This window comes from Gastrolobium bilobum, unplaced genomic scaffold (assembly GCF_033153095.1).
Source record: "Gastrolobium bilobum isolate Gb01-03AN ecotype WA unplaced genomic scaffold, APGP_CSIRO_Gbil_v1 utg4504, whole genome shotgun sequence".
Classification (NCBI taxonomy): domain Eukaryota; kingdom Viridiplantae; phylum Streptophyta; class Magnoliopsida; order Fabales; family Fabaceae; genus Gastrolobium; species Gastrolobium bilobum.
The window spans coordinates 207,255-279,343 of NW_026899275.1; the positions used below are offsets into that span (position 1 = coordinate 207,255).

Sequence of the window (72,089 nt, forward strand, 5' to 3'; positions counted from 1 at the left end):
TCATTGGGCTCTAGGTTCCTTGGGCTCTTCTCATACTAATAACCCATTTGGGCTTTAGTAAAAGAGCAAACCCAACAATCACCTTATCTCTTTCATAGTTCACATAGCTGCTAGCTATTTTTGCTTTACATGATTACTGTTCTGTTTCAAAAGTTCATTAGCTAGCAGCTTCAAAATTTCCCACATATATATATATATAAACACTTAGATCAATGGCACTGCAATATTGTTCATCCTCAAGTTGGAGATGCAAGTTTTCCATATTTACAATAGGAGTTTCCTTGTGCCTCCTTGTGCTCTTGAATAATTCAAGTTATTCATCTGCTCGTTTATGGTTGAACAGAACCAAAAGAGTGAGAAACCTCTTTAAGAATGGACTTGGCCAGACACCCCCAATGGGGTAAGCCTCTTTTTTCTCTTCAAACTTTCATGTTTTCTCTCTTATAATTCGTTACCTTTATTCCCTCTTTTGCATTTTACATGCTCAAATGGTTGAAATACTTGTTGAATTGAGTGATGTGCTATTATTGCATCTGATATATAATTTCAAACAAAGTCTAATTGATGCAGTATATAGTGTGCTTATTTGAATCTTTTTTTCTTTTCTTTTCTTATAAGTAAAAATGACGCTAAACAAATTTTTATAAAAACATTTATAATAAAAAGAGTTTTTTTCTATAATAAAGAAAAAAGTCAAAAGTTCATGAGAGAAATTTTTTTTAAGTTATATCAGTTTTTTTTTTTTTCAAAATATGTGCTTTTTTTAAAATGAATAATTTTTAACTTTAAATATTTATATAATCTTCAAACAACCTGTAACTTTATTTTTAGAGCTTTTATTTTTTGTTATATTTTAAAAGTAGCTTTTAGTTTAAAAAAAAAATCAATCATAATCTCAAATGATCTCTAGTATAATTGGTAATCACCTTTTTTTCTTACACATATCTTCAATTCATATTGCTCTATGGTCTGCAATTGCAGACTCAATATTTTGGAGATGGTGGAGGAAATTGAGAAGGATCTCTAGAGGAATCAAACGGGTATCTGAAATGAGAGAAATAATTTTATAATTTATAAAAATTAATGCACATAAATAAATTATAGTGAATTATATATAATAGAATAATAAACAATAATAATGTGTCAAATCCTGTTGGATTTGTTTATTAATCCTCATAGATGGCACCATCAAGTCCAATTTGTTTAATTAAGAGCTATCTTGCACCCATATCGAATATGAGATATGATAAAATACGATATTTCGACACGTTAATTTTTAAAAAAAAATAGATTTTAACATCTTAGAACATGTTTTGATATTAAAAATATTTTTAGTTAATATAATGTATATTATATTTAATATTCAATAATTTAATAAAAAATTAAATTAAATTAATTATATTTTTAAATTAAAAATCTTTTATATACTCCAATAAATTTTTTCGATATCCATTTTTTAATTTTTATTATATCAAAGAATACCCGACACAATACTTTTTTATGATATATAATAAAATTTCAAACCAAAGTATGTCATAGTATCAGGATATCAAAGAATACCCGACACTATACTTTAGTTTTTTTGAAATAATGTGGTGCAACATAACTTCTGAGTGGCACAAGATGAGGTGAGAAATTTCATGGTAGGTTCATGGTGGTGGCATTTGTCTTGTAATTGATTAAGCGGCAATTATTATTCTTATTTTCTGGATTTTTCGTTACTTTATGATCCAGAACCATCTAATAATTTAGTGCTCTCTCTCACAACATCAATTTTTTTTATTTTTTTTTATACTCTTGCTATTTTTTCTCTTTCTCAATTTTATTCTCTCATTCACATTAAAAGACCACCTAAAAAATAGTGATCCCAAATCATAATAAATTCTCTCCCCCTCGAGGACTTTAATGCAACAATTGACCCTAAATATTGGGTGCATGCTAGCTAGTAGCTATTGTTTAATATTATTTTACCTAATTACCACTTATAGGCAATAAAACAATCATTGGTTGGTTCTTGTTCCATCATTATTTATTGCATTCGGCCGATCAATAACTTATATGTATATTAATTAACGTTACTGCTAATGCACGAACATTGCAACTTATGGGAGCAACTGCTATGCATTAATAGCTCAGAATTGAGTTTTCAAGTGACCTTTCAACCGCTTCTTATGATTGGGATAGGCTTTACTAAATATATTTTCTATACAACGGTATCTTCACATGTTTAGGCTGAATTTTTATAAAGGTATCGTTTAATTTTTAGATAAAAGTAATTTAAAGTCAATGACAAAAACTCTACGCCACCACAAAAAGATTAATCTCATCCATATATTAATATAGAAAGTATTGAAACTAATATAAAAATATTTTTGGTTTTAACTTGTGATGGAAGCCCAAACTTGCTACCTATTAAAATTTGTCTTTATAAATAGCTAGTATTGAAATAAACATTTGAATTGTAAGTCTTTTTTTTCAACATTAAAATTTCATTTAAAACTAATATCCTTTTTTTTTAAAAAAGTCTATAATTTCATTTAGTTATGAATTTCTTGCAAATATATATATGAAAGTTAATCTTTAGTGATGAATTATTAATGATAAAAATCAGGTGGAATAGCTGGAATCATTTTGGCTGTCATATTAACGAAGACTTGATTAAAGAAACAGGTAGCTTATCTATAACTCTATGAATTCGGAATTCATCAAGTTTTTCATATATAGAATTGGAGAGATATTTTAGTTAATATATGTTTGTCTTATATGACTTCATTGTTACAGCTGATGCTATGGTGTCAACGGGCCTTGCTGCTCTAGGTTATCAATATATTAATATAGGTAGGACAACATTTTGTTTTATGATTATGTTATAAAAAGTGATGTTAAAATTATTGAGAGGAGATAATCCATGTTTGAGAAATCATTTTGACAATATTTATATTTCCATGAAATACACATCAGAAATTGAAACATACAATAATACAAAGTTAAAGCGTACCACACGGAAATATATGAATGTAACAAGAGAAAATTCGAGTTCAGTGTAAGACAATGTGTCTTTAAAACAACTTTGCCCTCTCTAAGGTACTTAAGATTCGTGGACAATTATCTCCCAGAATAGAAGTAATTTGTTCTATCTTGGAGATAATTGTTCATGAATCTTGGGCACTATAGAGAAGGCAAAATTGTCTCCCCTCTCAATAATTTTAACATAATTTGAATAACAGATTATTATTAAAAAATAATGCATATTTATTTACAATGAAACATAGTAATATATTACTTTTCTATAAATTTTTAGATGATTGCTGGGGGGAACTTAACCGAGACTCACAGGTAATAATATTATTTTATGTTATTGAATGTAATAAAATTTTTTATGCAAGTGGTGTTGATTTATTTAGTTAACTTTTTACTGATAATAATAGCACAACTGAATTCAAATCTAAAGAATCTCTTGTTTGTACATAATCATACTATAAATTTTCACTAGAGTTGTTAGTTTCCCAACCTTAAAATAAAAAGAATATTCCTTTAATTTATCCTTAATTTTTTTATTAAAAGTTTCTTTATAGATCTTTACCTTTTCTCTCTTAAGTAGTCGGGAATTTTATTTTATTTGTTGAGTAGTAAAATAGTATTTAAATTAGGTTAAATTAATTCATACATCCTGGCATTTTTTTTCTTCTATTTATATTTGTTTCTTTATTTGATTATAAGAAAAGCCTTAAAGAGTCCAATAGTGTTTAAATTGACATAGTAGCATGGTTCTTGTTTACAATTTGAAGATTATAATATCCAGTTTCCATGATAATTACATTTGTCAAATTTAAAATGGTGTCAGGGCTATTTGGTTGCAAAAGCTTCAACATTTCCTTCAGGAATTAAGGCTCTAGCTGATTATGTTCATAGCAAAGGTTTAAAGTTGGGGATCTATTCTGATGCTGGGTATCACATCTTAAAACTTTAACTTTGATCTTTAGTACGTATGTCCTTGATTATTCAACCATTTTTTTTATCTCTAACAATTAATTTCTCTGCAGAAATCAAACATGTACCAAAACTATGCCTGGATCATTAGGACATGAAGACCAAGATGCAAAAACATTTGCTTCCTGGGTAATATACATTCATTTTAAAGTCATTTTGCATTTAAATCAACTTATATCCTATGTGATGTGTAAATGATATAAGTTTTTTTGTTTTCAAAAATACTTATATCATATGTGATTTTAATTTACATATATTTTCAATGTTACTTTAGGGAGTTGATTACTTGAAGTATGATAATTGTAACAACAATAATATAAGCCCCAAAGAAAGGTATTTATGGCCTTCAGATGCATACAAATAAACTACATGCTTATACAATCCAGGAATTCATAAGTTTTGTAACACAGGTACCCACCAATGAGTGAAGCTTTATTAAACTCTGGAAGACCAATCTTCTTTTCTTTGTGTGAATGGTGAGTTGAATTTGTGGTCATGTTTCTCATACATAAAGAAATATATCTATGAACTTCACTAATTCTATATATTAGGAATGTTATGTTGCTAGAATAAAGTATAATTAGCATTTCAGTGACTCTATTCCTCTAAGATGCCAGATATTTCACTTTTTATTTTTATTTTTTATGATTAATTCTTTCTTTCACACAGGGGATCGGAAGACCCAGCTACTTGGGCCAAAAGTGTGGGAAATAGTTGGAGAACAACAGGAGATATAAAAGATAACTGGAATAGGTTAGCATGAATGATATAATATATATACATTTATTTATTTTCTATGTTAAAACAACATGAATCTAATTATTTGAGGAATTTCATTATCTTGCACTAAATTTAGAACCTGGTCAATTTTTGCATCACATTGATGCTTTTTGAACACTTGACAAAGTCATTTTTTGGAGAGGTTTATTTTGAATCATGATTACAAAATAGAGTCATAAAGAGTATTACTTTTAAGGAATTCATTTTCTTATGCTTCCAATATTCTGTTTCATTTCTTCATTTTCCTAATGGGAAATTTATGATAATTTTCTCCACAGTATGATATCTCGTGCAAATAAAAATGATAAATGGGCTTCTTATGCTGGACCTGGTGGATGGAATGGTAATCATCCTCACCATGTACTAGTTCTCTTGGACATATATAGTTATCATGATATCATTCTGACATTACTCAATACTTAAAATAACTAATTCTTTCTCCGAAATAAATGAACAAATAATTATGTCCATGCATAATTTCTTTTTATTATATCATAATGAAGAAATCAGAGCTCAAGTTCTCAGTTTTTGGTGTACAGATCCTGATATGCTGGAAGTTGGAAATGGAGGCATGACAACAGAAGAATATCGTGCCCATTTCAGCATATGGGCATTAGCTAAGGTAACTTCAAACAAATATTTTTAATACTTGCTATATAGATTATAGACAATGCCATATATCATAATAATGTCTTTGAAGGAAAATGTATTTGGTATATTAACTACTTTTGTTTTGTATATATATAATATAGGCTCCTTTATTGATTGGTTGTGACATTCGAACACTTGATGCCACCACAAAGGAACTGCTAAGCAATTCAGAAGTTATAGCAGTAAACCAAGGCATTAACAGAATAAAAAACCCTCTTATCTTTCTTTAAAAGAATATGCTTTTAAAACTACTAACCTTGTGGTATTGCAGACAAACTAGGAGTTCAAGGAAAGAAGGTGAAAAGTAATAATGATTTGGAGGTAATTTCCTTTCCACTTATTTTGTTTTCTTGTGTTAGTGTCTCTTTTTCAGTAAAACTGGTGATAAGGTTCTCAGCATCTTCTCTTATAATGCTACTTCATGTTTTCATATAACTACAAAACTATGATCCTGGCACCAACCTTACCTAGTTTTCAAGTGCAATTGTCTTGTCTTATCATGACAAAGTTGTTAGTTTTAGAAGCCAAAAGTTATTGGGGGGATTAGATTCCACTAATTGAGGAATCAATTACTTTAATGGAAAATTGATTGAATCTGTTATTAATGGAAATAACAGTAACTTGAATGACTCCATTATTGTTAATAACGGTAGATTTATTCACTCTGTTATTAACAGAAATAACAGGAAATTGATTAGCTAGAGTAATATCGTAAGCCAAAAGTTAATGGGTATTAGATTCTATTAATTGGGAAATCATTTACTTTAATGACAAATTGATTGACTCTGTTATTAATGGAAATAACGGTAAATTGAATGACTCCATTATTGTTAGTAACGATAAATTGATTCGCTCTGTTATTAACGGAAACAACGAGAAATTGATAGTTTCCTCATGATACTGATGTGTTTAAGTGAGTGAGCTCTTTGTGAGAAAGAAATGAGAAAATAGATTGTACGAATGAGAATAATGTGGGTATATAATAATGAGAGTGCGTATATGAGTTCTTGGGTTTAGGAAAAATTCTCATGTACTCTGAAATTTCTCATAGTATATTTGATATCTTTTAAAATTTCTCATAGTAGATGTAATATTTTTAGGAAAAGGTAATATTTATAAAAAAAAAAAATTTACAAACTCTTACCAACTATATTATCTTCTTTCGGGAGAACACTAATTTCATTATGTTCTCCTAGAAGAAGATAGTGTAATTTGTAAAAATTTATCAAAAAAATTTATAAAAGGATCATTTCTCTATCTTTAAGCCCAATTTTAAATGAACCACATTAAATCTCATCTTTCCAATTATTATAATTTTGTAATAATATCACTATTTGTGCACAATACTCAAGGTATCCCGAAAATTCCCATAAAAAGTAATATACTAAATACTAACGAATGTTCCCTTGAAGCTAAAACAATTAGGGTTAAATTTCTTGAAAAAAATTTCTTAAAAGAAAGCAAATTCTGCAGGTTTGGGCAGGTCCTCTCAGTGACAACAAACTAGCAGTGATTTTATGGAATAGAAGTTCATCCAAAGCAACGGTAACTGCATCCTGGTCTGACATAGGCCTTGAAACAGGAACTTTGGTTGATGCAAGAGATTTATGGGAGGTGAGATACATAGGGCTTGTTTGAAATCAGTTTTCAAAAATAATTTTTTTGATTTTCAAAAGAAGAAAAAAAAAAATAGTTTGGTTAGGTCTATTTTGTAAAAAAAAAAAAAAAAAACTGTTTTTTTGTTTTTAAAATTAAATTTAGAGAGTATGTCTGAGTTGTTTTTGTTTTTAACTTTAAAAAAAAAATAGAAAATAATTGTTTTCATAATTATTCTACAAAACAGTTATAAGCACAAAAAAATTACAACACAATCAGCCACTTATTTTGTTCTTTCAATGCATTGTTTAAAGAGCATTTAAGATACCTATAGTTTTGACTATTTGTATTGAACTTTGCAGCATTCAACACAATCACCAGTTTCAGGAGAAATCTCTGTTGAATTAGATTCACATGCTTGTAAGATGTATGTCTTGTCTCCCATCTAAGTTGTTAATTTCTTGAGGCAGAAAAGGAGGTAAACAATTGGCAACAATTCAATGTCCCAAAGAATGAAAGAGAAATATCAAAAGAAAATTTATTTGTCAGCAGGAAATATAGAAACAAATGAATAAGTTATATTTCTCCCGAGGTTTCCATTTTAATGCAATAAAGCCTCTCAAATCACTATATATATAGTTGACATTTTTATATGTTCCTCTAGTGATTCTTATTCACTTTGACTTACATAATTTTAGCGAGCATATTTTGCATTTGGCTTGAAGATAATAGGATCTCAAGTTTTCTTGTCACTTCCCTTTAAATTTAATTATGTATTATGAGTCATATATAATTATAATATTAATTTTTTTTTCTCATCATTATCAGCTGACATTACATTGAGTGAGAGAAAAATTTAATATTATAACTTTGTACTCCTGGACTCGGAATACCTAGTTATAAAAGGTGGCACGAGAAATTCTTTTTTACATTAAAGTCATATTTATGGAGAATGATCCGTTTACAATTTTTTTTACAAATTATATTAAGTATGACCGGTCATACACTAGTGTAGTTTGTAAATAAAAAATTTATAAATATATCCTTCCCCTATATGTGTGTGTGTGACTTTAATGTTTCTAAAGTGAAGGTAAATAAGCTATCTACAATCACTACCAATATCACTTTAATGTTTCTAAAGTAAATGTAGATAAGTTATCTACAATTACTTCCAAAACGACGTCGTTTGGGGTTAACAACATTAAAAAATTATAATAAGAAAGACTATTATAACCATGAAATAAATTATAATTACAAAAATACTTGATTTTTGCCCCAAAACAATGTCGTTTTGGGCTCAATATAGATAATTTGTCTACAATTGACTGCAGAAAAAATAAACCCTATATATAAAAGGAAATTATACTCCCATGTTGTGGGAATTTTTTTTTCTCTCCTGCACACTAATTGATTTTTGTGCCTACCCTTTTTTTTAAAACATGGACCCCATCATAAATTTGTCTTAGTAAAAAAGGCAACTTTTCTCCTGCAACATGTAAATATATAGGGTAATCATTATGGTGGGTCCGACTTTATTAAAAAAAAAAAAAATACTGCGCATGTCTCGATAGGTCAGCGGGAAGAAGACTTCTACTGTTGTTGCAGGAGAACTATATTTCCAATATATATATATGAGAAAAATATTTCTCAAGCTGCCTCAGATATATTTATCTTCGATTATCGCAAAACTATGTCGTTTTGTTTATTTATTTCCTTATATTAATTAATTCACCTTTGAATTGTTATGATTCTCATCTTCTTTCATCTTTTCTGATCTAATAGCTTTCAGATAAGGTGTCAAGCTTTAAATTTGACACCAGTATCAAAAGATCTTACCCCTCACATATATATATATATATATATATTCAACTATTCATCAATTAATCAACTAATAACTCAGACCAATGATTAAATTGCAAATGTGATAGCTTTTTATATATCATCATGGTAACTCACAATAGTGTAGATCAAATTTGAATACCCAATGGGTGTAGCTCTTTTAACGGTGACTAAGCCCTAATTTAGGATCTTATTTTCGATTCAAAGAGTTAAAGCTTATAAGAATATTGAGAGCCGACTCGCCTTGGAAAGATAATTAAGATTGGTATTAAAAAAATTTAAGTAGATAATTTTTTTAAAAACTTTGTTTACCAAATTACCTAACTTGATTATGAGCATTGGAACCAAATGGTAGTTAAAATTAGAATTTTACCTACAATCGGAAGAAGGATAAAAAATCGTAAAACATAAAATTCTAACGTAAACAAAATCGTAAAAGCGTTTGTAATTTTAATGAAATCGTTTTGATTAAAAAAAATTGTAAAAGCGCAGATTTAAATTGAGATTTTAATTACTATGAAATCAACTTCCGAATTTTTTTATTTTAAAAAAATTAAAATTAAATTTTAATTTAAAATTAAAATTTCATGCTTCCTTGGAAGCACTAGAAAAACAATGACAACACCAAACAACAGAGACAAAGGTTGCGTCCTTCGTCCCTTCCCAATTTCCAAAGTTCCCTTCTTTAAAGCACGAACACGCTCTTTGTTTCAAAATGTGCGTGTCAGACACGTGTTGGATACGTGTCTGACACGCGGTCAATATTTTAAGACATGCGGTCAACACAAGTTTTTTATTTTATTTTATTAACTAAACATAAAAAAAATAATTTATAAATCAATTTTTTTGTTACGAAATTTACATGAAAAATTAACAACGCATAAAAAATTATTTTTTTTTATATTTATGTTATGAAATTTGAATATTTGATTAGTTATATGACTTATTATGAGCTGTTATATGTATTAAATATAAATTATATTATATATATTAAAAATATTTTTTAATATCAAAACGTGTCCCAATATATGTATTAAATATAATATTTTTTAAAATTTGTGTATCATCATGTCATGTCGCGTCTCCGGTGTCGGTACCGGTGCATCATGGTTCCCTTTACCTATGGAACTTGATGATTCGAGACTCTACCAATGATGGGTTCTTCACAGAAACGTTAAAAGATACTCTCTGGTGTTCATGGCAACAGCTTCATCTCCCTCTGCTACTTAAGTCATGTGCCAACCTTGCTTCCATTCCACATGGCACATTGCTTCATGGGCATGTTCTGAGACTTGGTTCCAAGGTGACACATTTGTTCAAACTGGTCTTGTTGATATGTACTCAAAATGCTCCCAAGTTAAAGTTTCACATGATCAAACAAAAAATATAGTAGTAAATGCAAAAAGGGAACTTTATGAAGAGTTTAGTAGTACAAGAAAAAACCATAGCACAGAGAGATGAGTCGAAGCGGTGGAGACTTCAAAGGAAGAAGATGACAATCTCCGCAGAAGTACAAAGCGTAACAAGGAAGGGGATGCTATGTTTTCTAACATAACCACTCCAACACCTAGAGTGGAACCATGGATGAGCACAGATTCGGATAACCAAGGACGAACATGGAGACAGATATTGATGCAGCACAGTGGAGAGCAAGAAGATGATATCGAATGGGAAGTGCAGCTCGATAAGATCCAAGGGACAGAGTACAGCGAAGGAGATCATAGAGGAGGATGGCGTTTCAAACTTCATATGTACAAAGTCTGCATAACACAGAATGCGTAGCAACTGGACTCAGGCATTGATGGTCAAGCTGTTGGGGGAAAAAAGTAGGGGGTCCTTCATGAAGAAAAAGTAGGGGCATTGATATGTATTAATGGCTAATTTGTTAGAAATTTTATATGCGGTAATATTAATTAATGTTTTTGTATTTTTTAAAATAATCGGATTAATAGATATTCTAATTTAATCTATTGTGATAAGTCCATTGTGATCATGTTCAGTTAGGCTTTTGGCATCTTTTGGTATTGGACCTAGTTGGACAACACAGTGTAAGCATTAATGTTTGATTAGGCTTCTGTGATGGGTGGACTCATCATCAGACACATTGTTGATTAGGGTTTTGCTAGATCCTCTCTCTAGCCTATTTATATGAGGGTTAAGTCCCATGAACCGTCTTGCTCCCATCACAGAAGGCTGATATTTGATTCTAACCGTGTAATCAAGGTTTTTTACTCAGTAAATAAGATAGCTCAATCAAGTACACAAATTCCTCTCAGAATGAAATTGATATATGGTGCTTTATCTACCATGCATGTTTCGATCTTTGTGTTGAATTATATATGAAAATTCTTACATAATTTGTATACCTCTTTGGGCAAGGGAAAGGAGGCACAAATGATGAGAAATTTGATAGATGGTAAAGGATTGGTTAAAGAATGTGGCTGGAGCCAGGTTGAGGTAAGCGGAGGATTTCATACATTTGCCACAGGAAATCAGTCACGCGTTGGGTTAGTCAATATCCACAAGACATTAGAAGATCTAAATTTTACTCTTCAAGAAGGTAGCTATACAGCAGAAGCACTAACAGTGAATAACTAACTGTAAAAGAAAACAGATTGTTGAAGCAGGTCATGTCAGTAGTACTTGGAGGCTCCAGCATTATAAGAACATGCAAAGTGATTATAACCCTGCTATGGAATTCATCTCCTTGACTTTTGACTGGATTTTATAATGCAAGATTAGTATGCGTTTGCATTTTGAATCTGATTCTTGTCCAAGTAAGGACTGTAGGTGAAGTTGTGATTTCCTTCTCACCTTTCCTATCGTGCTTCTCTGATTAAGCATTATTTCTGAGAAGTTAGTTGGGAAGCAGGACCTGCAATACTGGCCTGCTTACAAGTGATAATACCAACTATAAAAAGCAGATATAATCAAGACAAAGTAGAAATGGAATATCACTTCGTAGTTTAGACTATTACTACAATCAGCTTGAAAGTTCAAGTTAGTCGCATGCAGTTGACCAATTAACAAAGGCATTATAAAAACTCAAGTATACAAAAGAATAAAAAAGAAATACTCCTCAAATGAGAGTGACTATGAATCTACATAGTATTTGTCTGTCACTAGATTATTTGGTATTCAAACATTAAAAGAATCTTCTATCATTCCCTGTTGCTATCGCAAATATACGAGAGGACCAAATCAAAGTATTTTGGAACTCCCCTTGCATTAAAAATATTTGTAACATATATATCTAGTTCCATATGATCTTCTAAGCCCCTAGAAAATATACAATTCATCAGTGAAACAATAACCGATGCCCCACATTCTTATTTATGAATGGCACTAATCTCTGACATGATCAAAAATCAGTAACAAATATATAAGAATTTTCTCATGGTCCTCTCATCTTCTCGACAATGTGACGCTTTTTTTCTTCAAATTTCTCGCTCATCTTCTTTCGCAAATCAAGCATCCTTTCCCTTTTTCCAACTTTCCTTGGCCTTGAATCAATATCTTCAGTTGAACTACATTGCTTATCCATCACCGCACTTCTGGAAGATGATTCCCACACGGAAATATCCTCTATCTTCTCTTCACTAGCTTCATGTGTATTCTCATTCTGTAATGAAGGTGATGTAAGTTCTTTCAAATATCTAGTTTCTTGTGGTGTTTCATTCTCTAACAAAGGTATTGTCAGTTCTTGCAAACTTTTACTGCCCCTTAATATTATTGAAGTAGAGGAACTTGATGAAAGTGCCAGAGAATCTGATTTCCTAGCTGGTTCTTCCCTAGATTCAGTCCTCTCTGGCTTTTGTTGTTTGAGTTCTGAACTATCACATGATGTCCTTATTGCACTAGCTTTCACACCACCAGAAGGTTCATTATTGGTATCAATTGAAGTTGAAGTCTCATTCCCAGAATCTTGGTTGATCCATATAAATGGAGCAACATTCCGAGGAACCCAATCATCCTTTTCGGCTAGCATCCATGGAATGCATATGTTTTCACAATTTGGGAGCACTAAAGTGTCCCGAATTGCTGCCTGCAGGAGAGAAATTAAATTAAGTTTGCAAGTGGGAGATGCTCTAATCCTTTCTAAAAGATATACAAAGTTTAAGAGTTGAAGCACATTTCTGTGTGCGATAAGAGTATGTTGTAACAAAAGAAGTTAAGGACTACAATAGATACAACAGATAATAGAAGAACTGACTGTGATATTTTTGAGAGATTGAACCATAGAGGTAGGTTTCCACTCAAAGAAATGGATTAACCATTCCCAAAATAGTGTAGGTTACGTAGAATCATTTATTCACTAAAACTTAAGGAGAGAGTTATTTGTTGGAAAACAGAGAGATGGAGAACCAAGTGTATCAAGAGAGAGGAACAATTTTGAGTGGTGATCAGGAACATCCTTTCATAACTTAACCAATTGAAAAGGGAGCATACCTTGAGTCGGTTGATCAGGAACAAAGCAATGTGCGAACTAGTTATCTTGTGTTCTCCAACAGATGATTCCAAGTTCAAGTCAATATCGGGCATAAATGTGAAGCCATACCACAATTGATCAGAGGGAGGCGGCTTTATTTGCAAACGTAATGTCCCTCTGAGGGATGCTACCCTTATTGCCAAAGAGAGGGGAACCTTTTCATAATAAATCCGTTACTTTGAGAATAACACAGCTTTAGCTATTCATAACTTCATGACTAGATAAAATAGTAAAACATCTGCACATTGTCAAATACTTTTAAATATTTCTCCATGTGCATCGATCGACATGAAAATGCACAAAAACTGATTTGCATTATGCCATTATGCACCCTTCAATAGCTTATTGTTAAAGATGTAACATAAAAAACCATTCATATGTTTTTTATCTAAAAGTTAAGTTTTGAAGAGAGGTGGTTCTTGACATAGTATTAAAACTTCTATGACCAAGTGATTTATTTAGAATTCAATCCTTGTCACTCCCATTCTTTTAAAAAAAAAAAAAATTCAATTTTAGCACAAGATACGCAGGGCTATGCATTGTCCTTTAAGCCCAAAAGGCTCTTATATAAAGGGCTGTGTTAGATATATAATATAAAAAATTATTATTATGTCTTCACCAAAAAGCTTAAGCTTTGGAGAGAGTTAATTCTTGATATCAGCTTAATATATGTCAAAAAAGTCTTAAAATCCAAAGGCTCTTAATTCTTGATATCAGCTTAATTCTTTGGTTAATTCTTTATATTTATGTTCGAATCTCCCTAGTACCACCTTTGGGAGGGGTTTAAAATCTTAATCTGGATCCGCCCCGAATCGGATTAGTTGCGAAGCAATGAACCGATTGAAATATTTCCAAACAAAAAAAAAAAACCAAAGGGAAGTTATGCAAGTATGGATGTGCTAGAAGAGAATGAAGTAAAGATAAAATACTGAATCGGATTCCTAACACTTCAAGCAGATTAATTAGCCTAGTATGAACATATTCAGAAATGTCGACATATAATATACTATTTAAAAGCACAAGTCATGTTTACTAAAACCAAATTTATTGTAGCAAGCAGAAGTCATATTTTAAAGGAAGTTGTGAATCCCATCATCACTATTCACTGGCCATCTAAACATCAACAACCTCATGCTGGCAGTCAAGTGCCCCAGATGAATTTACACTCATGAGGTACAGCAGATTTTGGAATGGCATGTGCGGGGAGGGGGGATTGCCTAACCCAGACCCACACGCTCCTCCTCCTTAAAATAACACCTAATCCACCCCTAACCTCCCCCAACATTTTGGATATGAAAACCTAACCTTGGAAGATATTAGATCCCACATCCTATCCGTCACAACCCACATTTATGAATATTTTAAATATAAATTTTGTACAATCACAATATTAAAATTAACTCATCATAAATTAAAACATACGTTCAGGATAAGTGTTAAATTAGTTACGATTTGCAAAGACAATTCTATTTAATACGAATAAACATGCAAAATCAATATAATATAAACTGTAAAACAAATCTAATAAAATCTATCCATTTCTAGCATGAGACAAGTATTCTCTTCATCCTTTTTTTTTCTGATTATTGTCTTCATATATCAATATATATAATATAATAATGGGAACAGATCCACTTACCACCAAAAAAGTTTACCACTATTACAATCAATTTAATCACCGTTGATTTCCGTCAATCTAACGGTTATAATCTATTGAAAATTAATAGCATTTATTGTGTCATATTTATTAATTAATTATTAATTTTCAATTAATTATAACAGTTAGATTGACGAAAATCAACGGTGATTAAATTGGTTGTTAGAGTGGTAAACTTTTTTGGTGGTAAATATATCCTGCATTCCTGCCCCATATATAATTGCTCTATTACTAGTTGAGTTAGACATAATATTTATGTTGAGGAGAGGCGTGGAGTGGGGTGGGCCAAATTGACTCCCAACCCACACTTACTCTGGAGAGTGGAACAGGTTGTGTACATGTGGGTTGGGGTGGGATTCCCAAGCCTAGATTTACATACCCCCAACCTATTTTTGTACATTAATAGTGTGGGGACAAATGTACACGAACACATCCTTATAGTTTGATATTATACAAATATCTCCTTTGAGATTATTTTTTCATTGGGTGTTTGTGCATGGAAAAAATTTACACAGGATATTATGTATACAAAAAAAATTTAAAAACAGGAGGTATTTGTCTGACAAAGAATTATAATTGGGAAGTCTAACATAAAAAGGGATCTGTTCATAGCTTTGGAAACATTAGGAGGAGGTTAGTGTAAGTTACCCAAGAAATGAAGTTATTTCCCACAAACAGATTAGAACCAAACAAAAAGATTGTGCACTGATATATATGATAACACAAATTAAACAAGAACTAAGCTAGCTAACATTATATTACGACTATGATGGGCCTGAAATAATTAGTTAGTTAGTTAGTTAAGGAATTGCTTCTAGAATATTCTTAGGGGATAGGATAAAAGGAGAGTGAGTGTGTGTAGTAAGGTATGCATGTATTCAGTATTGGTTTAGAGGGGAAATTGGGAGACCTCTAGGGAACTCTTGAGCCTAGGTATGTTGGCTTTGAGGGGGAGTTGAGGTTTTCTGGATTTATTTTCTGTCATATATGTTATAAGGAGCTTGTCTCCATTTATGTTTTCTTCAATTACTTCCATCAGACTGCAAGTAAATCATACATTCTATTTAACCCTGGAAAGAGACAGCAAAGCGTGGAGAAACAACTTTCGTACAAGTGCGACTAAAGAATGGCTGGCAAAAGTGCAGCGGGAAAAAATCAACCAACGGAAAAAGGAGGGAATAATAAAGAGATGCTACCTGTGAAACCTGCTTGGCAACAGAATGTAACATAGACTTCCATCTTGATCCATGAGTTGAGGAAGATGTACTGCTCTTAATGCTCTTAGACATATCTGCAAAGGGCAAACTGACGTTGTCAATCTGAATACTTTATATAACAACATCTAGACCACTTATACTCCCCCCTCCCCCATGCACGGGTGACAAACACATTGGACATCATATGAAGTAACCAAACAAGTTCAAGTGGACATTCTCCTTTAGTTATCAAGTAAGATCTGTAGTCCAGGAACAGCCAAAAGAGGTTTCATTATAAGATATGTTTGCATCTTTCAAAGATCAACTCTTCTAAAAGCTAAGCTGTTAGACTCAGACCCATGAACGGTTATATTATTCAAATATGCCGAGCTCTTTGGACATGAAGTGTGAATAATGCACCAATCCACCAACCCACTTTATCTTGTGTTGATATTAAATTTAAGAGTAAAGCCCATTTTGGGTCTCTAACAAAAAACACGGTCCCCACTTTAGTCACTTACACACAAAAATTAGTCCCAAGGTCCCTAAGAAATTCAAAGTGGACCCATTTAGTTGAAATCGTGGTCCCTCACAAATTCAAAAAAGACCCACGTTAGTCCCTCAAAAGGACTAAAATCCACTTTGAATTTCATAGGGACCAGGCGACTAATTTTTTCTTTGTAAGGGACTAAAGTGAGGACCGTGTTTTTTGTTAGGGACCCAAAAGGGGCTTTACTCTAAATTTAATATGAATAATGGGAGAGGAAAGGTTCATTGAGGCTTGAATACCATGTCAAAGATCAACTATTCTAAAAGCTTAAGCTGCTAGATGGAGGCCTACAAATGGTTTTATACCTCAAACAGAAACTACCACTATGTTCTTTATTAACTCCATTTTCATGGGAAAAAAATCCAGTACAAAGTTGACAAACCACTACACAGAGAAAATGCATAAATAGCTGGATTTGATAGGACCTGTGTACTAACCTGTGTTCAGGTTCCCATCTTCTTTTGAATCTCGTAAATCATTGATCCCTTCTGCCAGATTCAATTGCTTGTCAAAGTACTCTAAACCTTCAAGAAGATCTGATGGGACAGCCCCAACATTGCTTGACTCTGGATTTGAGCCCTCTGTCCCCCTATGGAGCTCTAGTTCACGAACTTCAAGCCTAGTTTCAATCTCTAATAATGCACTTCCAGAATATTCAATGTCAACCTCTAAGGCACATACCTCATTCATTTCCATTGGAAGAACCCTCATTCCAATGATACAGGGTGGAACATTCCCCATGTTGATGTCTGTGCAGATGACTGCACCAACATAACTGGGAGTTCTCATATTGGACAATGTCCTCTGTAAAAATAAAAATAAAAAAGAGTGAGAAAATACCAACAATTATCACATGGAAACCATAATAAAATGAAGTTGTGTGGGGTGTTATCTGTAAATAAATAGAAAATATCAACATTTATCTCATAACAACCATAAAGGAATGGAGTTTGCTGCATGAAAAAGGGGCAGGACAACAGGGAAATTGTACAGACTAAAAATAATAATGTCCCCTCGCATTCATACAAATATATGAATTTACCTTTCTGGAGCTCTTTTCATCCATTCATCACATTAAAAACACTTTTAAAATGGCACAGCTGCCCCTTTATCTGGTTGATCTAGTGAGATACGCTGGGTCTCCCACATTGGTTAAAGTAACAAATTAAATCTTTAGATGTATTTAAAAAGTATAGCACTTGTATATTCTTAATATGTTAAGCTTAATAAATATAATTCAGCATGCACCTATCAACTTGAATTTTTGGAACAACTGGCATTGGAAAAGGTTGATAGAAATATATAATATCCAGTTCAAATAAACTAGTATTATCATTTATCAACTTATCAAACTAATATAGACTAAGTACTAGCAATTGGGTGTTAGCCAAAATAATTCCCATCTCCCAAGGTATACATAAGTAAACAAACTAAAAATCAAATGCATACATTCATATGGGAAAATCTTAAACCTGAATCCTTTCTTGCACGGATCTCTTCACATGTGCATTGCCTTTGACATCAAAAAAGAGCCGGGAAATCAACAAATTCCAACATAATGTTCCCTCATCAATACCCAACTTTTCTTCAGCATCCGTTTCAGAACTGACTGAGATATGACTCTGGCTTCTTGAATGAGATATGGTTGAAGATAGTGATGGAGTATTGTCTAACATGGAGATTTTCAGATGATTTGTTGTTGAAGCAGTTTTCATCAAGCCAGAGGCAAGAACTGCATCTTGACAAGCACGAAGCTTCTCAGTTTTCCTTCTTTCTTCACGTCCTGACAACGAAGTCCAAGCTGATTTGTTATCCACACCAACTCTGGAAGATCTTTTTGAAAGTTTTTTCAGAAATTGACGAACCTTTGAGGAAGAGCCATCAGGCTTACTAGCCCTTTCTATTGCCTCAACACTAGATCCTACTGATGGTTTCATAAGAGTATGATATTCAGTATTTAATGATGTAAGATAACTATAAAACTCTTCTTGCAACTGGGAAAACCATTCGAGTTTTTCATTTTGATCACATGACGCCAGACGAAGGGCCTTACACCATGCTTCTTTCTCACATGAAGTCTCAAGATACATGTAAAGAGCTTTGCTTCCATGGTAGATCACAGAGGTCTTGGTTTCTAATTTAATGGGGAACTTTTTTGCCCTGTAAGATTCATTACAATCAGATAAGAACTTGAAGCACCTAATTCCCTCGGCAAATAAGCAAGAGTATAATAAAATATACTGTTCCATCACCATTTGAAGTATGACACCCATAAGCCAAGCAATAATATTAACAAGTTACTTTTTTTATTAGGATGTATGCAGGGCATAAAAGAAATGAGATTTCTCCAATTTAAATTTGATATCAAGAAAAGTTCAAAAAACCCATCTTCAACATTTCTTTAGACTCTGAAACATATGTTTAACCAAAATGATTACATTTCAACATGTATCCCAAGGAAAGGAACAAAGAAGTTGTTGTATAAGATGAACTGCAAGATTTCTGCAAATTGTAGCACAGTTCCAGGTAGCAGAGATTTCATATGTATTATACCTTTGTATTGAAATAAATTTTAAATTGTCTACAACAGTTAGACATTAGCTATTATTGAGAATAAGATACGGACTAGAGCAAGTGCAGTACAACTAGTACAAACTCAACCCAGTAACACTCCTAACACAACAGTAATTCTAATATTGTATCACTTCCCCTCGAGTTAAAACTCACTACTCTGTTTATTAGGTATAAACACATATAACTCAACAAAAGAAACGTTGGATATGGCTCATACTTTGTATTCAGAAGACGACCCTTGTTGGCAGGACGCAGAGAAAACCAACAAGGTCCCGCTCCCCAGTGAGTGGAGCGGAGGCCTGGTTTTTATTTCTCTTTTTAGTAGTTTAGATTTGACTCATGAATAACTATTGTTGCTTAAGGTTTTCTAAGCTTATTTATATTCTCCTTGTAAGCTGAGTAACATGTAAACTGTGTGGTGAGTAGAATATAATGAACATTCCTGGACATAGCTCACTGGGTGAACCAGGGTAAATACTGTGTCTCTATTTTCTACCCTTTCTATCTTTTACTTTGCGACTGGGATACACCACCCCAAAAGCTAGCTCAAAGGGTGGGAGCGCCCAAGGCCTTATAAACTCCACATTAGTTGCTCATACAACCAATGTGGAACTATATATCTCAACACGCCCTCTCACACAAGAGCCCATTGGGCTTGAAGAGTGGATGATGCAACAGGCCCAGCCTACCTGTGCTAAGAAACTCCACATGAGAAAGTGGGGGGCAGCGAGATTTAAACCCGGGACACGAGGCTCTGATACCATGTAAAGAACCTTGGGATACACCACCCCAAAACCTAGCTCAAAAGGTGAGAGCGCCCAAAGCCTTATAAACTCCACATTAGTTGCTCATACAACCAATGTGGGACTATATATCTCAACAGACTCCAACCCCATAACCCACAATTGAAGTCATACAATGTTAACAACTAATTCAAATGAAAAAATAAAATAAAACACCACACACCCAATAAAAATGACTTGCCTACTTCACATTACCATTTTTTTGAAGAAAGGCTTGTGGCTGAAACAGCTTCAACTTGGCAACCCTTGAGCTGAATGGTTGTGTGCAAGCCATCAGGCTCAGTGAGAACAAGTGTCTGGCCCATGATTTTCCCATACTTCCTAACAGGTGAAACCTCAAAGAGCTCCTTTTTCCTTTTATGCTCCCTTGATGATTTCTCCAGCCACAATTTTGAAACCTTGTCAGGCTCTAGAACCCAAACCACACCCTGAAGAAGAAAAAACACACAAAAAAGTCTTACCCAATGCCATGAACAGTTTGAAAACACAAAATACATAATAAAATAATAAAAAAAAATAGATAGAGATAATTTGTGGAAACACAAAGTTACCTCCTTTTTGAGTGAATGGTGAGAATCAAATTGAGCAGAACTACCCAGTTGGGTTTTGGATGAGATTTTTGCTTGGTCTCTATTGCTCCTGCTACGCAGTCGTTTCAGGATCCACATGAATCCGAATGCTTCGGCAGCAACAACAGCAACCACCCCAAGAAGAAACCCGAAGAGAATCAAGATGAAAACCAGAACCATTTTACAACCCAGTTATTCGAAATTGAATTCGAATCTGAAATGGGAGCAATGAGAGAAACCCCAGATGAAGAAGAACGAAACCGAAAGATGGAAGGTTCTGAAGGAATCAGATGCTAACACACACACACAGAGAGAGTGTCAATCACTTTGTTCTTTTTATCTTTCTTTGTTTGATTCTTTCCTCGACCAATGTTGGATTCATTCGGGAAAATTCGTAAAATGGAATTTGAGAATTGAAGTGTGCATGAAAAACGAGTAGAACCAACAAAGTACACCTAATGACGTGAAAACGAGGACATGGTTTTATTGGGCATCAAATGTTCGAATATTTTATCATTGATTGAAGTATATAAACTGATTTTTTTAGCGGTGGTTTAAAATCTTAATTTGCGATTCATATCAAATTGAATTAATTGCGAAACATTAAATTAATTAAAATATCTTTAAAAAAGATACATAAAAGTATATAATATGTTAAATATAAGAGGTTGGGTTGTAATTATTATTCCGTTAATTTACTACAATCTTTGTCGTATAAGTATAAGCTAAAAAAATGAAAAGGACAGGTTGACTTATCAATTAAATTATTATTATTATTATTATTCTTAACAGAAAAGTTTCCTAAAGCAAGTTAGATCATAAGTTTTCAAACCTTTGACTTCTACATCCTAATTGACCTACTCAATCAATCTCCTCCCGAAAAAAGTATTTCAATTATATTAAGTGCATAGTTGATGCTCATGTACTTTGTTTTTTATATATATATAGTAAGTACTTTATTTTTTCTAATTATGTTAGTTAATATGACATTATTTGATAATGAAAATTCTAGTCCTTAAGGTTGATATATATATATATATATATATATATATATATATATATGTATGTATATATAGAGGTAGGATCCTTTGACACCAGTGTCAAATTTAAAATTTGACACTTCACTTGATAGCCGTTAGATCAAAAAAGATCAACGACTCTGATTCGTAAGCATGTGACATCATTGATCTTTTTTGATCTAACGACTATCAGATGAGGTGTCAAATGATCCTACCTCATATATATATATATATATATATATATATATATATATATATGATATGATTAACGTACAAAATAAATCTTATATCAAATTTTAACCGTTGATTTCCGTATATATGGGGAGGGTTTTTGACTTCAGAATAAAACTTTTAGGTCTTTCTCCCCATCTCAGCTGTTGATAGATGGAAATTAACGGTTGTCATTTATAGTGTAATTAATAAATAATTAATTATTATAACTACCTAAACTATAACCGTTGGATGGACGGAAATCAACGGTTAAGATGGGAGGTAAGACTTATAAGTCTTACTCTTGAGTCAAATGATCTCTCCCATATATATATATATATATATATATATATATATATGTGTGTGTGTGTTAAATAACGAGAGAGAAGAGAGGAACATTTGAAATAATATTGTGTGTATTGACTGATGAAGGTTGTACAATATATAAACAGACTAATGGGCTAAGCCCAAACCTAATGTAATCTGACCTAATACAAAATAAGGAAACCCTAATTACAAATTAAGGAAACCTTAATTACAATATATTTCTAACACTCCCCCTCAAGCTGGAGCGTATAGGTCATATGCACCAAGCTTGTTACATATAAACTCTATTCGAGGGCCCCTCAAAGATTTGTAAACACATCTGCTAATTGCTCATTAGAGGGTACAAAGCTAGTTTTAATTTCACCAGCAAGAACCTTTTCTCGAACAAAGTGGCAATCTATTTCTATATGCTTGGTTCTTTCATGAAACACTGGATTTGATGAAATGTGTAGAGCTGCTTGATTATCACAAATGAGAGTTGTATGTCCAGTGTCTCCAAACTTAAGTTCTCTGAGAAGCTGTTTAAGCCAGATGAGCTCGCAAGTAGTAGTCGCCATGGAGCGGTATTCTGCTTCAGCACTTGATCTAGCAACTACGTTTTGTTTCTTACTTTTCTAAAAAATCAAGTTGCCTCCAACAAAGACACAATACCCAGAAGTAGATCTCCGATCAGTTGGACAACCAGCCCAATCAGCATCACAGTACCCAACCACTTTATCATGACCTTTATCTTCATATTCAAGGCCTTTCCCTGGAGATGCCTTGATATACTTAAGAATACGAATGACTGCATTCCAATGTTCTTGACATGGAGAATTGAGAAATTGACTGACAACACTAACTGAAAAGGAGATATCAGGCCGAGTAACTGAGGTAGTTCAATTTTCCAACCAATCTTCTATACTGCTCAGGATCTGAAAAGGGCTCCCCCTGATTTGGTAGAAGCTTGATACTTGGATCCATAGGAGTATCAACAGACTTTGAATTTAACAGAGCAGTTTCTTCAAGAATATCCAGAGCATATTTCCTCTGAGATATCACAACACCAGCTTTAGATGGGGCCACCTCGATTCCTAAGAAGTATCGAAGTTTCCCAAGATCCTTAGTCTGAAAATGATGACATAAGTGTTGTTTCAATCGAGTGATCCCATGTTAATCACTGCCTGTGATGACAATATCATCCACATATACCACCGGATAAATAGATCCAGAAGCAGAATGACGATAAAAGAGAGAATGATCAGCTGCACTCCGTGTCATGCCAAATTGTTGAACAACACTGCTAAATTTACCAAACCAAGCTCTTGGAGATTGTTTGAGGCCATAGAGAGACTTACGAAGACGACAAACAAGACCTGACTCCCCCTGAGCAACAAATCCAGGAGGTTGCTCCATATAAATTTCTTCCTCTAGATCACCATGAAGAAAAGCATTCTTAATATCCAGTTGGTAGAGAGGCCAATGGCTAATAGCAGCCATGGCAATAAAAAGGCGAACAATAGACATTTTCGCCACAGGAGAAAAAGTATCAATAAAATCCAAGCCAAAGACCTGAGTGAAACCCTTCGCCACCAAGCGAGCTTTAAGACGATCCACTTGACCATCAGGTCCAACCTTAACAGCATAAATCCATCTGCAACCAACCACAGATTTTCCAGAAGGAAGAGGCACCAGGTCCCATGTGCCATTATGATGAAGAGCACTTATTTCATCAATCATAGCTTGTCTCCATCCCGAATGTGAAAGTGCATCACCTGTGGTCTTAGGAATAGATACAGAGGACAAAGAGGAAAGACAAGCAAAATATGATGGAGAAAGACGATGATAACTAACATTGACTGTATACCTGGCCGGAGAGCGAGTATCACGAGTACCCTTACGAAGAGCAATGGGAAGGTCACTATCCGAAGGTGGGACCGAAGCCGTGGGAGGAGATGCAGTTGAATGTGAATCCACAGATACATCTGACGAACTGTGCTCGATCTCATCAGCAGAAGAGGTGATAGAAGGAGAGTCAGAAACATGGACGGGTAAAGACGGAAGGTAAAGAAGGTCACCTGGGAAGGACAACTGTACAAAATTAGTATCCACAGGAGTAGTAGAGGATCCAAAAAAGGGAACTGATTCAAAAAAGGAGACATCCGATGAGATAAAGTATCGACGTAAAGTGGGAGAGTAGCAACGGTAACCCTTCTGAGACCGAGGATAACCCAGAAAAACACATTTATGAGACTTGGGAGCTAATTTATCCAAACCTGGACCAAGATGATGAACAAAACACGTAGAACCAAACACATGTGGAGTTAAAGGATATAAAGCTGGATGGGGAAATAAAATAGAGTGAGGTACCTTATGATTGAGAACAGATGATGGCATGCGATTAATGAGATAGCATGCAGTAAGTATAGCATCACCCCAGAATGTGTATGGAACATTACCATCAATTAACAAGGCACGAGTGATTTCAACCAGATGGCGATTCTTGCGCTCGGCTACACCATTTTGTTGAGGTGTATGAAGGCAAGATATTTGATGAAGAATGCCATGAGATGAAAAGAATTGTTGAAATTGATGAGATAAGTACTCACATGCATTATCACTACGAAAAGTACGAATAGGAATACCAAATTGAGTTTTTATTTCATTATAAAATAATTGAAAAATAGAAAACAACTCAGACCGCTTTTTCATTAAAAATAACCAAGTACATCTGGAATAATCATCAATAAAAGTAACAAAGTACTTAAAACCCAAAGTAGAAGAATGACGACTTGGTCCCCAAACATCAGAGTGGACCACAGAAAAATGAGAAACAACTTGACGACTAAGACGACTCGGAAACGTACTACGAGTATGTTTCCCAAACTGACAAGACTCACAATTTAAAGTAGAAAGAGACGATAAATGGGGAACCATCTTCTGAAGCTTTGCAAGACTAGGATGGCCCAGACGAGCATGGATAGTAAGAGGAGAATCCACAGTGGAGCATGCTGAAGAAGAGGGAACTAGTTGATAGAGGCCCTGAGACTCACATCCTTTGGTAATCTCCTTCCCCGAACTCCGATCCTGAAAAATGACAGAGGTTTTAGTAAAAGAAACAACACAGACAATGGATTTGGTCAACCGACTAACAGAAAGTAAGTTAAAAGGAGAATAGGGAACATATAGAACATGATCCAGAGATAAATTAGGTAAAAGAAGAACCGTGCCAATCCCCCTTGTTTGGACCAGAGACCCATTGGCCATAGTAATAATGGGAAAAGAACCAGAAGTACAAAGGGAAGTGAATAAGGACTTATTACCAGAAATGTGATCAGAAGCCCCAGAATCTAGAGTCCAAGGGCCAATAAAGTGCAATTGAGATATGCCAACAAAAGAATTACCAGAATTACCAGTGGGAGCAATGGATGCAGTAGGACCTGATGTTTGCTTCTCAGACCACCAAGTCACAAATTCGTTCAGAAGAGCAGTTGAAGGTTGTGCACTGGAAGGTAACTCTGGAGCAGAGGTACTAGAGAAAGCCTGAGCAACATGAGCATTCCGAGAAAGTGGAGGTGGCCTTCCATGAAGCTTCCAACAGCAGTCAGCAATATGATTGGTCTGATGACAATAAGTGCATAACAGCTTTCCTTTAGAGAATCGATGTCCACGTCCATACCCTTGAGCAGCAAGAGCGGAAGAGTCAACAGAATCTTCTCTACGTCCACGACCATACCCTTGAGCAGCAAGAGCGGAAGAGTCAACAGAATCCACTGGGGTTATAGGCATCATAGGAGGTGCTAATGACATACAGGGCTTAGAGGGAATTCTAAGCAAAGTAGACATCACGGAATCCAGTGTAGGAACTGTAGCAGATCCCAAAATTTGATCTCGATTGGCAGACAAATGGTTAAGCAAACCATATAAAATGAACAACATAAACAGTGTATTACGTTGTTCCTGTTCCTTAGTAACATCACCAGTGAGAGGCAGAAGTTCATTAAGATCATGAAGTAGACTCTGAACTTTCCCCAAATATTCAGTCATAGGACAATTGAAGTCCCTAGGAGCAAAGGTAGTCATCAATTTCTGACACACACCATAGAGTCTCTGGGTATCATTGGTGTACAGTGCTTTTTCCTGACTCCAAATAGCTTCACAAGTAACAGCAGGTCGAAAAATCTGCTTGATAGACGGATGAAGAGTAGCTTTAATGAGACTACACAACTGAGCATCAATCATCTTCCACCGTGTGCGCTCCTTTTCCGCCACAGATTCAGCCTTAGTGGTGAGATGGGATGTATAATTCTGCCCATCCAACCAAAGTCGCAGATCGGAAGACCAAGTGTCATAGTTGGACCCATCCAATTTATCCACACTCAACGGAGCAAGGATATAATTGGAAAAAATAGTAGACTCCGACTTTTGTCTAGCCGGAGTCCCAGAACCAGGAACATTGGAGACAGGAGGGTCCATAATCAAAAAGAAATCAGAAAGAATAGATCACAGAATTAACCGGTAGAAGAGGGATCTGTGCGTCAATGCAAAAAGATGTCGAAACAGAAAAACAAGACCGGATCCAGAATCGTCTCATCAAGTCGAAAAAATCGCAACCAGTCGCGGCCGGAACGGAGGCTCCACGCGCCTCCACGCGCCGCCGGTTGGAGGAGGGTGCTGAAACTTGCACGCGCGCGTGAGAGCGCGTGGGTGGTCTTCTGAGGGAGTGGCTGGTGCGGTGTGACCGCGTTGTCAAGACGATCACGGCGGTAGGCTGCGTGCCTGAAAATTCCACCGGACGGTGGTGGTTGACGGTACAGAAGCGTGAAGCGGAAGAAAATCGTTCGAAAACTGACAACGAGACAGTTCCGGGAATTTTTTTTTTTGTAAAATACGATGAACAGTTGGTTCACCTGAAAAAAGAAATTCAAACGTTCCTTAGGCTCTTAATACCATGTTAAATAACGAGAGAGAAGAGAGGAACATATGAAATAATACTGTGTGTATTGACTGATGAAAGCGGTACAAAATATAAACAGACTAATGGGCTAAGCCTAATCCTAATGTAATCTGACCTAATACAAAATAAGGAAACCCTAATTACAAAATAAGAAAACCCTCATTACAATTTATTTCTAACAATATATATATATATATATATATATATATATAGGATCAGGATCATTTTACACTAGTGTAAGTTACACTCTCAATCTTGTTTGCTGATTCCACTTATATCTAATGGCTCAAATTTTTTAGTAATGTAAGCCATTGGATACAAGTGGATCAATGGCCAAGATTGAGTATAAGACTTCTAACTCTTATACCGGTGTAAGAATATCCTGCCCCATATATATATATATATATATGGGTTAGAATCATTTTACACCAGTGTAAGTTACACTCTTAATCTTGTCCGTTGATTCCACTTATATTTGAAGGCTCTAATTTTTTATTAATGTGAGCCATTGGATACAAGTGATCAATTGTCAAGATTGAGTGTAAGACTTCTAACTCTTACACCGGTGTATATATATATATATATATGGATGAGTTATTCTGCCTACTCTCAATTTGCTTATCTCTCTCAACACTGTTAGATTATAATCTTATCCAACAGTGGAGATTTGCAGGATAAAATAAACAATTTTACCATTTTCTTTCTCCTCACTGCCTCCCACCAATTCTTTGTCCTCCATTTTCTCTCTATTGCTTGAAGACAGAGACATGATTTGTCAGAATCAAATACATTATCACAAACTGACCACTAACTTACTGTTCATAGAATCAGACAATTCTGCAACTTACAAAATGTAAAGATGATAAAATAAATAGGCATAATGTTGATTGATTTATCTACAATACAATGAGTTGCGGGTACAAATTCATTAATCGATTTTTTTGTTTGGCTGATTCAATTGCTACAATTCTACAATACAATGAGTTGCATCTTCATATGTTATTATTTAAAAGAGAACGTTGAATACAATTCTACAATGTAATGAGTTGTCTCTGTCTTATCGATAGAGAGAAAAGGTGGGAGGCAGTGGGGAAAAAGAAAGGGATAAAAGAGTTTATTTTATTCTACAAATCTCCATCGTTGGATGAGATTATAATTTAACGGTATTGAGAGGGGTAAACAAATCAAGAATAGATAGAATAACCAATTATATATATATATATATATATATATATATATATATATATATATATATATATATGACAGGATTAACTTATACTAATGTAAAATTATTAAATCTTACATCAAATCCTAACCGTTGATTTTCATATATCTAACAGTAGTAATATATTGGATCACACTCATTAATTAGTTATTAATTCCTAATAAATTACAACGGTTAGTTTTTTAATTTCCATGTCATTTTTTAGTGGGTCCACCACTAAAAAAAGATAAAATAACAGCACAACTATCGAATGATCTATGACATAAGATACAAGTCTCTGGAGACCGTGAGACTTGTATTTCTTTTAAATAAATGACATGCTTATCCTTATTTCTTCTAATTAAGCTTCAACGTTAGTGGCCCTCCTTTTCATGACAAATGAGTGAACCTCATTAATTTCATTCTTCCTGTATAATTACACAAGTATAAATATTATGCCATGATCGGGTGTAAGTATTAAAGTAATATTAACCTAACTTAATAAAAACTGAAAATTCTTTCTAATACTTGCATCATTAATGAGAGCATCATTAACTTAATAAAACAATACATGCACCCAAGCCATCCACATTGAAAACGAGATTTATGTCAGACACCCGAAGTCTTGATTTTACTTTATTTAGCAAAGATTCAAAAGAGAGCAGCTTATTCTCCAAGTCCAAGTAACCCAGAAGCGTATCAAATCTTGTTACATGAATATGAATTTGAACAGTGGTCTTTGGATCCGCTTGCTCCATCGAAGAGGGTCAAACACGAGGACATGTAAGCAAGGCAATTTATTAATAAATATTTCTCTACTACAATTACTAAGACCTATTAATCCTGTTTCCTAATCAAATCTCTCTTAAGTACTTAATTGAGGGTGTTACGATTAGCACGCATGAACTCAACGTTAAGAACATTACAATTGATGATACACAATAACTCATGCTATAAAATTTCCCAGCCATTGTTCACATACGAATTAGAGATTTCTTTATGAATTACTTCAACCACAATCATTAATACATCATCCAATCAACACATTATAATCGTGCTCAGATTCACTTCACAGAAGTACACACAGTCCCTTCATCTCATCAATAAAGCAGATTCCAACACAGTATTCTGTTGGGCTTCCTCCTTCAATGCTAAGCCCAAGCCCATTTGAGGAGTTTTCTAAAAACCCTAACCCTAATTCCACTTCCTCTATATATACTCATTAGTTGTGGGTGGAGGCTAGGTTAGATTTTGAGAGAACAAATTTGAGAGAAAAATTATTTGATTGTTTGAGCAAAGCTTTATGCTTTGCATTTGAGAGATCTCTAGAGAGAGTTTGAGTGAAACATCTCTAGGGTAGTTTGATTATCACATTTGTTGGAGAGGTTGAATTAATCACCACATTGGTGTATTTGATTCTTTATAACCATTATTTTCATAGTGGATTTTTTGTTCTGGACTAGGTCTCGTGAGTTTTTACTTCTTCATTGGAGAAGGTTTTTCCACGTTAAAACTGGTTGTGTTCTTCTTCTCTCTCTCCTGTTTTGATTTTTTCGTTTTTGATTGTTCCGCTGCGCTGCCCGACCTGGTGAAGTTCAGGCCGAGGTATTGCCGAGATCCGAGATCAGGATCTTGTTGATTGACTTCCGCACAAAGGCTGCTTAGCCGAGCTTGAGGGAACCGAGTTTTCCCAACAGTGGTATCAGAGCCCGAGTTCGACGGGTTCTGAGGGAGACGAGATGGAGACCAGTGGCATAACTCATGATGGAGATATGTTCAAGTTGACTGCAGACAACTTCACCTATTGGAGACCGATGATGGAAGATAATCTCTAATGCAAAGATTTACATGAGCCCATTATCCTTGATGAGAGACCGGCAGGCAAGACAGATAAGGAGTGGGAGATCCTGAGTCGGAAGGCAGTAGCCACGATCAGGAAATATATTGATAAAAGCCTCTTTGAGCACGTGTCCGAATTCACGAACGCGTATGAGTTGTGGACGAAATTAGAGTCCATGATTCAGAAGAAGACTCCCAGGAACAAAGCACACCTGGTTCGCCGACTTGTTAAACTTGAATACAAAGACGGCATGAGCATGATTGAACACCTGAACACCTACAAAGGTATTGTGAATCAGCTGTCAAAGGCTGATATGAAAATTGATGAAGAATTGCAGGCATTGCTGCTGTTGAGCTCGCTGCCAGAAAGCTGGGATACTCTGGTGGTGACCCTGAATAACTCGACTCCAGATGGAAAATTGAAGATGGATGTCGTGACAGACAGCCTCCTGGGCGAAGAATCCAGGAGAAGAGAACAAGGTACTTCAAGTACGTCTGAGGCCAACGTTGCTGAGAACAAAGGGAAATCTGACTCCCGTGGTAGAAGTAAGAGCCGCGGTAGAGGTCGTGACAGACGAGAAAAGTCCAGAGGTCGGTCAAAGCCGAAATACGAGTTGAAGTGCTTTTACTGTGGAAAGACAGGTCATAAGAAGCCGGACTGCTGGACCTTGCAGAATGATGAGAATAACGACTCTGTGAAGCCGGATCAGATTATTCCCAAGAAGAGGGAAGACAAGAGCACCACTGCGGTGGCTGCCAACTCGGATGCCGAGATATTCCTCCTTGGAGAGGATAATTATTTGAATATTGCATATGATGACTGCACCTGGATTGTTGACTTTGGTGCCTCCTTCCACGTTACTCCACACAAAGATTTTTTCTCCTCTTACCGAGGTGGTGATTTTGGAGTCGTGAAGATGGGAAATCAAGTGACCAGCAAGATTGTTGGTGTCGATGATGTAACTCTGACCACAGATGTCGGATGCCGACTTGTGTTGAAAGATGTGAGGCATGTTCCTGACATGCGTTTGAACCTAATCTCGGTAGGCAAACTTGATTATGTCGGGTTATTAAACTACTTCGGTAGTGTGAGATGGAAGCTGGCCAAGGGAAACTTGGTCGTGGCCCGAGGTAAGAAGGAAGGCTCCTTGTACGTGATGCAAGGAAAGATCAATGGCGGAAAAGCCAATTCTGTTCGAGATGAACCTAGCTTGGAGCTATGGCACAAGCGCCTCAGCCACATGAGCGAGAAAGGGCTCCAGATCCTGAACAAGAAAGGATTATTGACCGGGTTGAAAGGCCAAGCGTTGGAGAGTTGCACGCATTGCCTAGCTGGAAAGCAGCACCGAGTTTCTTTTATGAGACCGGATCAACCTAGACCACGCAGGTATATTCTTGACCTCCTCCATACTGATGTCTGCTCCATGTCAGAAAGATCCCTTGGAGGAGCTCAGTACTTTGTTTCATTTATTGATGACCATTCCCGCAAAGTGTGGGTATATTTGTTGAAGTCTAAAGACCAGGTACTCCAATCCTTTAAAGAATTCCATGCTATGGTTGAAAGGGAGACTGGCAAGAAATTGAAGGTGGTCTGATCTGATAATGGTGGTGAGTATTGCGGCCCTTTTGATTCATACTGCAGAGCGGCCAGGATCCGACTTGAGAAGACGCCCCCCAAGACTCCACAGTTGAATGAACTTGCTGAGAGGATGAATAGAACTATTGAAGAGAAGGTCCGAAGTATGTTGTCCAATTCCGTATTGCCGAAATCATTCTGGGGAGAAGCCGTCAAAACAGCTGTTGACTTGATCAACCTCTCACCATCACGGCCACTTGAAGGAGAAATTCCAGAAGAAGTCTGGACAGGTCGGAAAGCGGCATACAATCAATTGAAGGTGTTTGGATGCCGAGCTTTCGTGCATATCCTTAAAGATGAAAGGGCTAAACTTGATGCAAAGACAAAAGAATGCATCTATCTTGGTTCACCGAGATGTGAGTTCGGGTTCCGACTTTGGGATCCAATCAATAAGAAGATCGTGAGAAGCCGAGATATGATCTTTCATGAGCATGAGAACATTCATGACATCTCGAAGCCCAAAGTCCGGGTTACTGTCAGATGTGAAGAGCCCATCCCTCCTGTCCGAGCTGAAGCATGGGGAGAAAATGAAGAAAATGATGATCAGCAACAAGCTGAAGATGACCAAGACACTGAGGTCCGAGTTGATGATGAGATCCAGGATGAGAATGATGAACCAGGTCCTCAAGCTGAAGAACAGCCGAGATATCCAACTCGAGAAAGAAGACCCTCTACGAGATACCCATCTGATGAATACACCGTTGTTGCTGAAGACGGTGAGCCTCAGAGTTATGATGAGGCTGTGACGAGCTCAGAGAAAAAAGAACGGGAAAAGGCAATGCAAGACGAGATGAAGTCTCTGCACGAGAATCAGACTTATGAGCTGACCGAGTTGCCAAAAGGAAGACGAGCTTTGAAAAATAAATGGGTCTACAAGATTAAGAATGAAGAGAACGGGCAAAAGCTGAGATACAAAGCCCGGATTGTAGTGAAAGGCCGCAATCAGAAGAAAGGAGTTGATTTTGAGGAGATTTTTTCTCCTGTGGTGAAAATGACCTCGGTCCGAATCATGTTAGCCATGGCGGCTTCGATGGACCTCGAGGTAGAACAAATGGACGTGAAGACGGCATTTCTTCACGGTGACTTAGAAGAAGAGATATATATGGAGCAACCTGAAGGATTCCAAGCTCCAGACCAAGAAGACTTGGTATGTCGATTGAAGAAGAGTCTCTATGGCTTGAAGCAAGCACCTCGGCAGTGGTACAAGAAATTTGAATCATTCATGATTGATCATAAGTTTGAGAAGACTGAAGCCGACCACTGCGTATTTGTGAAGAGGTATGAGGCTGGAGATTTTCTGATATTGTTGTTATATGTTGACGACATGTTTATTGTAGGGAAAGACAAACCGAGGATAGCCGCCCTAAAAAAGGCGTTGAGCTCGTCCTTCGCAATGAAGGACCTCGGCCCTGCAAAACAGATTCTCGGAATCAAGATCATCCGAGATAGACAGAAGAAGCTACTGTGGCTGAGTCAAGAGAAATATATTGAGAAGATTCTGAAGAGATTCAGCATGAACAAAGCCAAAACAGTGAGCACCCCCTAGCCGGACACATAAAGCTGAACCAAAAGCAATGTCTGAGATCTGATGAAGACAAAGATGAGATGATGAAGGTCCCTTACCAATCCGACGTCGGAAGCTTGATGTATGCAATGGTTTGCACTAGACCCGACTTGGCGTATGCTGTTGGAATAGTAAGCTTGTATTTGTCAAACCCCGACAAAGAGCACTGGGAAGCAGTGAAGTGGATCTTCAAGTACCTCCGAGGTACAACCGACTTATCTCTCCGTTTTGGAGAAGGAAAAGCCGAGTTGCAAGGCTACTCAGATTCTGATTTAGGGGGAGACGCCGACTCGAGTAAGTCGACTACAGAATATTTGATGAGATTTGCCGGAGGAGCTGTCTCTTGGCAATCAAGACTTCATAAATGTGTTGCACTATCGACAACTGAGGCTGAGTACATTGCCGCTACTGAGGCAAGCAAAGAGATGCTGTGGATGAAGAAGTTCCTCATGGAACTCGGCATGATCAAGACAAGTATGAGCTGGGTTGTGACAATCAAAGCGCAATCCATCTTGCGAAGAATTCGACCTATCACTCCCGCACTAAACATATTGATGTAAGGTATCACTGGATCCGGGATGTGGTGGAAGGTGGAGAGCTCGAACTCGTCAAGGTGCACACTGACCAAAATTGGTCCGACATGATGACAAAGCCGGTTCCAGCAAGAAAATTTGAAGACTGCTGTGAAGGAGCCGGGTTGATGCTGAAGCCGACGCATTGAAGTCGGAGGGGGAGATTTGTTGGGCTTCCTCCTTCAATGCTAAGCCCAAGCCCATTTGAGGGGTTTTCTAAAAACGCTAACCCTAATTCCACTTCCTCTATATATACTCATTAGTTGTGGGTGGAGGCTAGGTTAGATTTTGAGAGAACAAATTTGAGAGAAAAATTATTTGATTGTTTGAGCAAAGCTTTATGCTTTGCATTTGAGAGATCTCTAGAGAGAGTTTGAGTGAAACATCTCTACGGTAGTTTGATTATCACCTTTGTTGGAGAGGTTGAATTAACCACCACATTGGTGTATTTGATTCTTTGTAACCATTATTTTCATAGTGGATTTTTTGATCTGAACTAGGTCTCGTGGGTTTTTACTTCTTCATTGGAGAAGGTTTTCCCACGTTAAAATTGGTTGTGTTCTTCTTCTCTCTCTCCTGTTTTGATTTTTTCGTTTTTGATTGTTCCGCTGCGCTGCCCGACCTGGTGAAGTTCAGGTCGAGGTATTGCCGAGATCCGAGATCAGGATCTTGTTGATTGACTTCCGCACAAAGACTGCTTAGCCGAGCTTGAGGGAACCGAGTTTTCCCAACATATTCATCATATCATCACCTCATTTTAGAAAAGAAGCATAAATGCATTCATCACCAATACAATCAACACTATTCAGTCTCCTACACATTCATAGTTTCAAGTTTACTCGTAAATATATGAATGAGTGGAAAAGAATTTACCCACAACTATTAATTAACTATACCGTATGTTCAAGAACGAAATAAGAAAAATAGTGATATAGACATTGATGCTTTGGTTTACCTTCATTAGAAAAATAGGAAATCATGAGAAAGAGATAGATATGAAATAGAAGATGGACAATGGATATCAACAACAGCTTGCATGCAATCTTGTTAAAACGTAGAGTCTATGCTGAAACGGTAAGGGAAGCAAAAACATATAATCGAGAAACGTAAACAAAACGTAACAGTTTACTACGTACCAAAAATAAAAATAAAAATCCAATATATATATAACCAAAACACAGATTGTCTCTGTGTGCTATTCATATTTCTTCTGGTATGCCTTCTTATTGAAGGTAAAATAATCTAAATGCAGATATAATAATAATAATAATATGGGTCTCCTAAAAAATCTATTGTATACTACACCAATTTAAATTTTTCTAGTTCTATCATTGTTCTCAAGTAGATAAACTTTCATCTCGTTTAATTGAACTCAACTAGTTACAGTATATATAAAAAAAAAAAAACTACTAACAGTTAATGACAAATAACAATATAAAACATTTATAAAAAATTTAACCTGAATTAGAGATTCCATATTGTTGAAAGTAGGCAGGTACTATATAGTTATATTATATATCATTAAAATTGTATATATTATTTTAATCCAATATCATTTGCACAGACAAGTGGAACTCGAGATTCCAATATAATTTTAATCCAATATCATTAATATTTTTTTATTCCAGTCTCAAACTCAATCACAGATTATTTTTTTTAAATGATTAAATTCAGTTTAATAAAAAAAATTGTATATATAAAGGGCTCGTTTGTATTGACTTGTAAGAAAAAATCCTTTTTATGACTTTCTTATTTTAAAAGCACTTTCTATAAAAGTTATAGCTACTTAGATTTTTAAAAAATATTTGATTTTTGAAAAAAAAAATTTGGCTTTTGACTTCTGCTTTTTTTAGAAGCTAAAATTTTAAGCTTCTGAAAAAAGTAGGTTTTTGACTTATTTTACGTCTTCTGTTTTTTTAAAAACAAGCATCCAAATAGACTTTTTTTGAAAAGTGCTTTTTTCTCTTAAAAAAATCAATTTTTGAAGAAAAAAAGCTCATCCAAACGGACCCAAAATCTGCATCATACAGTGTAATAAAATACAATAAAAGAAAAATCATAAGCACAAATAATAGCTTATCCATAAAATCATAATAAATGGACAAAAAACAGAATTTACAATCTTAATCATATTAAAAAAAAAAACATAATCATAATAAAAATATATTTGTTGTGGACAATGAAAAGCTCAAAATAAAAATATGGACAAATTAACAAAAATTAAAAGCTCAAAATAATAAAAATATGGACATCAATAAAAATATATTTGTTGTGGACAATTAAAAGCTCAAATTAACAGCTCAAAATAATAAAAATGAACATCTCAAAATAAAAATAAAAATAACAGAAGCAAAATTAATTACAGCTCATATATAAAAAAAAATACTAGATTACCAAAAAAAAAAAAAACTAAATCATAAAATTAGTAATGCTCTCTTTTTTAATGCTTTTTTTTTATAGACGGGTACATTGTGAATGCTCTTTTTTTTTTCTTTTTGAATATGAAGGAATTCATAAAAAACTAAGCAGGATTACAAAATCTGGGGCAAGTAACACCCTGCAAATCTCTTTTCCAGAGATCTCTACACTGAATAGGAATTTCTACATGCATTTGCACCTCCTAAGAATCTAAGGTGCTTTCCATACTGGGCAAATAGAGCTGTCAAAACGGGCCAGCTGGCCCATTTAACCCTAGCCCATGTGGGTTAGGGCCAAAAAGCCCACAGTGATAATAGTCCACATGGGACACAAGCCCTATAGGTTAGGGCCAGCCCATGACTTTTCAAAAATTTAATGTGTATTTTTTTTGTTAAACAAAAAAGCCCATACTTGATTTTTATTATACTATTTGTAATTTTTCAATCTCAAGCAACAACTTATACCCATTGTTGTCAAAAACTAGTATAAAAACCAATGTCATTAAAATCGAATCGGTCATTGACTCGGTCGAGGTACTGGGTCATTGGGTCACTGGTTCAACCAGTGGGTCACTGGTTCAACCGCATGACCAAGTAATTATATGTAATTTTATAATTTATATTAAAAAATTATAAACATACTCAAATATCTAAAAAAATTGATAAAAAATTGATATAAAAAATAATAAATGACATTATTATCGAATAAAAGATCAAACAAAAATATAATGATCGTGATACGAGACTTTAGGTTAAGAAAATAACATCTCTAACTATAAATCAAATCAATTTTTTTTTGCATAGTGCATAATTGAGATAATATTAATGTTGTAGGTACATAATTTATGTAAGTCAATAAGCAAAAAAATATTCAAATATGTTCATTATGATTTTTTTTTTTGAAAAAAAAAATTTAGATGTTTTTTTTTTTGGGATCGAGCCGAGTCACCGGTTAACTGACCGGGTCACCGATTTTCATGAAAATCGGCCGGGTCAGACTAGGCCGCACCAATTCTGATGCATAACCGGTCTGTTGCTTCAACCAGACCGGTTATATGACCGATTTATCAGTTCCCGTGTCGACCCGGCCGGGTCGGTCTGGGTTTCATAACACTGGTAAAAACTTACGTTTTTATGTTTTTACTAGAGTGGTGCGTGTTAAAACGCAAGTAAAAACTGTCCTTAGTAAAAACTGGTAAAAACAACGTGTAAAAACTTACGTTTTTATCGTTTTGACCGTCTTTACTTAAAACTAATTTAAAAAAAAAATTACAAAAAAAGAAATTAAAAAAAACCCAATTTTCATTTCCCCCAAATCATATGCACAATATCTTGATATTTTTGTTTGGATATATGTCTTTCATAATTATGTCCTATAAAGTTGCAATTCTATTATAAGTTATGCTATGAGAATCATTTTGTGTTTTTGGATCATTGTGTGTGTTGAAAGAAGTGGAATGATATCCTGACGAGCGATGATCCAAAATCTGCATAGTGTATGAAGCAGTTAGGGCATGTTAGCTATCCATTACTTGTTAGGTATCACTGTTTATAATTTTGATACTTGGTTATCAAAAAAAAAAAATTCTTTTTAGATAGATAAGTGACTCAACATACATGTTCATTATAAGATATTATATATATATAATTTTGTATCTTGACCTCAAGTAGTAGAAAGTAGAAACTTTACGTTTCGTGTCGTTTCTACGTTTCTACGTTCTACCACCTATTTCCGTTTCTACGTAGAAACTCAAGTTTAACAACATTGTCTATACCAAGTTCCAACTTGATTTTCCAACTAATTTGATTTTATTTAACCTAAAATCTTATAAAACAGTCAGATACAAATGCTGGACAAAATGAAATAAATTTCCATAAAAATTTGGGCAGCAATAACTACCATTTATCATAATATTCACTATTGCTAAATCTTTTTTCTTTAGCTAGCAGATGGGGCTTTCACATGATTGGGATTAGATGAATCAAATAGTTTGATGAACTAACTATAACGCAACTACTATTTATTATAATCTCGTGTGTGTAATTGTCCATTTTGTTTAAGACTATACAGGGTTAGCTAATTATGAAGCGATTATTTAGCTCAATTTCACCTGGTTAGATCAAGCAACAATTCAAAAAGCATAATGTTCAGTTAAATTAAACAGACACCACCAAAAGAGAAAGCAAAGAGATTATAATTGTGTGACATCTATGAAAAAGAATTTTCATATAACTTAACAAGCAGAGCACAATAACCATAGATAAAATATACAAAAATTAAGTTAAGAATATAAAAACAGAAATTCATCATAAAGATAAGAGCATATTTGCTTAAAACTTCATTTCCAGACAACGACCATTAATTTTTTGAAAGAAGTAATTTAATAATAAATAGTTTTTATGCTTACCAAAAAAAAAAATTACAAAATTAGTATAGTAATAATATAATATTTAAAGAACTAATTTTTTGAATTACTCTTAAAAAAACAATGAAACCAGGTCATATTTCGGAGGTCACCATTATCATTCTTATAATCAAGTTTAATTTCTCATGATTAAATTTGACCATATGACAATCAAACTAAGAAAGGAAACAAAGTTTAATTTCATAATTAAATTTGATTTCCAAATTTGATTGCACAATTTAATTTGTATTTTCAAATTAAAAATAATATCTTAAAATAAAAAGATTTACTTTTATAAACAACGTTGTCTAGTTTGAAGTACGATGTAAAAAATTTCATAATGATAAAAAGAAAGTAGCTAGATTTCGAGGTTTGGTATCGTGCAATGTAATCATCAGTAATATTTTTTTACAAAAAAAAAAGGTGATATTTTTTCAATTAAAAAAATCAGAATCAATTCATAACCTTCACAAAATAATTTTCAAGCGGCAAGTATATATATATATATATATATATATATATATATATATATATATATATATATATATATATATATATATATATATATATATTGTCTTAGACCCTAACCTTGTTCTTGATATTCTTACGTAGCGGACACAGCATCTAGTTGCTGCCAAGGGTAAGAACGGTTTCTTTGTTAATTTTAACTTCGTTCATTATTTTCATTCATGTTTTCTCGTGATCAGTGTTTTCTTTTTCTAATGAAAAATATTGAAATATTGAAGAGATGTCGAATGCCATGGGATTTCAGGAGCAGCATTCGAACCCCAAACGCTGAACAACGCAGTGACGATGATGCCCGGGAATGTCTGCATGACCGAAGCCAAGGGATGAAGCCTGATCCGCGGGCTGGCCCCATCCAACTCATGGGATGAGAGGGTCATGTGGGGTTAGGGCCAATAACAACTCAACTTAGATAGGGCCAAAAACACATGGGGCTGAAAATGGGGTTACATGGGTCTATGAAGCACCGATACTCTGAATTTTTTTTTCCAACGTATTCGATACGCGTATCGGGAACGTATCGGAAACGTATTGTATCGTATCGACGAATTAATGGTCGTATCGAAAACGTATTTGGAACGTATCGAAAACGCTGTGTCGGAGTTGGTGCTTCGTAGGCATGGGTTGTAGCCCATTTTGACAGATCTAGGGTAGAGCATCAGCAACTGAGTTTTCTTCACGAAAGGTGTGAGTTAACTTAGTCATCCGAAGTCTACCTAAAAGGCTTCTAATGTGGTTGACTAATGGGGCTAGTGGGTGACAAGGGTCACTCAGGTCCTGTATGAGAAGAATAGCCAACTTGCACTCAGTCTCAACGCACATTTTCTTGAAGCCAAGATCCCACGCAAAGATCAGCCCCTGCAGAATACCCCAGTTCTCAGCTCTGAGGGACGAACCTACACCCAACTTCTTGTAGAAACCCCCCATTGCAACCGTTTTATTTTGGACGACTTGAATACTCAGCATGAAATATCTATCTAACAGGCAAATAAATAGAATACTCAAGGCAAGCAATGCAAAAATGTTCAATATAAAAAAGATTGCAAAATCAAATGACTTCAGATCCCTTGCAAGCTGCTCTGCATTTATCCCCTCACGGGCAAGGAGCCTGTCCGTGAAAAACAAATAAGAAAAATGACCATAATAATTGACCATGTGTTATCATGCACTTTCTACTATTAAGAAAAAAAATGGAAAACCATCTATTTGACCATAATTTTTGAAGAAGCTATTCAGCTATATACAGATGGATGCATGTACAATTCTTGAAGAGGATGGAAGAGAACAATTGACCTTTGATCTATTTCGTGCTGCCACTAGTGTTTATATAAAACTTAGAGAAGTAAGTTTTGTATAAAATTAAGATAATATGCATTTCAATGGTGAGTATAGTATGAAGTAAATCCTATCTTCTTTGACTTAAATGAAGTTTTTTACTCGTGTAATGTAATTAGATTGTGTCTGTGCATGCAGTTGTGTGTCTATGAAGTAAATCCTATCTTCTCATTACCTTCTCTCTTGAACATAAATGGAAAAATCAATCTGCATGACACATTTTCTTCACCTTACATATATAACAGAAACAGTATAACAATACCTATCGCATATACAACAAGCTATTTGCATAAAGATAGCTACAGCAATTCAGATATGCTCTATTATAGTGGAACCAAAATGTATTACTTTTTAATCTCATGTCCGGTTCTGTTTTACTTTTAAAAAATAAAAAGGTGTTGCAAAGAGAGTGTAAAAAATGTTTTTAATGCCAAAGGATATGGACAAGTATATAATCACCTTGAACCTGATACTGTTTAAGATTTTCTTTTCCCCAAAAGACTTGTAGACTTCTCTACACTCAATAAGAACATCAGAATCAACCTCATGATCCCGCACCGTAATAATGCTTGAATGCTTGGTTCAACTTTAGTAGCTAAAGCTGTGGGATTGGGTTCATTCAATTTAATAATGTAAAATTGAATCTGTAGTACTTCTTGATAATCAAATCATGAATATATAGATGCTTACCACTGTGGTTTCAATTTCAAATGAATGGCCCTTTTGAAATTTGATGGAACCAAGTATAGAGGACAAAGAAAGATTTTTGGTATGGTGAACTAAGTTCCAGTCACTTCGATGAGCAGGAAATTTTTTGGAATAAGAGAATCCAGTTCCAAGTGGCAAATCTACAAAAATAAAGCCAAAAAAACATTAGCATTATAAGCATGAATCACCAATAACAAAATAATAATTAAAATACTAAAGTTTGAATTAGCATTAGCATTATGGACAAATTTAGTTCACCAAATGAATTAATACTAAAAGAGACAGACTCATACAACTTTACAAACACGCTAAAGTTTCATTGACACGTATAATATACGAATACTTGAATAGAGTTTGTCCATTCAGGTGCTCAAATGCAAAGCTTCCAATAGCAACCTTAGTAAAAAGAGTTTGATTAATATTAGACAATTTACAATTCCATTAAATCTCAAAAACTGAGACTTCAGAGTTACTAGCAAATATTTGTAATCTTCGCTATTCAATCCTGTATAGTACCTATATAACCACTTTCCTACTAGAAGCCCCTATTCTAAAGTAAAGATCAAGTTTTGAACAATAAAAAAAAAGAGCCCAGGAATTGAATATTTCTTTAAATGATGTTAGATATTACAGCTCAATGTTTCTTTCACCCTTGATCTCCCACCCCAGCTTCTTTTTTCTGTGACTGTGATTGGGATTTGGGAAAACTAAAGCTATTTTCAAACCATTTCATCACGTAATTTGATTTATTAGCTACAGAAATTAGAAAAATCTCCAACAAAAAATATGAAAAACTAAATCATAAGATTGCAACTGAAAACAGTTTGAAACAATTATAACTGATAAACCAAGTACATTGAGGTTGAATAATATTTCTAAGTTGTGTGTGTGTGTCTACATACATAGAATAGTCTTTAAATGCACAATGTTGTTTAAATGCACATGTGGTTTAAATGCACAATGGCTACACAGGGTGATAGTCTTTAACGCTCATGACGAGCCCCACAAGCCAAGCTTACAAAAGAGAGTCCTAATTTTGTTCCAAGCATTATTATACTACTCTGAAAATAGAGATAATATTCATACCCTGAGTAAGAGTTTGCAGCCTTAAAATACTTTTAACAAATTAAAATCATCCGTAATAGCTGCAGTATCCAAAGTAGAAAAATATCTTCAAAGTCCAAACCTGCCACAAGTGTGTTAGACCAAGAAATCCTGCTAGTTCACATTCCACAGAGAAAGAGAAATGCACAAATACAGAGAAAGGTGTTGTAAATATTATTATTTATTTATTTGTTATTTGTTGTATTAGGCTTAGCCCATTAGGTCAAGTATTTTAGGTCGTGCATTCTCTATAAATAGAGAACCCTTTTGTACATATAATTTACAATTCTATAATATATTAGAATACCCTTTTTCAAGTTGGTATCAGAGCTCTCGATCTGAGGGTTCTGCTTCCGCACATATTGTCTTTTTTTAAACACAACCCTAATTTCTTTGCCTCTTGCCGCCATCAGCCGCCACCGAAAAAAATTTTCGGAGACCTTTTGGACCAAGGGGACCTTTGTTGACCTTTATTTTCTCCGATCTATCATTCTACGCACAGTTCCTCCGCCACAAACGACCCAAACACCTCCAACCGCCTCCAATCAGATCTGTCTTCGCCGTTTGGACCACTTTCTGGCAACTTTTCAACCGTGACCACCCACAGACAGGTGCGCGTTCCCCGGACGACCACGCCAGAAATATTTCAGCCGGAAAATCCCATCCACGCGCCAACTCTTTCCCGGCGAGTGAAGCCCACGCGCAGCCCATTTCTCTGGCGCGTGGAGGCGTGTGCGGCGGTTGTTTTTGACCGAACCACTGCCATTCTTCTCGTCTCCTTGTTCTCTGTATGGATCTGTGATTATTTCACTGATCGGACTTCATTTGATATCTGTTTGTTTGATTTTATCGCTGGTTGTTAACTTTTTTGTTGAAGAATGGCCGAGAATGACAGTTCTTTGATCTTATCTGGTAAGAGCACACGTTCTATATCTCTTCTTGCTTCTTGCACTGATTTTAAAACCTCATGGATTTTGGATTCTGGTGCAACTGATCATATGGCTTGTCGTATTGAGTTGTTTTGTTCTTATCATCCTACTGTTGGTAGTCATACTATATCCGTACCTGATGGATCCCATAAATCAGTTATTGGTTCTGGTAACATTCAAATTCAACCTTCATTGTTTCTTAAAAATGTTCTTTATGTTCCTCAGCTTTCTACTAATCTTATCTCCACTCAAAAAATTACAACTGATTTGAATTGTTCTATCACATTTTTTCCTTCTCATTTTGTTATTCAGGATCTTACCACGAAGAAGATAATTGGAGTTGCTAATGAACAAGATGGGTTGTATCATCTCCTTCCAGACCATGCTAGCAAAAATTAGTTATTAATGACACGTCATCCTTCTACTACAGAGTCTATGATTTGGCTCCATCACAAGCGTCTGGGGCATCCACCATTTAATCTTTTGAAGTCTATGTTCCCTTCTCTGTTTCTCAATAAGTCGGTTGAGACCTTTCATTGTGATGTTTGTGAATTTTCAAAACACCATAGAGTGTCATTTCCTTCTAGCACTATTAAAAGCAGGGAACTTTTTTCTCTTATCCATTCTGATGTTTGGGGCCATTCTAAAGTGCACAGTATTTCAGGTGCAAGGTGGTTTGTTTCTTTTATTGATGATTGTACTCGGGTAACATGGATATACTTGATGAAAGACAAGTCTGAAGTACCAGAGATATTTATTCGGTTTCATCACATGGTTGAGACTCAGTTTGGTAAGGGTATTAAAAGACTAAGATCTGATAATGGTACTGAGTACGTCAATCAACGCCTGTCACAATTCATTTCAGACAGAGGTATGATTCATGAGCTCACATGTGTTGATACCCCTCAACAAAACGGGGTTGTTGAAAGGAAAAATTGTCACCTCCTTGAAGTTGCTAGAGCTCTACTTTTCCAGACATCTGTTCCTAGTTCTTATTGGGGAGAAGCAGTGTTAGCTGCAACTTTTTTGATCAACCGTTTACCTTCACGGATCCTTAACAATATCAGTCCTATTCATTCCATGACTTCCTTCTTTCCTTCTGTTCCCATATTGCAGATCCTTCCACCAAGAGTGTTTGGATGTGTTGCCTTTGTCCATGTTCATAAACAACATCGGAGTAAGTTGGATCCTAGGGCTCTTAAGTGTGTCTTCCTTGGTTATACCCCTTATAAAAAAGGGTACAAGTGTTATCATCCACCAAGTCAAAAAAATTTTGTTTCTATGAATGTCACCTTTCAAGAATCTGAATCTTATTTCCTGGGTCTTCATCGTCAGGGGGAGAACAGTTCTTCAAAAGACTCGTCCCCTTCCTTCTTTGAGTCTGGATCAATCTTCTCTCTTCCTAGTGTGTTTGCTCCTGGTGTGTCAGAACCTTCAAATACACCTGAGATACGGAAAATTTTGACACCTGAATTGGTATATCAGTGGAGGAAACAACCCATACTGTCTCACCAGCAACCTCAATCGTCTGAACCACTGGTAAGTCCTGAATCTCCTATTTCTTCTGAGTCTCCTGAATCTCCTGTTTCTGATTCTAATATTATTTCCTCTCATGATTTGTCTATTTCTTCTGATATCTCTAATGACTTACCCATTGCTTCTGCTTCTGATGACTTACCTATTGCTCTTAGAAAAGGAAAAAGATCTTGTCACAAGAAAACTTGTTCCTGCTGTCCCTCTTGTACTCAATACCCTATCTCCCACTTTGTTTCCTCTGCTAATCTTTCTGTGCAGCACAAAAGCTTTGTTTTAGCACTAGATTCTATTGCAATCCCAAAATCAGTACATGAAGCCTTAAAAGATAGGAATTGGGCTCAAGCCATGCAAGAGGAGATGAATGCGTTGGAGAAAAATAAAACATGGGAGGTTATTGATAGACCCAACGGAAAGAAAGCAGTAGGGTGCAGATGAGTTTATGCCCTGAAATATAATTCTGATGGCACTCTTGAGAGATACAAGGCTCGATTAGTGGCCAAATGTTACACTCAAACCTATGGCATTGATTATGAAGAAACCTTTGCTCCAGTTGCAAAGATGAATACAGTGAGAATCTTGTTATCCCTTGCTGCCCATTACAATTGGGATATAAATCAATTTGATGTGAAAAATGCTTTCCTCAATGGTGAGTTAGAAGAAGAAGTCTACATGGAAATCCCGCCTGGTTTTGATTCTGTGAAGGGGGAAATAAAGTATGTAGATTAAAAAAGGCCTTGTATGGATTGAAGCAGTCACCTCATGCTTGGTTTGGAAGGCTTACTAAGGTTATGATGACCTTAGGATACAGACAGAGTCAAGGAGATCACACTCTTTTCTTCAAACACTCCCAAAATGGGAAGCTTACTGTGCTCCTTGTATATGTTGATGATATTATTATCACAGGTGATGATTTTGTGGAGACACAGATTCTGCAAACACGGCTTGCCTCTGAGTTTGAAGTCAAAGACCTTGGGAAACAGAGATATTTCCTAGGGATAGAAGTAGCTCATTCAAGCAAAGGAATTTTTATCAGCCACAGGAAATATGTTCTTGATCTTCTCAAAGAAGCAGGAAAGCTCGGGTGTAAACCCTCTAATACTCCTATTGAGCAAAATCACAAGATGGGCTATGAAGAAGAGAGTCCTCCAGTTGATAAAGGACAATATCAACGGCTAGTTGGGAAATTGATATATCTGGCCCATACTAGACCAGACCTAGCTTATGCTGTTAGTGTTGTCAGTCAGTTTATGCACGATCCAAAGGAAAAACACATGCAGGCAGTAGAGAGAATTCTTCAGTATCTTAAAGGTACTCCTGGTAAAGGATTGTTATTCCGACGTGATGGCAATCTATCTTTATAAGTCTACACAGATGCTGATTATGCTGGATCCGTGACTGACCGTCGTTTTACCACTGGTTATTGCATGTTTCTTTGCGGTAACTTGGTGACATGGAGAAGTAAGAAACAAGATGTGGTTGCCAGATCAAGTGTAGAAACTGAATTTCGAGCTATGGCTCAAGGCATTTGTGAGTTACTGTGGCTGAAAATTGTACTTGATGATCTCAAAATAAAATGTGAGGGACCTATGAAGCTGCTATGTGATAATAAGTCCGCTATTTGTATAGCTCATAATCCAGTTCAACATGATCAGACTATACATATTGAGGTCGACCGCCATTTTATCAAAGAGAAACTTGATAGCGGGTTGATTACCACTCCATACATTCCCATTGGGCGTCAATTAGCTGATCTATTAACAAAGGGGCTTCCTTCAGACAGATTTTAAGAACTTACTAGCAAGCTGGGAATGATAAATTCCTCAGCTTGAGGGGGAGTGTTGTAAATATTATTATTTATTTATTTGTTATTTGTTGTATTGGGCTTAGCCCATTAGGTCAAGTATTCTAGATCGTGTATTCTCTATAAATAGAGAACTCTTTTATACATATAATTTACAATTCTATAATATATTAGAATACCCTTTTTCAAGTAAAGGAATAATAGAGAAAGAGAAACTAATAAAAAAAAGGAATAACAGAGAAAGAGAAACTAATAACCAATTCATCCACAGAAAGAGAGCACGAATACAGAGAAAGAACTAGATATCAAAATCAAGAAATGCACATTTTCTGCTGAGTATAGTAACAGAAGAAACAAGAGAGAGAGAGAGAGAAAGAGAAATTACCTGAATATGAGGTAGAGTGAAGTGAGCAAGTTAGGAATAGACACTAGATCTACTCTCAAAATCCCCAGAAACACACAAAAAAGAAGAAAAATAAGAACAAAATACTATAACATTCAAAGATCTATATATACCATGTAGATCAGAAAAGTCACCGTAGCAGTGAGAACTCCACGATTTGAAGCTCAACTGAAAGCATAATGCATGATAAAAAGGGAATTGAAGCTCACGATTAAGAAAGGAACTGAGTTTAGGATTTATCTCAAAAATAGATTGAGGAGTCAGTAAATCCGCGAGTCAACGTTGACTCGCCATTGCAACCGTTTTGACCCGACAATCATTTCAACTACTAGTTTTGACACATTTTTCATCATAAAAACGTGTACGTTTTTACAACAATGCTTGCATCTACGAAATAGATATGAAATAGAAATTGACAGGGAAAATATAGAATATATCTAATCTTCGGTTAAGAACTATTTTTTTGCCCCACTTCGGGTATGAAACATATATTATGAATCAGGAAACATAATAATTGACACTCTAGAACCAAGGATAATAAACTATAAATAAGAAAAAGCAACTTGTACCCGATATAGAATACATGCAAGCAATGCCTTATTTTTTCCACCCTCAAGTACATATGTTGCTTTTGGCTTAGCCAGTGTTTCTTGCAGCGATGCATTAAATAAACTGAACTCATTGAGATTGTATTTTACTTCGTAAGAATCTTATGAAGCAGTTCAGGAACAATTACATACTAACAGAGTAATCTTAGAAGAAAATTCATTTGGTTACTGATCAAAAAATATAAATGTTAACTTAAAAGTGAAATATTTAATATATTACAAACTCAAATAATGGTATTGTTTTCTTTAATATTTCTCATTTTTAAGTTTTTAACAAGTAACTGAATTTAAGGATGAACATACTCTTATTTAATAATTTTATATATAGATTCACTGTTAAAAAAAAACCCTAAATGGATATCATAATTGCGAAACAGTTTCAAAATTGACTCATTTATTGCAAGCAGAACATATTACAGTCAATCTTATTGATGATGTTAGGCAATATAAACTTTAAAAGAGGGCGAGCGGGTGGCACAGTATTTGAGAGAGGGAAAGGAAATGTGAGGCTTTGAGATGGAAATGATAATATGATAATGGTTTTGGCCTTATTCAAAGGGAGTGGGAATGGAACGTCGTACAATCCAAGATTAGGAGTTTACAAAATCCAAAATTGCCATCTCTCTGTCTCGTTCTCACTCTCACTCTCACTTTCCTTCTAAATTTCCATTTCCATTTCCAATGAGACCAACCAAACCATCCTCATCCTCAACCTCACTACTGCCATGAGGAGAAAGGAACTTTACAAGAAAGTGGGTAAGCCTTGCAAATGTAGCTACCTATTGTAGGGTCCTCATGTAACTGGAAAATCTAGCCTCATTGCAGCTATTGCCAACTACTTGAAATTTGGAGCTCACTTCTATTTATTCTAACTCAAACCTCATGCGAGCTATGTCTTATGATGTATAGATCTTCAACATGCAAGAACGAAAGATGCAAAATCTTGATATGCAAGATGAGAGAAGAAAGAGCCAACATGAAATTAAAGTGTTTCTGTATATTAAGTTAATGAACCAGTTAACCAAAGAATGGTTATATACAACCCGTGAAGGAGAAGAATTGAAGAATAAAAGAATAATGCCAACTAACTCTAACCAGTCCTTAACTGAATTAACAAACTAAAAACTAAATCAATTAAGTGTCATTGGGTTGGGCCCTTTCTTCTGTTAGGCCCAATTGTGTTGAAACCGGCAACACTCCCCCCACAAGCTTGGGCTGGGTTATGGATGTCAAGAAGGCCAAGCTTGCCAATTAAAATATGAAAAGGAGATGGCAATATCGGTTTCGTGAAAACATCAGCAATCTGGGCAGTAGTTGAAACCGGCAACAGATGAATTAAACCGGATTGGATCTTCTCGCGAACGATATGGCAATCAAGTTTGATATGTTTGGATCTCTCATGGAAAACCGGATTATGAGAAAGGTGGATGGCAGAGAGATTGTCACAGAAAACCATAAATGGCTTTGGTCGTGGAATTGACAAATCGTGCAAGAGGAAAGACAGCCATTGAAGTTCACAGGTAATAGATGCCAAGGCACGATACTCTGCTTCGGTGGATGAACGAGAAATTGTTGTTTGCATCTTTGATCTCCAAGAAATGAGTGAAGTGCCAAGAAAAACACAAAAACCTGTTACAGAACGACGGGTATCTGAGCAACATGCCCAATCCGCATCAGCATAACCACTTAGTTGCAGAGAAGAATTGGCAGGGAAGAACAAGCCTTGAGAAGGAGAGTGCTTCAAGTATCTGAGGACTCGATTAGCAGCATCAAGGTGAGCATCAGTAGGAGCAGCCAAAAATTGGCTAAGTTGATGAACACTAAAACTTATATCCGGACGAGTGGTAGTCAGGTATAAAAGTCTGCCAATAAGTCTACGGTATACTGAAGCATCTGGAAGCAGTGAACCCATATCACGGCTTAACTTGACTGAAGGATCCATGGGGGTAGAAGCTGGTTTGCAAGCTAACAGACCAGTATCGGAGAGAAGGTCCAAAGTGTATTTGCGTTGATTGAGTAGTATACCAGTAGAGGAGTGTGAAACTTCAAGACCTAAGAAAAATCTGAGTTTCCCCAAATCTTTAATCTTAAACTGACTATCTAGAAAAGATTTCACCTGTTGAATCTCCTTCATGCTATCCCCAGTAAGAACAATATCATCCACATACACTAACAAAGCTGTAAAGTGATTGGCCTGCTGTTTTGTAAACAAAGAAAAGTCAGCATTGGATTGAGAATAACCAAGAGATAAAAGAGCAGCAGAAAGCTTGGAATACCACTGTTGACTAGCTTGTTTAAGACCATAAATTGACTTGTTCAATTTACAAACCAGAGAAGGAGTCGAAGAGAGAACACCAGGTGGCAAAGTCATGTAAACCTTTTCATGTAGGTCACCATGAAGAAAGGCATTGTTCACATCAAGTTGCTCCAAGAACCAATGCTTAGAAGAAGCAAGTGACAACAATAAACGAACTGTGGTTAACTTTGCCACTGGACTAAAGGTTTCAAAATAATCCAAGCCTTCAGTTTGTGTATACCTTTTGGCTACAAAGCGAGCCTTGTACCTTTCAATGGATCCATCAGCCTTGTGTTTGATTTTATACACCCATTTACAGCCGATGAGGCTCTTACCAAGAGAAAGAGGAACACGACTCCATGTATTGTTCTAATTAAGGGCTGCAATTTCAGTTTGCATAGCCTGCTGCCAGCAAGCATGTTTTGAAGCTTGTGTGTATGTATGTGGTTCTGTGTGTGTGATAGTATTGAGACAAAAAGATTTATAAGCAGAGGAACATCTGTCATAGGATAGGACAGTGGATAAAGGATATATAGGATTGGAGGATGGAGAAATACCTGAGATGGATGGAGAAGTTGATGTGATTGAAAGGTGGCAATGATAGTCTTGCAAGTAGTGTGGTTGTCTTCTGGTTCGAAAAGGTCTGCTAATGGGAGCAATAGAAGGATTAGGTATGTCAGTAGGAGGTAAAGAAGAAGTGGGTTGCTGTGGTAAAAGAGTATGAAGATTATCAGGTATGTCATGAGGAGGTAAATGAGAAGTGGGTTGTTGTGGTAAAATGGCAGTATTAGGGCCAAGTGGAATATCATTGAAACTGTGGAAATCAAAAAAAAATGTGAGAAGAATCAGAATGACCAGGAGAATTGTCTGTTGAAGTTTCTAAATCAGTAAAAGGAAAAATATGCTCAAAGAAAATAACATTTCGAGAAAGGAAAATTTTCCTGGTTTTGAGATCAAGGAGAATGTAACCTTTGACACCTTCTTGATAGCCTAGAAAAATAGTTTTATATGCTCTCGAGTCAAACTTGGTTCTATGAGAAAGAAGTGTGGAGGCATATGATAGACAACCAAAAACTTTGAGATGCTGTAGGAAGGGTGGTTGTTGGTAAAGGAGATCATAAGGAGTGGAATGATTGAGTAAAGGAGTGGACAATCGATTGATAAGATGAATTGCATGACAAATAGCATAAGACTAGTATGGTAGAGGGAGATGAGACTGAAAAATGAGGGCTCTAGCTACATTTAAGATGTGTTGATGTTTTCTCTCAACAACACCATTTTGTTGAGGATTTTCAACACAAGTCCTTTGATGTAAAATACCTTTTTCTTGATAAAATGATGTCATAGCAAATTCTGCTCCATTGTCAGATCTTACACATTTGACAGTTTTCTGAAATTGATTTTCAATCATAATAATGAAATTATGTAAAGCCTTTCTAGCTTCACTCTTGGTTTTTAACATCAAGGCCCAAGTAAAACGAGAAAAATCCTCAACAATAGTTAAAAAATATCTATAGCCATGAATGGAAGGAATAGAGTATAGACCCCAAATGTCTACATGAATCAATTGAAAAATACAAGTAGTTTTGATATTGCTGTGGGAGTAAGGCAACTTATGTTGTTTAGCATAATGACAAGTGTCACAAGGATCAATGTCCTTAGCCAGAATGAAAGGAAATTTGATAGCCATATGTTTCAAAGTAGAATAAGGTACATGACCTAATCTATGATGCCATAGGCTAGAAGCATCAGTATTATTTGCAGAATGGTAAAAAACAGAAGAAGAAGAATTCTTCAAGATCTTGAAGTCCTTGAAGCCTTTTTCTCTACTTGAGGACTTCATCACATACAATCCTTCAATCTGATCAGCTGAACCAATCATCACATTGGTATTGATCTGTTTAATAAGACAATAGGAATTTTGAAAAATTAGATAACAAGATATGTTGTTGACTAATTTGGTGACAGATATAAAATTAACATGAAAGGAAGGAACAAATAATACTGAAGTGAGTGTCAAGGTTGGAGAAAACAAAACAGATCCAGAAAAAATGAGCAGTTGTGTGTGAGCCATCGGGTAAGGTGATAGAAATTGGATTGATTTTGCTCATTGAGATAAAATTCGATGGAACATAACTGATGTGATCAGTAGCTCCAGTGTCAAGTAACCATGTGGAAAGAGAAATACCTGTAGGGTTGACTGTGTTAGTGTTCAAAACAGCAGTACGAACAAGATTGGTGGAACTGAGAGGAGTTTCTTCAACAGAAGAACTTAATTGCAAACCCTTAATCAAATTTTGATATTCATCTTGAGGAATGGTGACCATGGCATCAGGAATGTCACCACTGTCAGTGATATCAGCATCAGTTTGAGAAACGAAATTAGCATTGGATGAAACTCTGGGCTTGAAACCTTGAGGATATCCATGCTTTTGGTAACAAGTGTCTACAGTGTGGTTTGGCTTTCCACAATAGGTACAAATTTTAGTAGGACCACGTCCCTTATTGAAGAAAGAAGGGGATCCACGACCCCTACCACGACCAAAATTCTGTCTTTGGGGATTGTCAGAAAAGCTATTGAAAGCTCTAGATTCTGATGTGGGATCAACTAAAATTTCACAATGCATTTGTCTCTCTTGTTGAACAATCAGAGAGAAAACTCGTATTAAATTGGGAAAAGGATCCATGAGCATCACTTGAGATCTTACAGGAGCATATTGCTCATTTAGACCTTTGAGAAAACGAACCACCTGATCACGGTCCCTATATGTTCGCATCAAGGTATAATCTCCACAAGTGCATTGATCAGCACATCTACAAGCAGGTAAGGGTTTCAAATTGTCGAGTTCATCCCACATGATCTTCATCTGAGTGTAAAACTCAGTAACAGAACGATCACCTTGTTGCATTTTATATATGTCTTCTTGTAAATCAGAGATGCGAAAAATATCAGAATGAGAAAATCTTCCTCGAAGATCAGACCAAGCATCACTAGCTCTATCTATCCATAGTATGGATTGCGCAATAGAACTACTGATAGAACGATGAATCCAAGATAAAACTATCATATTGCAACGCTGCCAAACTGGAAATGTAGGATCATTTTCCATTGGACGTGCAAGAGAACCATCAACAAAACCTAATTTGTTCTTGGTTAAGAGAGCCATAGTCATGGATCTGACCCAAGAATGATAATTCCTCTCATCAAGAGGAGGAGAAACTAACACCAAGCCTGGACTCTCACTTGGATGCAGAAAGAAAGGATTACCTGGATTTGTGTAAAAATCCGGGAGAATATTGTTCAAATTCGCCATGGAAGAAACGAACTCGCAGAAGAAAGATCAGCAAGAAACAAAAAAAAATTCAGCGGAAGGAGAAGAAATCTGATACCATCTTATGATGTATAGATCTTCAACATGCAAGAACGAAAGATGCAAAATCTTGATATGCAAGATGAGAGAAGAAGAAGCCAACACGAAATTAAAGTGTTTCTGTATATTAAGTTAATGAACCAGTTAACCAAAGAATGGTTATATACAACCCGTGAAGGAGAAGAATTAAAGAATAAAAGAATAATGCCAACTAACTCTAACCAGTCCTTAACTGAATTAACAAACTAAAAACTAAATCAATTAAGTGTCATTGGGCTGGGCCCTTTCTTCTGTTAGGCCCAATTGTGTTGAAACCGGCAACACCATGAGAGATTTCAACAGTCTGTATATCTTTAATCTTTTATAGAGTGAAATTCAGTACTAACCATTTGTCACCAGGTTGGCCAATCACTGCATGTGCGAACAATGCAGTACCCGAATATTAGAGAATATCGGAAATAATAATTGAAATTACATATGGAAAAAAATTGCATCTATCAGGATCTGACTTAGGGTTATTAATCACTGCATGTGTTATTAGTGTTATTTATTATAATTCTAGTTTATTTGATTCGTGCTTGGATTTGCATCTGCAATTGATGAATACAGTTCGTCGAGCCGACCTTCTCCTCTCCTTTTGTCTTCATTTGCCATATGAATTTTAGGTTATAAAATTATTTTATTATATGCATTATATTATAAAATTACATATTTTATCACTCCTAAAAATAATTAATTAACAAATATAAATTACATTTAATTCATTAATACTCCTTAATTAAATTAAATTATTTAATAGTTCAAAAAAAGTAACATAATTTAAATTAAATTAAATGAAATTAATTAACACTCCTAAAAATAATTATTTAACATTTATAAAATAATTTAAATTAATTATTTTAGTTTATTTTAGTATATATTAATTTAAATTATTTATAACTGTAAATTAATTATTTTTGGGAGTGTTAATTAATTTCATTTAATTTAGTTTAAGTTAAGTTAATTTTTTGAACCGTTAAGTAATGTAATTTAATTTAAGAGTCTTAACGAATTAAATGTAATTTATGTTTGTTAATTATTTTAATTTAATTCAATCTATATTAAATTTTAATTATTTTATGACACACATGTAAAATGTTATGGTACATATCATGTTTTCCCGGTATCAAAAAAGATGTGTCTAAATATATTATGTTGTATAGCAAGTTTGCCACGTGTCACATTGATGCCCCGTAATCTAGTTGCACTGCGCAGGGGTTTACGTGGCCATGCACCTTATGCAAAAATATATTTGTCATCGATAATAACCTATATGATGCACCAACACAGATACGAGACACGATACGACACGACACGTCAACACGTTAATTTTAAAAAATGATATATTTTGACACGTTGGACACGTTTTGATATTAAATAATATTTTTAATATATAAAATATAATTTATATTTAATACATATAACAGTCCATAATAAGTCATATATCCAATCAAATATTTAAATTTCATAACATAAGTATAAATAAAAATATTTTTTCGTACCTTGCTAATTTTTCATGTCAAATTTCATAATAGAAAAAAATTGATTTATAAACTATTTTTTATATTTAGTTAATAAAATAAAATTAAGACTAAAAATAACGTGTCGGATGCGTGTCAGAACGTTGACCGCGTGTAGGGAAAAAGTGTCGAAACGTGTCGGAGAGTTGATCACGTGTCCCAAAATATTGATTGCATGTCGGATACGTGTCAGAATATGTCAGTGTCCGACACACATTTTTTTCAAAAATTAACATGTCCGGGTATATAGATAATAACTAGTTGAAATTTCTCCACCTGGCAACAGATTTGGGGAACCCAAAGTTTATTCCAGGATCCGAACACTCCTGTCCTCAAAAATATCCTTTCAGTCGACTGAATATTAGACTCCTATTAATGGAAAATTATGACATGATATGGGAGTTAAAATTTCACATAAACCTCTTATCTGGAAATTTTGCGAGACACCAAATAAGGGCATGTGGCTTTCCACTTGTTGCATAGATTAAAATCTGTCACGAGAAGCAGAAAGCAGACACATGTAAATAAGCTTAACTTTTAATATATTTTCTTGCTTCTCTTCCCCTTCACTTTTCTAATATCATGGATAATTATATCTTGGAGCTGTGTAAGTATCTCAACGCTTGAATTTTAAGTTCCTAGTCTATATTGGAGATCAGATTATTGGTGAAGTACAAGCAACTAATCTGAGAGAACAAATTGTAAAAGAAGAGAGAGACTGAAAAATTGAATCTGTCAAAATGCTTAGTTACACGATAAGAGAATGGGTGCATTATTTTTATCATTTATTGCAACTAAACAAAACGGCACCGTATTGATGTGCAGGTGAATTAACAATTGTTAATATATGGGCCTTAGCAAACAACCGGTTATACATTGGCCCAAAAGTAAACAGAGAAATACTAGCATGTTTAGAAAATACGTTCTAACAATTACTAATATTGTTCATTTGTTTGAACAAGTAGTAATTTTGTTTCTAACTAGTGTTTGTCATTGTCAATGTTATTCAGTGATAATTTCATGGGATAATGTTGCCTAGCCTATAATTTAATCTTGCCTTAGAGCCTCAAATAATCATTGGCAGTGGAATGATGGAATCTCTATTGCTCAATTCAGGTTTAAGGTTTAGGAAAATAATTTTATACATGTATAAAATTTCACTCGTTCAATTAATGTAAGCTTGTGGATTTGAATTGAGATTTTAGTTTTTTAATAGTAGCACATATGTTGGCAGCTATTTGTACAGTTGGCTATTGGAGACATCAAATTTGCTTCCTCAGTGCTATATCTCTATATCAGCAATTCAGCATGGCACTTTGCTAATACAAATCAATTTCGGATATTGTAATAAGTCACAGGTGCATGTATGTGTCCCAGAATTTAATACATCATACTAAAAAAATTATAGTAGAATGATGGCTAGTCGTCAACCATACAAAATATGTAAGATAAAAGTTTAGTTTTAGTCAAAGTTTTATTTCTCATTCTTTTATAAGGTTTTATCGGATGTCCCCGAAGGGACTGTTTTATAAGGTTTTACCTTAATAAATATCAAGTATGGTCTCTCTTATTTTTAATAAAAAATACGTATTAAATTTTTGGAAAGCCCACGGGTTGATCCTAACTCATACAGGCTTTTTTGGACCATGAGAACCTATATTATTGTAGATTTTTTAGCCTTAACCAACACAGGTTAAGGTTAAATAGGCCGGACTGGTAAGCAAGTCCGGTCTATCACACAGGTTAAGGCTTTTTTTTTTTTTTTTTGGTAAGCAAGACCGCCCCCTCACACGAAAGCCCACTAGACTTGAAGGGTTTTATATATCTCAACACGCCCCCTTGTGATGATCTCTTGTGAGGGGGTATATTGAGATATATAAAATTATTAATGTAGCATCAAGTCAGATTTGTAGCTAAGCTCTTCTATAAGTGAGTTCTCTGGGATTTTAAGGAAGGAAAGGAAAAGAATCTTATCCGATCGGCCGCTCATTCTCACATTTGACTAATAGGTTGAAATTTCCCTTCCATTAAGGCGGCTTAGGACAGCGCATCTTTCAGGCTTTGAATCGCTTTCATTAGTAAAATGACATCCATATCCATGGACACCAAAGGCACCTACCAGCTTAAACTTTTGGGTTGAATTGGGTTCATATTATGAAAGTTTCAATCTTTCTTTAAATCGATCTTGTTTCATTGATATAAAATGAAAATTGGTCTGAGGGATTTTTGTTAGCTCGTTGTTTTCCCACTCTTTTATGTTATTTTTAATACAAAAATCACATATTTTCGAACCAAGAAAAATGACGACCAATAGCTTGAAAAATTATTTTTAAACTTTCAAAAATTCTCAAAATCTGCTCTAAAATATACTGTTTTTGAGATGAATTTCTTGTTGGGTTGTTATTTATAGGTTGTTTTGTGATGAAAATTACTCAAAAATATGTTGTTTTTGAGCTTTGACAAAGCTCCAATGGCGGAACTCGATTTCGAGCAGGTCGGCCCATCAAAGGAAGAAGAAGACACTGCAATAGAGAAATCTCAAAAAATTCTAGGGGTTATGGTGAGATTGTGAAAGAGACATCATAATTATATTTCTCACTAAAAAGTCTCACGAAATCCACACCAATAGAAAATCCATTAAAATCGTAAGATTTTTGAATGCCACAAGATTATTTTTCCTGTATTTAAAATCTTGATTGAATACCAATGAATTTTGACGAACTCTTGGATAACATTTTAAAATCCTAATCGAATACCACATGATTTTTTTTGAATCCTTTAAAATCCTAATTGAATACCAATGAATTTTTTGTCCAAAAATAATCCGTTAAAATCTTTTGAAATCCCAATCCAATATACTCCCTTAGATTTTTACGCAAGTTCGTTATTCTTTCTAATCAAACCAGGAGTATTTAGGCCTAATTACAAAACGTTGAACTCAGTCCAAGTTTGATAAGTTGATTTCTAAAAAGGATATGGGCTTTAAAGTTTAAATCTTCTAATGGGATGATATCACGATCAAGTATTGAGCTTCGAACGAGATGTATCGAAATGGTGCTAAAAACCAAAATATACGTAAAACTAAAATATGTGTTATGAAACAAGAAATCCATTGAAGAGAGAAAAGAACAATGAAGAAGAAAGAGACTTGATTATTATATCAGAAAAATACACTGAAAGATAGTTATATCAGAGAGTCTATGCGTTCATATATAGTGGAGATCGAGACTGATACTAAATGAACAAACTCAACTAACTAACAAGTTAAACTTACAAACTTGCACATGCTCATTTTAATTTTACACTAGGTGTACTTGCATCTGCATTGGATATATGTAAGCTGATGAAATGAGAAGAAGATGGATCAATCTTGCTTGTATCTTCTCATGAGTTGTGTGACAATCAAACTCAATGTGTTTGGATCTCTCATAGAAGACAGGACTCTGGGAGAGATAAATAGTTGATCGATCGTCGCAGAAAACAGGAGCTCCTTTTGTTTGTGTAATGTGAAAGTCTTTGAGAAGAAAATAAAGCCATTGTAACTCACATGTGATGACAACTAAAGCTATATACTCAGCTTCCATGGATAGTTTAGACACTGTGTTTTGTTCCTTGGATTTCCATGACATGAGGGATGAGCCAAGAAAAATAGTGAAGCTTGTGACAGAACATCTTGTATCTAGGCAACATGCCTAATCCGCATCAACATAGCCACTAAGTTGAGGATCACTTGAAGCTGAGAAAAAGAGACCTTTGGCTAGAGAATTCTTTAGACATCTGAGTACCCGATGAGTAGCAGAAAGATGAATATCGATTGGAGCTGAAAAAAATTGACTAAGTTATTGCACACAGAAGCTAATATATAGACGGGTAGTGGTCAAATAAAGAAGTCATCCAATAAGCTCTTAATAGGAAGAAATATCATCAAGAGGTTTTCCCAGAGAACAACATAATTTGAGGGATGAATCCATTGGTGTTGACGCTAGTTTAGATGCCAAGAGCCCGACGTTAGACAACAACTCTATAGTATATTTCTGTTGGTTTAGCAAAATACCAGAAAAAGAACGTGATACTTCCGGCCTAAAAAAAAATCGAAGCATGCCTAAGTCCTTGGTTTTAAAACGATCATCAAGGTAGGATTTCATCCATTGTATCTCATCCATGTTATTACCTATAATAATATGAATAATTAAATTAAATAATTGAAAATTATTTAATAATTAAAAGAGGTTGTTAGGTAAAAATTTAAATTTTAAGTTCAATCATTTTTCAGGATAAAAGTGCAAATTGTGAAAGTTTTGAGGTAAAAATACAATCAAGAAAAAATTACCAAAAGGTTAGAAATAATTTAATGAAACTCATTCTATGTTAATTTGTAAGTCTAAAATTAATATCTAGTGGATTAAAGTGGGTGTGTAGGAATTAAAGGATGAAAGTCTTATTTAAGAGAAAAAAGCTTAAGTTGAAAAGGTCAAATACACGAAAAGGGTCATATTTCTCATTTTCCTCACTTTTCTCTCTCCTCTCGTACGAGATTCTCCTTCTTTCTCCCTTCTCCATGGCCAAACCCCTCCCTTTGTTTTCTTGAAGCACCCATTCGACCAAGCACCAAGAAATGACCACTCTTACTTTATCCATCCACTAAACCTCCCATAGAAAGTGAAACTCACCTATCATTTTCGACTTAGAAGCTTTGTGTAGAAAGAAAACTTATCTAGTTATATGCCCGAATGATTATGAAATTGAAGTTCAAATAATAATTAATTTGCAGAATATTGTACACAATTACAAATATTATTATGTGACTGATTGTCCCTGAAGTCCCTTAAGGACATCATGCGAATAAAATGACTAATAAATTTAAAGCACACAAATAATTTTGTACTTTGAGGAAATGAAATAAAACCTCAAAGTGACACTCCTGAAAAAGCCAAACAAGTAATGTTTGCGTATATGTCATATTTGTGCATATGTCATTATGATCATGAACCTAAAGTTCAATGGCTCATATGCTTTTAAGCATACTCCCTTCTTGAACTTATATGTGGATCTGAACATGATGTTTCCCATTTGCGTATTTTTGGTTACATTATATATGTCCTTATGTCATCTGAAGGTTTGACGTTTATGTGAGTTTTTGACGTTTACGTGAGTTTTTGGCGTTTACGTGAGTTTTTGATACTCCGTACATAATCAAGTATTTGGAGCCCTTGATGGATGACTTTTTTAATCGACAATTAATTGATTAAATATTTAATGAAGGACATTTCTCAAAGTTCACGGGAGAAAGCCAGAAGCTTAATGAATCTTGGGAAATTATTTCTAATAATTTCATAATGTTAAAAAAAAAAAATCTAAATGCTTATAGCACTCCAACTAGTCATAAGATAATAAGATTTTTTATAATTTCTAATTCAAGTGACACTACAACAAAAACGGCCTTTATCCACCAAGTTTTAACCACGGCCTTTTAAAATTTACAACTTTATTATACTCTTGAAATGCCAGTATGCCACTACACCTTTGTTTCTCGCTCTCCTGTCTCTTTATGAAAAACTCAGTCTCGCGCTAGGTTCGTAGCACTCATTCACTTGCTGTTTTGGTTTCTTCATCTCTCTTTTTTTCTTTTTTTTGATAATATTTTGATTATTGTTTCGTTCTAATTTCTTAATTTCTCTCTTTCTCTTGTACGGTTTGGATTTGTGTTTTATTTGCAAAAATAGCAGCCATGCTTCATTCTCTTTCTTCCTCTCGGGCTTCTCTTCTCCACCATTGGTAAGATCTTTATCAATCATTGATTAAGTTCTCGCTTTCAAATTCTTTATAATTTATAGTTTCAATTTTTCAGACATAAAAATCATGTAGCAAGAATTATTGAAAATTGAAAAAATTCGAATTACCTAATTCAGCTGCCATTTCAAGGGGTTACAATTTCGCTTCTACTTGGGAACAGGTCACCTTTCTTTTGTTTCCCTCATCACAATCACAATCTCTCAATCCACCCTTCCACTTTCATTTTTTCCCCTAATTTTTCTTCACTGTAATTGTCTGGATTTTCTAGATCTCGTATTTTGAACCCGCTTTTATATTCAATTATATCATCTTAATTGATTTCTTTGTTTTTAAATAAATCTAAACCTCACTCTGTAATGGATCAGATTTGCGATGCTATTTGCGCTGATTTGATTTGATATTTAAAGTAAGTTTTGTTTTACAGAATGCCCCTTTGATGGAGCAACAACAAGCTGCGACGATTATATCCCTTTCTCATGCGGTTTCTGAGCGACCATTGCCTCTCAAGTTGGTAATCCTTGTGTTTGTGCTTGTACTTGTACTACTGCCATTTACATTTAGTTAATTGCTATTCTCTTGAATCACATGAAAGATTATTCGAATTTCTGATAATGAATTTGTAGGCACAAGAGAATGCACCGGTGCAAGACAATGTGTTCAGTTAAAACCAAGGATAACTCTTTCGATGATTCTGGGGCTATTGAGGCTATTATGGTCAACAATAATCATGGATATAATTAGAATTTGGAATATGTGGATTACAAAGTTATAAAAAAATATACAGTAAAACTTCATGTTTATAAAATAATATAGAATTTTTTTTTAAAAAAATAAGTTTAAAAAAATATACAGTAAAAACTTCATGTTGGGTGTTCGTAAATAAAGAGGAGCTAACAGCCCCAAACACAACTCAGTTTAAATAAATTCTACGAGAATTACAAACCAAAGAAAAATCAGCCAAATACAACGGAAAAATCCCAGGGGGAGGGGAATCAAAAAAAGTAACATTATTCACCGCAGGTTGATTCAGGGGATATTTGGATAGTCAGTCTGCACAACCATTACTCTCCCTGAAGACATGTGTCAACTGAACCTCCCAATCTTTCTGTAGCCATGCTCGAATGTGAGTCACTAAACGAGACTCTCGAGCTGCTCCCCCTCTTTTGGTGAGCAAAGTGATTACTGAGCTGGCATCACTTTCTAATAAACAGCGTCTCCAACCCCCTTTCCAGGCCAGTTCAAGTCCTTTTAGGACACCCCAAAGTTCAGCAACAAAAGTTGTACACTTACCAATATGATAAGTGAAGCCTTGAATCCATCTACCAGTCTCATCCCTTATGATCCCACCACAAGCAGCTTCTCCACCGTTAGACTTGGCTGCTCCGTCTGTGTTAATTTTTGTTACAGAGGAGAATAATATTTTTAAAAGTGAATGTAAGTTATAAATGTTCATGTATATTCAGTTTATTATTATAACTATATTTCATGAATTCAAGAAAAATAAAATTTACGTGCTCCTATGTTGTTGTTCGCTTGTTCATATTATTTGATTGAGGCATTGCAAATGATTATTGATATGTCAAATTTATGAAAAATCTGATTGATTGTTTGAGAGTTGCACGGGAGGGGAAAGCTAGTACAAGCCAGAGGAGGAGGCAGCTGGCCTAATACTTGACTGAATCTGCAAATGACAACCCCATCGTGCAAAACAACAAAAGAATCCAAGTCATATATGATTAAATTTCATGTCTACAGTGCTAGAGCTATTCTACTCTTTCATGCTACAGTTCATTGCAATATTTGTATTAAAATATCATGTTTTAAATTACAGAGGAGTTCCCATTAAAATATACTCTTTAGAATTTTTGTTAGAGGTGTTTCACTAATATCACTTTTATGTTTTAAATTATTTGTCATTTTTTCATTTGAATGACGTCAAGTTATATACACTGGCCAACAAATAAGTTGGCTAAACTCTAATAATAATATACTATCACTTATTTTTGTGAATTTTGAAACTCGTGCAGTTTGGATGATTCGGTAATGTGGGAATTTGTAAGAACCTGCACTGTTAATTAAATAATTTAATTAGTTAATTATGTGAAATTAGGAAATGATTCCATAATTGACCCTAATAATTATTATCAGGCTTTAATAATTATAATTAGTGAGTTATAATGTTGAAAGTCTCTTTTCGGAAGAAAAATGCAGATACCGGTTCTGCTAGTCGGTATAAATGTGTACCGGAAAAGTATACCGAAAAATTAGGAAAAGTGATTATATATTATGAAAATAATATATAGGATTTGTAAAACGAGTTTCAAGTCAAAATAATGAGAACTGATGCCAGAACTGATACTGGCTATGGAAAAGCGCGTATCAGAAAGGTGCTCCGAAAATTATAAGAAAAATATGATAAATCTTGTAAAATTGAGTAGGTTCAGAATCCTAAGTTTGGGATTGAAATGATAAGCGTAGCTATTATTGTTAATATTGTGTTGTATTTTAAGTGGACCTATAAATGCTTAATGGCACTAAACCCTAGGCCATATTGGAGGCTGCCTACGTGAGTCTTTTGCTGACTTCCCTTCAGCCTTCTCTTCTCCCCTTGAACTCTTGACCTTTGCTCATGAAAAGGGACCAAGAAGTCACCTTTGTTGAGAGTTTTCTTCCTAAGAGTTGTAAACACTAAGCTTGTAAACAGTGTGAGGGAGTTGTGAAGCATTTCTGAGTTGATGCTTGTTGTGTATTGGGCGTTTTTGGGGCTGTTCCTTCTGAGTTTGTGTGAGTGGGGCTTGTTCTTGGTTTCTTGAGCTTCAAGAAGCTACCTTTTGGCTTAAAGGATCAAGCTTGGTAGTCCAATTCGTGTCTTGCTCAAGTCAGAACCTTGGTGCTGTGTAGAGTGTCCCTTGTGTGCCTCATTTTCGGAGTTTTGGTGCCTTGGAGGTATACCATGAACACTCTTTGTCATTTTGAGGTTTAAAGCTTGTTTAATCAATTTAAAAGAGGAACTTTAACCATTTGAGTAAAGGAATGTGTTTCTGGGTTCATAGCATGTTGGGTTATATCTGTTTAGGGAGTCATTGGACTCCCAATCGCTTTTGCACCTTTAAATTTGGGATTATGCAGAAGTTGGCTCGAATTTCTGCATTTTGTTGAAGAAGTATTCGAATACTTTTCGTGTAGTATTTGAATACTTGTTCATGGTAATCGAATACTCCTTGCTGGAGTATTGGAATACTTTTCTGGGAAGAAAAGTATTCGGATACCTTTGAAGAAGTATTCGAATACTAAAAAGTATTCGAATACAATAAGGTTTGGTATTCGGATACTGAGGTATGCAGATACTGGGGGAAAAGTATTCGGATACTTGTGAGTATTCGAATACTTTAATGAAAGTAATCGAATACTTTCTGGAGAGCTGGAGTATTCGAATACTACTCGTGGAGTATTCGAATACTTCATGCAGAAACAACATGTAATGAGTTAAAATGAGTAAGAAGGACTTAATCACTTAATGGAATCTGAGCTATGATTATTGATGATTAATTATGGTATGGGCATATTGTGATTGTGTTGTTTGTGGGCCTTGAGCTTGTGTGGACTCTTGGCATTGGATAGTTAGCTTTCAAGGTAAGCTTTCGTGTCCTCGGTTTAGCCATGTTGTGGTTCCACCATGTCCCATGGGGGTGTGGTTATATGCATGCTGTGTTACATGCTTTGAATATTTGAAATGTTGTTGAGCTTTATGTGTAATGGCTTTTAATATGCATGTGTTGTTTCATCTTGACGGTAAGCCTGAGTATGTGGCGTCATACGATATGGTGATCGGGGGTGAATGCAAGTGGCGTCTTGCACTATGTGTGGGTATTTAGCGTATATAAATCTTGCATTTCTCTGGCCAGTAGAATAGAATTGACACACATGACATGATTATCTGCTGCATTGCACTATTTTAGAACTGATGATGATAAACTGCTTTTGAACTTATATTGCACATGTAAGTGAGCTTGGGGTGGAAGATCCTTGAAGACCCCTTGTCTTACTGAGATTTCTTGTTTAGAGATCTCGTCCCACGTTTGGGGAATGCTTATTTCAGGTTCAGGTAGTATGGTGACTGATGCCTCTGGCGGCAGGAGGCCAGAGCTTAGCTGATTATGATATTACGCTGTATTGCTGCCATGACTGGATTTGGATGTTGTTTATGTTTCTCGTTTTTATGATTATGTTGTTGTTGAGACTGATGTTGGACTTGTTGCCTTATTTGAGTGAGCATGAGGATTGTCCATGACACTTTATGTTAGTACTTTTAGATTGGAGTTGTATAACCTGCTAGTTGGTCCGGCCTACTTATGGTAGTCCCGTGATTTCTAGAGACACACTTATATTATCTATGTTATGAGGTATTTTAGTTAGCTGTTTTATTGCAATTAAATATAGGCGATGTTTTATTAATTAAATAATAAGCAAGTTGGTAATGTTAATGACATCATAATTGAAAAAAAAAAGTAATTCCGCATTTTTAATTAAGCGCAGCTTAATACGATATTATGATAACATTACCGGATATATACGGGGTGTTACATTTATGGTATCAGAGCAATGGTTCGAGGGAAAAGCTTGTATGTATTGCAATAGCTAGGATGTTTGATTATGTTTGTCTTGTGTGTTTACTCCGTCGAATTTTATTATGATAATGCATATGTAATCACACTGCGTGGGCCTGATCAACTCATAATCTGTGTAACTTGTGCAGAGTCATGGTAAGATCCGGGAGAACACGAGAGACTTCTGAGGATCAACCCGATCCTATCCTGACTGCATTGGCTGAGATGCAGGCGGCTAGGTTAGCCGATCAGGAGGGCACTAGATTGGCCAATGCGGCAATGATGGATGCTGCTCGCGAGGCGAACCGGCTAGCCGCAGAAGAGGTTCGTGAAGCGAACCGGAGGACCACTGAGGATGTCCTCGAGGCGAACAGGATGACGAACATGACGATGATGAGAGTCATGTTGGAGGAGATGAGGGCTGGTCTTGCTGCAGGCCAGTTAGCACCGCCACCACCGTCGCCGCCTCCACCTAGTGTTCAGGATGAGAGCCTGAGTCACATTGGCAGTGCTGCTCACGTCGCTGAGACGAGGGAGACTCTTGTAGAGCCTGCTGAGGATCGTGATGTGATAGATCGCTGGCTGAATGCTTTCAAGAAGCATAAGCCACCTGTGTTTGAAGGGTCTTTGGATCCTATTGCTGCGGCGAGATGGCTGGAGTCGCTGGACAAGATATTTCGGGTCATGCAGTGCACAGACCCACAGAAGCTGATGTTCTCGACTTACATGCTGGAGGGCGATGCCCATGAGTGGTGGACGAACACCTCTCGTGCTTATGAGATGCAGGGTCGTGTTTTGACTTGGCCATTCTTTGAGGAATGCTTCTTCGGCAGATACTTTCCCTACGATGCGCAGGAGAGGAAGCAGGGGGAGCTTGATAGATTTGTTCAGGGCTCGATGACTGTTGACGAGTACTTGGCCAAGTTCAATGAGCTGGTGAAGTTTGCGCACTTCCGGATGGTTCCTCATACTCCGATGTTTCTTGCTGCTAAGTTTCGCAGAGGACTTAGTGAGGTGATTGCTGAGCATATTGCGGGAGCTGCTTCGAGGGACTTTGGTACACTGGTTCAGCAGTGTAAGGACATTGAGGATGTCTGCATAGCGAGTAAGGCTAAGAGGGCCAAGGTCGACGAGACCAAGGGAACTGTTTGTTCCACTCCTGTTTCTACTTCTTGGAAGGACATGAAGTTTGCTGGGAAGGGCAAGGGTAAACAGTTGACGACTAGACAGGCGCCTGGTCAGTTCAAGAGGACTGCTTCACAGCAGGGGAGTTTTGCTAGGCCTCCTTCCACTCCGAGATGTGCGGGGTGCGGAAAGGAGCATGCTGGCCGTTGTGCTTCGGGTCAGTTGATCTGCTTCTAATGTGGCAAGGAGGTCCACTTCTCTAGAGACTGTCCGTCGTCGACGGCGAGAGCTGTAGCTGTTCAGGCAGTTCCTTTGCAGATGGTTCCGATGGCTTCTACTTCGGCACCTGCGGTGCCACCTTCTGTTGGGCGTGTGTACACCTTGGATAGACAACAGTCGGACCGCGCTCCGAACCTTGTCAGAGGTACTGTATCTATTGGTGACTCATCTGTTGATGTATTGTTTGATTCCGGGGCTACACATTCATTTGTTGCAACCCCGATTGCTTTGGGGCTTGAGTTGCCCATGTCTGTGCTTTCTCCACCGTTGCGGGTGACTACCGTCACCGGAGAAATATGTGTTTCTACCACTGTGCATCGCGATGTAGCGTTTCAGTGGGATGGCTGGGAGTTCTCGGTAGATCTGATAGGATTGTCGATGGCCAACTTGGAGATTATTCTGGGCATGGATTGGTTGTCTAGAAACTGAGCACTGATTGATTGCTGTGCAAAGCGCGTGGTGATGTCTCCGTGTGATGCCACAGCTAGTTCCTCGCCATATATTTCATTGCTGCAGGCTAGGAAGGCCTTGAGAGCAGGGGCATTTGGTTATGTCATGTTGGGAGGTTTGGTGAGTGGGACAATGGAGGATATCACTGGCATTCCTGTGGTGGGGGAGTTCCTCGAGGTGTTTCCTGAGGAGATTCCTGAGTTTCCGCCACAGCGGGAGATATAATTCTCCATTGACTTGTTGCCTGGTGTGGGACCGATTTCTTTAGCTCCATATCGGATGTCGCCACCGGAGTTGGCTGAGCTGAAGAAGCATATTGAGGATCTTTCAGCGAAAGATTTCATCCGGCCGAGTGTGTCTCCTTGGGGAGCACCGGTCATCTTCGTGAAGAAGAAGGACGGGACAATGTGATTGTGCACCTACTACAGGCAGCTGAACAAGGTGACGATCAAGAACAAGTATCCCCTTCCTCGGATTGATGATCTGTGGGATCAGCTCAAGGACGCTTGTGTGTATTCCAAGATTGATCTCTGATCCGGATACCATCAGATTCGGGTGAAGCCGGAAGATGTCCCTAAGACCGCGTTTCGTTCGAGATACGATCACTTTGAGTATTTGGTGATCCCGTTCGGACTCACTAATGCACCAACAGTGTTCATGGATTACACGAACAAGATTTTCCATCCGTATCTGGATCAGTTTGTGATCGTCTTCATTGATGACATTCTGATTTACTCCAAGACTGAGGAGGAGCATGCGAAGCATCTGAGGATTGTTCTACAAGTGCTGAAGGAGAAAAAGCTTTATGCTAAGCCTTCTAAGTGTGAGTTTTGGCTCAAATCAGTCAAGTTTCTGGGGCATGTGATTTCAGCAGATGGAGTTGCAGTAGATCCCAACAAGATTGAGGCCGTACTGGATTGGGAGAGGCCCAAGACAGTTACGAAGGTGAGGAGCTTCTTAGGTTTGGCAGGTTACTATCGGAGGTTCATCAAGGGTTTCTCCACGATGGTTCTCCCTTTGACTCGCCTTACCCGAAAGGAGACTCCATTTGTGTGGACTCACGAGTGTGAGGATTGCTTTCAGGAGTTGAAGGAGAGGTTGACTACTTCACCTGTGTTGATCCTTCCTGATCCTGAGGAGCAGTTTGAGCTTTACTGTGATGCTTCTTGAAAGGGGCTGGGCTGTGTGTTGATGCAGTCTAGTAGAGCTGTTGGTTTTGCTTCGAGGCAGTTGAAGCCTCATGAGGAGAACTACCCGACTCGTGATTTGGAGTTGGCTGCGATTGTGTTTGCTTTCAAGATTTGGAGGCATTATCTGTTCGGTATGCAGTTTCCGATGTTCAGTGATCACAAGAGCTTGAAGTATCTGTTTGATCAGAAAGAGCTGAACATGAGGCAGAGGAGATGGATGGAGTTTCTAAAGGACTATGACTTTGAGTTGAAGTACCATCCTGGCAAGGCCAATGTGGTAGCTGATGCTTTGAGTCGGAAATCCGTGAGTCTATCCAGTTTGACGATGGGTGACTTCGACTTCATAGAGAAGTTTCGAGATCTGAAGGTGACCACCTTGTTTGGGGGTTCACTTTTCGAGATGGAGACTGTGAGAGTCAGGAATGAGCTTATGGAGAAGATCCACGAGGCGCAAGTGCAGAGAGAGTGTCTCGACTACGTGAAGAACCAAGACAGTGTGTCTTGGAATGAGGATGGACTTCTGTTGTTTCAGAAGCGTGTGGTGATTCCTCGAGGTCCTTTGACCGAAGATGTTATGGCGGAGGCCCATAAGGGATAGTTTACTGTTCATCCTAGTGCTACGAAGATGTACCAAGACTTGAAGAGAAATTTCTGGTGGCCAGGAATGAAGAAGGACATAGCTGTGTATGTGTCCAAGTGTTTGATCTGCCAGAAGGTGAAGATTGAACACCAGAAGCCATCTGGTAAGCTTCAACCTCTTGAGATTCCAGAGTGGAAATGGGAGAACATTTCCATGGACTTCGTTGTGGGTTTACCGAAGACTCAGGTTGGCTGTGACTCGATATGGGTCATTATGGACAGATTGACAAAGTCTGCCCATTTTCTTCCAGTGAAGGTGAGCTTCACTACAGAGCAGTTGGCCAAGCTTTACGTTCGCGAGATTGTGAGGCTTCACGGGGTGCCCAAGAGTATCATCAGTGATAGGGACCCGAAGTTCACATCTCGGTTCTGGGAGGCGCTGCAGGGAGCTTTTGGTACTCAGTTGAGATTGAGTACTGCCTATCACCCTCAGACTGATGGACAGACTGAGCGAACTATCCAAACCTTGGAGGACATGTTGCGGGCTTGCACGTTGGAGCAGGGCTCGACATAGGATAGGTACCTTCCATTGGTGGAGTTTTCGTATAACAACAGTTTTCATGCTAGCCTGGGCATGGCACCCTACGAGGCGCTCTACGGTAGGAGGTGTCGTACACCTACCTGCTGGTCTGAGGTTGGGGATCGTGAGTTGTTTGGCTTGGACTTTGTCCAAGATACCACCCTGCAGATCCAGATGATCAGGGAAAAGCTGAAGCAGGCGCAGAATCGCCAGAAGAGTTACTACGATGTCAAGCATCGTTCACTGGAGTTCAGTGAGGGTGAGCACGTGTTTGTGAGACTTTCACCTGTCACCGGTGTTGGACGGGCATCGGAGTGAGGAAGTTGAGCCCGCGATTTATTGGGCCATACCAGATTCTTGGTAGAGTAGGACCTGTTGCCTACCGGTTTGCCTTGCCTCCGAACCTAGCCAACATCCACGACGTGTTTCACGTGTCTCAACTTCGCAAGTATATAGCGGATCCTTCGCACGTGGTGCAACCGGATGATGTGGAGGTTCGGGAGAACCTAAAGACTCCCGTCGGACCACTAAAGATTCTTGATCGTGGCGAGAAGCAGCTGAGGAGCAAAATCATTCCGATGGTCAAAGTGCAGTGGACCGGAAGAACTCTTGAGGAGTGTACTTGGGAGCGTGAGAACGAGCTTCTCCGGCAGTACCCTGAGTTTCGACCAGGTATGTTTCTGATTTTGAGGACAAAATCCTAACAAGGCGGGGTGAATGTAAGACCCGCACCGTTAATTAAGTAATTTAATTAGTTAATTATGTGAAATTAGGAAATGATTCCATAATTGACCCTAATAATTATTATGAGGCTTTAATAATTATAATTAGTGAGTTATAATGCTGAAAGTCTCTTTTCGGAAGAAAAGTGCAGATACCGGTTCTGCTAGTCAGTATAATTGTGTACCGGCAAAGTATCCCGAAAAATTAGAAAAAGTGATTATATATTATGGGAATAATATATAGGATTTGTAAAACGAGTTTTAAGTCAAAATAATGAGAACTGATGCCAGAACTGATACTGGCTATGGAAAAGCGCGTACCAGAAAGGTGCTCCGAAAATTATAAGAAAAATATGATAAATCTTGGAAAATTGAGTAGGTTCAGAATCCTCAGTTTCGGATAAAAATGCTAAGCGTAGCTATTATTGTTAATACTGTGTTGTATTTTAAGTGGACCTATAAATGCTTAATGGCACTAAACCCCAGGCCATATTGGAGGCTGCCTACGTGAGTCTTTTGCTGACTTCCCTTCAGCCTTCTCTTCTCCCCTTGAACTCTTGGCCTTTGCTCATGAAAAGGGACCAAGAAGTCACCTTTGTTGAGAGTTTTCTTCCTAAGAGTTGTAAACACTAAGCTTGTAAACAGTGTGAGGGAGTTGTGAAGCATTTCTGAGTTGATGCTTGTTGTGTATTGGGCGTTTTTGGGGCTGTTCTTGCTGAGTTTGTGTGAGTGGGGCTTGTTCTTGGTTTCTTGAGCTTCAAGAAGCTACCTTTTGGCTTAAAGGATCAAGCTTGGTAGTCCAATTCGTGTCTTGCTCAAGTCAAAACCTTGGTGCTGTGTAGAGTGTCCCTTGTGTGCCTCATTTTCGGAGTTTTGGTGCCTTGGAGGTATACCATGAACACTCTTTGTCATTTTGAGGTTTAAAGCTTGTTTAATCAATTTAAAAGAGGAACTTTAACCATTTGAGTAAAGGAATGTGTTTCTGGGTTCATAGCATGTTGGGTTATATCTGTTTAGGGAGTCATTGGACTCCCAATCGCTTTTGGACCTTTAAATTTTTGATTATGCAGAAGTTGACTCGAGTTTCTGCATTCTGTTGAAGAAGTATTCGAATACTTTTCGTGTAGTATTCGAATACTTGTTCATGGTAATCGAATACTCCTTGCTGGAGTATTGGAATACTTTTCTGGGAAGAAAAGTATTCGGATACCTTTGAAGAAGTATTCGAATACAGAAAAGTATTCGAATACAGTAAGGTTTGGTATTCGGATACTGAGGTATTCGGATACTGGGGGAAAAGTATTCGGATACTTATGAGTATTCGAATACTTTAATGAAAGTAATCGAATACTTTCTGGAGAGCTGGAGTATTCGAATACTACTCGTGGAGTATTCGAATACTTCATGCAGAAACAGCATGTATTGAGTTAAAATGAGTAAGAAGGACTTAATCATTTAATGGAATCTGAGCTATGATCATTGATGATTAATTATTGTATGGGCAGATTGTGATTGTGCTGTTTGTGGGCCTTGAGCTTATGTGGACTCTTGGCATTAAAAAGTTAGCTTGCAAGGTAAGCTTTCGTGTCCTCGGTTTAGCCATGTTGTGGTTCCACCATGTCCCATGGGGGTGTGGTTATATGCATGTTGTGTTACATGCTTTGAATATTTAAAATGTTGTTGAGCTTTATGTGTAATGGCTTTTAATATGCATGTGTTGTTTCATCTTGACGGTAAGCCTGAATATGTGGCGTCATACGATATGG

General features: G+C 36.1%; 2 protein-coding genes and 1 long non-coding RNA gene across 4 annotated transcripts; 2 read left to right on the forward strand and 1 right to left on the reverse strand.

Moving 5' to 3' along the window:
• The first annotated feature begins 212 nt into the window (after positions 1–212).
• On the forward strand, positions 213–12,887 carry LOC133289107 (alpha-galactosidase-like). The gene is made up of 16 exons (XM_061486980.1): positions 213–400; positions 2,612–2,670; positions 2,782–2,838; positions 3,302–3,336; positions 3,845–3,948; positions 4,044–4,119; positions 4,265–4,323; positions 4,401–4,466; positions 4,660–4,743; positions 5,049–5,113; positions 5,310–5,392; positions 5,523–5,613; positions 5,693–5,742; positions 6,895–7,035; positions 7,380–7,460; positions 12,727–12,887. The coding sequence occupies exons 1-16, from the start codon at positions 213–215 to the stop codon at positions 12,787–12,789; spliced, it is 1,302 nt and encodes a 433-aa protein (XP_061342964.1). The 3' UTR covers positions 12,790–12,887.
• A 3,137-nt stretch (positions 12,888–16,024) lies between these two features.
• On the reverse strand, positions 16,025–20,874 carry LOC133289112 (uncharacterized). Its single transcript, XM_061486985.1, has 6 exons — positions 20,677–20,874; positions 20,321–20,553; positions 18,221–18,908; positions 17,186–17,552; positions 16,199–16,293; positions 16,025–16,042 (listed from the first exon to the last, which is right to left on the reverse strand). The coding sequence occupies exons 1-6, from the start codon at positions 20,872–20,874 to the stop codon at positions 16,025–16,027; spliced, it is 1,599 nt and encodes a 532-aa protein (XP_061342969.1).
• A 39,627-nt stretch (positions 20,875–60,501) lies between these two features.
• LOC133289106 (uncharacterized) lies at positions 60,502–62,638 on the forward strand. Of its 2 annotated transcripts, none has more exons than XR_009748449.1 (4): positions 60,502–60,570; positions 60,725–60,773; positions 61,216–61,302; positions 61,415–62,638. It is a non-coding gene; the product is annotated as an uncharacterized LOC133289106 (long non-coding RNA). The 2 variants fall into 2 exon arrangements; XR_009748448.1 differs by having other exon boundaries at positions 60,512–60,570; positions 60,722–60,773.
• Positions 62,639–72,089: the final 9,451 nt, after the last annotated feature.

What these genes read in the sequence shown, in the direction of transcription:
- LOC133289107 (XM_061486980.1), top strand. Translation starts at nt 213, where the DNA reads ATGGCACTGCAATATTGTTCATCCTCAAGTTGGAGATGCAAGTTTTCC. An exon ending in AGACTTGATTAAAGAAACAG is followed by an intron (nt 2,671 to 2,781) that starts GTAGCTTATCTA and finishes TCATTGTTACAG; the next exon opens with CTGATGCTATGGTGTCAACG. An exon ending in AGTTATAGCAGTAAACCAAG is followed by an intron (nt 5,614 to 5,692) that starts GCATTAACAGAA and finishes GTGGTATTGCAG; the next exon opens with ACAAACTAGGAGTTCAAGGA.
- LOC133289112 (XM_061486985.1), bottom strand. Translation starts at nt 20,874, where the DNA reads ATGGTTCTGGTTTTCATCTTGATTCTCTTCGGGTTTCTTCTTGGGGTG. An exon ending in ACCATTCACTCAAAAAGGAG is followed by an intron (nt 20,554 to 20,676) that starts GTAACTTTGTGT and finishes TTTCTTCTTCAG; the next exon opens with GGTGTGGTTTGGGTTCTAGA. An exon ending in AGCCTTTCTTCAAAAAAATG is followed by an intron (nt 18,909 to 20,320) that starts GTAATGTGAAGT and finishes TGAATCTTACAG; the next exon opens with GGCAAAAAAGTTCCCCATTA.